This window comes from Thamnophis elegans, chromosome 12 (genome assembly GCF_009769535.1).
Source record: "Thamnophis elegans isolate rThaEle1 chromosome 12, rThaEle1.pri, whole genome shotgun sequence".
Lineage (NCBI taxonomy): Eukaryota > Metazoa > Chordata > Lepidosauria > Squamata > Colubridae > Thamnophis > Thamnophis elegans.
In genome coordinates, this window is record NC_045552.1 from 43,551,657 (window position 1) to 43,623,745 (window position 72,089).

At 41.8% G+C, this 72,089-nt stretch overlaps 4 protein-coding genes across 5 annotated transcripts in view; 3 read left to right on the plus strand and 1 right to left on the minus strand.

Moving 5' to 3' along the window:
• Positions 1–24,140: 24,140 nt before the first annotated feature.
• CHMP1B (charged multivesicular body protein 1B) lies at positions 24,141–38,008 on the minus strand. Of its 2 annotated transcripts, XM_032228594.1 has the most exons (9): positions 37,931–38,008; positions 37,080–37,270; positions 32,498–32,595; positions 31,153–31,299; positions 29,515–29,583; positions 29,325–29,432; positions 28,006–28,049; positions 26,613–26,685; positions 24,938–25,042 (listed from the first exon to the last, which is right to left on the minus strand). In XM_032228594.1, exons 2-9 carry the CDS (start codon positions 37,093–37,095, stop codon positions 24,998–25,000), a joined length of 600 nt encoding a protein of 199 aa, XP_032084485.1. In that variant the 5' UTR covers positions 37,096–37,270; positions 37,931–38,008; the 3' UTR covers positions 24,938–24,997. The 2 variants fall into 2 exon arrangements, with proteins under 2 accessions (XP_032084484.1, XP_032084485.1); XM_032228593.1 differs by lacking the exon at positions 37,931–38,008 and having other exon boundaries at positions 24,141–25,042; positions 37,080–37,459.
• Positions 38,009–38,391: 383 nt separating this feature from the next.
• Positions 38,392–45,474, plus strand: LOC116515279 (DNA excision repair protein ERCC-6-like). The gene is made up of 2 exons (XM_032227217.1): positions 38,392–38,461; positions 40,772–45,474. Exons 1-2 carry the CDS (start codon positions 38,412–38,414, stop codon positions 45,336–45,338), a joined length of 4,617 nt encoding a protein of 1,538 aa, XP_032083108.1. The 5' UTR covers positions 38,392–38,411; the 3' UTR covers positions 45,339–45,474.
• A 7,140-nt stretch (positions 45,475–52,614) lies between these two features.
• Positions 52,615–57,924, plus strand: LOC116516171 (DNA excision repair protein ERCC-6-like). Its single transcript, XM_032228582.1, has one exon. It carries the CDS (start codon positions 52,707–52,709, stop codon positions 55,722–55,724), a length of 3,018 nt encoding a protein of 1,005 aa, XP_032084473.1. The 5' UTR covers positions 52,615–52,706; the 3' UTR covers positions 55,725–57,924.
• Positions 57,925–67,834: 9,910 nt separating this feature from the next.
• LOC116515267 (DNA excision repair protein ERCC-6-like) overlaps positions 67,835–72,089 on the plus strand; it is a 10,856-nt gene continuing 6,601 nt past the window's right edge. The window contains 1 exon segment of the mRNA XM_032227201.1: positions 67,835–69,328. Coding sequence (XP_032083092.1) covers positions 69,249–69,328 — 80 coding nt within the window. The 5' untranslated portion in view covers positions 67,835–69,248.

Here is a 72,089-nt window from a genome sequence, read left to right on the forward strand (position 1 = left end):
ATATTGCAATATCCTAAATAATCAGTGTAATCTATTCTTTGACATATCTATTCCTTTTCTGATTTTCCTTTAAGTCATGCATGATTTATTAATTAAGACATTATGGCACAATGGGTTAGTTTTTTCTTAAATTAGTATAATCTACTAAAATCTCTTGTATTCGGCATCCAGGATGAAGGATGCAGCATTTTCATTAAGAGTAACTTTTTATTTTTTAAAAAAAAAAAACTTATGTTTTTATCTACACACATCAACATTTGTATGAGACACTTAAAAATCTGGAAGGCTCAAAATGACCAATCTCATTTTTATTCAATATAAAAGGTGTTGACTAAACAACAACCAACTCCTAAATGTCCCTGCCATCTGCTTCTATTATTGTACCATCTGACGTTAAAATAAGACCCATCTGCAATAATAGGAATTCCACCTGGACAGTTAAAAGCCACATTGGAGGGCATAAAGAATTGCTGCAGGGCCCAGAACAAAGTGGAGAAAAAAACTTGCAGAAAGAACTTTGAAAACAGCTGCTGGAAAAGGATTTTGGAACTTGTGGACAGAAAAGCTAGGGGAAAAATAGGATGTGTTTTTTTCTGGCTGTTCCGTTTTTAATGAAGTGCCATCCACAGTAAAATGCATTTCCTCTTTTTGTTAGAGGAGCTGATTAAGGATTTCCATTCTCTTTTGCAGGGAAACAGCACTATAGGTTTTATGTTCCGAGGGGGGGGGGGTGTAGGGCGGGGGGAGGGGGAGAATTGGTCATCATTGTGATTGATTTGAGAATAAAATGGATTATTTACAAGGAAATGCCCAGAAATACAAGGTAAGAGACAAGTGAAAGAAATCCAAGGAAGAGAGTTGGTCTTTTGTTTTTTTGCAAGGTAGAAAAGTAGAAATGGTGAGCAGCCTGCCTGGGTGATGATTGAAGGTATTTACCAACACAGAAAATGTAGGAAGTACATTTAACTAACCAAGCTGAATAAATGGGTGGATGCAGCTATAATAACCTGGTGCTTGGAACTAGTTTAATGGTGTAGCTTTCTCTGGTATCCTAGTTCTGACCATCAATGATTCTCCTAGTGAAAACTGTTTACACAGAGAAGACTGATACACTAGTATACAACAAAGAGATAGATAGATAGATAGATAGATAGATAGATAGATAGATAGATAGATAGATAGATAGAGATAGATAGATAGATAGATAGATAGATAGATAGATAGATAGATAGATAGATAGATAGATAGATAGATGAGATGGATGGATGGATGGATGGATGGATGGATGGATGGATGGATGGATGGATGGATGGATGGATGGATGGATGGATTGATTGATTCATGGATGGATTCACGGATGGATTCATGGATGGATGGATGCATGGATAGATAGATAGATAGATAGATAGATAGATAGATAGATAGATAGATAGATAGATAGATAGGAGGGGAGAATAGAGACAGAAGAATTAAAAAGAAAGAGAGATTACAGAGAGAGAAATTAGAGAGAGTGATTAGAGATAAGAAAGAGAGAGATTAGAGAGAAATTAGAGAGAAAGAAAGAGGCAGATAGATTAGAGATATATTAGAGATGAGAGGGAGGGAGAGAGATGAGACCCAGAGACTAAGAAAGCTGTGTGCATACAAATGCCAGGCCATGTTGGGTTTTATTGGCTGTTCCAGATTTCAAGGTTTATATACTACTCCTAAACACTGTCAATGTATTGAACTAAAGGACAAGGGGCTAATCCACGATAAAACCCCAGGAGAGAAACAGATAAGCAAGCTAATGCTTGTAGCCGCCGCCAAAAAAGCTAATACAATCCTGGGTTGTATAATCAAGATCACATGAAATATTAGTCCTGCTTTACAAAACCTTAGAAAGACCACACCTGGAATACCGCAACCAATTTTGGTCACCATGCTACAAAAAAGAGGTTGAAACTTTGGAAAAAGTTAGCAATAGCAATAGCAGTTAGACTTATATACCGCTTCATAGGGCTTTCAGCCCTCCCTAAGCGGTTTACAGAGTCAGCATATTGCCCCCAACAACAATCCGGGTCCTCATTTTACCCACCTCGGAAGGATGGAAGGCTGAGTCAACCCTGAGCCGGTGAGATTTGAACAGCCGAACTGCAGAACTGCAGTCAGCTGAAGTAGCCTGCAGTGCTGCATTTAACCACTGCGCCATCTTGGTTCAAAGAAGAACAACTAAGAAGATCAAAGGCCTGGAGATGAAAACATATGAAGAACGGCTGCAGATTTGGGGTCTGGCTAGTCCAAAGAAAAGAAGAATTGGGAGTGACATGATAGCAGTATTCCAGTATTTGAAGGTCTGCCACAAAGAAGAGGGGGTCAAATTGTTCTCCAAAGCACCAGAGGACAGGACAAGAAAAACGGGTGAAAACTAATCAAAGAGAGAAGCAATCTGGAATAAGGAGAAACTTCCTAACGGTGAGGACAACTAACTAGTGGAACAGCCTGCCTCCAGAAATTGTGGGTGCTCCATCACTGGATGTTTTTAAGAAGAGACTGGCAGTTACTTGTTTGAGATTGTATAGGTTCTCCTGCTTGAGAAGGGGGCTGGAGTAGAAGACCTCCAAGGTCCCTTCCAGCTCTATTCTATTCTATCCAGACTTGCATGCTCAATCTCAAGTTTTTGCAAACTTCACCCTATGACTGAAATTTAGCAGTGCATCACTGACTTAAGGTAGAACAATTTCCTGCTGGCTTATGGCAGAAAAAGAGAGGAAAAATGTGGTATTATATCTCTGGCAAGCTTAATACACACTTTTTTGTGTACATACATTTTAAAAAAAAATAACGTCAAGCCTTTTTCAAAGAATTCCATGCTCTCTTTTTTTAAAGTGAATTCTAATATTGTGTCCGCATTGTGTGTCTCACAGCCTTCAGCTAAATCATCATCATCATCATCATTGTCATCACCATGATCTCCACACCACTATCTTTTTTAAAGAAAAGGATTGATTCAAATCTACAAAGTGTTGCAGCCAGCCAGCAGAGCTGGCAGCAGAGTCAGACAGTGAGGAGGTTGGGGAGGAACATGGGCCAGTCCTGGAGGCTGGGAAAGGCTTGGACAAGGCTTTTGCATTAGAGGCAGAGAGGGGGCCAAGGCCATCTGGCAGTTCTCATCTGCCTTTGGAGCTAGACAGCTGTGAGGCAGAGGAACAGCTGGAGCCTGTTCCCAGTGTGCACATGCGCAGAGCTGCCAGAAGAAAAGAAGAACTCAGAAATCAGGGTAGACTTGGAAATAAAGTCACAGGTGGGAGGATTGGCTCCTCCCATAGGAAATAAAAGAGGAGTGAAAGGGGAGTGGGCTTTTGCAGGAAACAGTTCGTTTGTTTGTTTGTTCATTCATTTCAGGAGTGTGAAGATCTGTCCGTGAATCTCAGAGACTCCGTGCCAAGTCTTTCTTTGCACAGCACCGCATTTGGAAAATATTTCCACGGGAGCTTTCCAAGATAGATAAGGTCTGTGGCCATAAATATTCCTTTGAAAGACTGTTTACCAGGCCTTTGCTGAATTTGAATGAGAGGAATTCACCATTTGTTTAACAAAAGGGATTTTGTCGGGACCAGGACTCTGCTTCCTGCTTTTTGGAGAAGCCTAGGTCAGAATACAAAGGCAGCAAGGAAAAAAATGCCTCCTTGTGCGCTGGTCGTGGAGATGCTGAATAAACCGATGGCGTTTGTTGCTCTTCAAGATGGTATTGACATTTAAAGCAAGAGCTTTGTGGATGGGCTTCCCACCTGCCTACTTCAAATTTAACTAGAGAATGTGTGTGATTGTGTCTCTGCTTTTTCTAGTGCTGCCCATTTGGAGGTCACTGACCCTCAGGAAAGAAAGAAACACAATGAAACACAACCACAAGGGACGAAGCACAATTTGTCTGCCTGTTGCTCCAGAAACTGAACATACGCAATACATACATACATGCATACATACATACATACATACATAGGTGTGTATGTATATGTATATACAGTATACATATACTGTACATATGTGTGTGTGCGTGCACGCACATGCATGCATACATGCATACATACATACATGCATACATACATATATTCCCAAAAGGACATGCAAAACAAGATGCCTGTTTTCCTAATTATAATAGCACCCGGTATCTTATTATGTTTACTTTTTGGTTTTATAAAAAATGAAAATAACCCCATAGATTATAAGCCAGAAACGTTTTTCTTAGGCATACTACCCAAAAAATATGATAAAGGGAATATATATGTGTGTGTGTGTGTGTGTGTGTGTGTATGTATGTATGTATGTATGGTTTTTTTTTATTTGTGCTGATAAATAAATAAAGGGAGACTAGTATAGATCTATTTCAAGCTATTTAGCTCTCATCATGAAATAGATCTATACTAGTCTCCCTTTATTTATTTATCAGCACAAATTAAAAAAACACAAATATAACAAAGGCAAGAGTAAAAAGGGTTTCTGTCGTGATGGACTCTTGTGACGAGCCGATTGACAGATGATGGAAGCAGTTAGCTTCCTCCCATAATTGGGGCTTACCAGGGGTTGTAAAAATCTTATATATATATATATATATATATATATATATATATGATTTTTACAACCCCTTATTTATCAGCACAAATAAAAAAAACATATATATATATATATATATATATATATATATATATATATATATATATATATATATATATATATATATATATATATAAGATTTTTACAACCCCTTATTTATCAGCACAAATAAAAAAAACATATATATATTTATATATAAATAAAGGTTAACTCCCTGCCTGGGAGGCAATGGAGCACAGGTTCGATTCCCAAACTTGGGTATGGCTAGCTGATGAGAGCTAAATAGCTTGAAATAGATCTATACTAGTCTCCCTTTATTTATTTATCAGCATAAATATAACGAAATGTAACAAAAAGGCAACAGTAAAAAATATTGGGTTTCTGTCTGGATGGTCTCTTGTGACGAGCCTAATGACAGAGAGTGGAAGTGTGACCTTCCTCCCATACTTGGGCATACCAGGGGTTGTGACTTTAAGTATATATATATATATATATATATATATATATATATATATATATATATATATAATCAGCTTCAGCTGATAAGGAGGAGACCTGTGGCTTGATGGCTAAGACGTTTGCCTAAGATGCAATACAGCACAGGTTTGAATCCCAGTAAGGGTGTGGCTAGCTGATGAGAGCTAAATAGCTTGAAATAGATCTATACTAGTCTCCCTTTATTTATTTATCAGCACAAATAAAAACATATATATATATATATATATATACACACTGTATTTTTGCTGGTAAATAAATAAAGGGAGACTATATAGATCTATTTCAAGGTATTTAGCTCTCATCAGCTAGCCATACCCTTACTTAATATTACATGTATTGGGTTTGCACAGTACTGGAAAAATGAGGAAACACCTATAGAAGGAGATGTAATTTTTTTTAAAAAAATAAATTGTGCAGAAATTGACAGATTGACACTCAAAGTAAAAGAAAAAGAAGATAGAGAGAATTTTCAAATATGGGACCTTTTCTATAAATGGTTGGATAGTAGAGGTAGAAATTAGGAGTGAGAAAAGTATTATTATATATAAATAAAATGATCCAGACCATATGTGTTCACAAAACACTTATGTATGTATTTATTCAGTGGTGAAATTCAATTTTTTTTACTACTGGTTCTGTGGGTGTTGCTTGGTGGGCGTGGCAAGGGAAGGATACTGCAAAATCTCCATTCCCACCCCATTCTGGGGCCAGCTAGAGGTTGTATTTGCCGGTTCTCTGAATTACTCAAAGGTTCCGTTATCAGTTCTCCAGAACTTGTCAGAACCTGCTGAATTTCACCCCTGTATGTAATATGAAAATATATGAATAAACTGTTAAAAAAAAACAAATGAAAATAAGAGGCTATTTTACTCTGGTAGAAAGTAAAGCTCTGTGTTGACTTGTTATGACTTTACTGGTGAATAACAGGACGGAAGAGGTTGTTCATAAAAGAGAGCAAGAGGGTGAGCTGGCATATGTACAGGGGGTCCTCGACTTACAACAGTTCATTTAGCAACCATTTGAAGTGACAATATCACTGAAAAAAGTGGCTTATGGCCAGCGGTGAAATCCTCTGAAGTCTGCTACCAGTTCGGTGAGTCTGCTACTTAGTTCGTGCAGCACTAAAAAAGGAATAGAACAGCGAGAGGGGGGAAATCCACTGCACCACGTGACTTAGATTAGCTAAAAAGCAGGAAATCTGACGATTCTAGTGAATATAAATCACGTGTCACAGCTGATCGGCAGCCAGCTGATCGTCAAAAGTACCAGTTCAGCCGAACCGGTAGCATTTCACCCGTGTTTATGACTCATAATCTTTGCAGCATCCCCATGGTCACATGATTTACAGTCTGATGCTTGGCAACTGGTTCGTATTTATGAGGTTGCAGTGTCCCGGGGGAGGGGGGGTTATCCCCTTTTGCGACCTTCTGACAAGCAAACACAATGTGGGAAACCAGATTCACTTAACAACTGTGTTGCTAATTGAACAACCGCAGTGATTCCCTTAACAACTGTGGCAAAAAAAAGCTTTTAAATGGGGCAAAAGTTACCTAACAAATTTCTCATTTAGCAACAAAAATTCCAGGCTTCATTGTGGTCGTATGTCAAGGACTATCTGCATTTTGTAAAAAGGGGGAAAAAATCTGTTGTCTGATGCAAGTGTTTTTGTAAGTCATCTATCCTCATCTGCGATTTTGACTCTATCACATGCTACTTTAAAGGTAAAGGTAAAGATTCCCCTTGCACATATGTGCTGGTCATTCTCGACTCTAGGGGGAGGTGCTCATCTCCATTGCTAAGCCGAAGAGCCAGTGCTGTCCGAAGACGTCTCCGTGGTTATGTGGCCGGCATGACTAAACACCGAAGGCGCACGGAACGCTGTTACCTTCCCAACAAAATTGGTTCCTATTTTTTCTACTTGCATTTTTTACATGCTTTCAGACTGCTAGGTTGGCAGAAGCTGGGACAAGTAACATGAGCTCACTCTGTTACCCGGTGCTAGGGATTTGAACCACTGAACTGCAGATCTTTCTGACTGACAAGCTCAGTGCCTTAGCCACTGAGCCACCATGTCCCTGCATGCTACTTTGGAGAACTTCAAACTCCACTCTGAGCCTGCAACCTGACTCTCTTTTTAACAGGCCCTTCCTCTCTGCCTCCTCTCCTCTGCTCCCTAGATTAGATGTCAGGAAGGGAGCCTTCTGGCATGCCCCATCCATTGCTTACACATGTTGGTCAACCCCTTACTTAACCTTTGGGACCACTAATTTGCTAGTCAATTGTCAACAGACCTTACATGGACGTTGTTTGCTGTGATAAGCCTCCGCTTCAATGTGGATCCCATTTAAGAACCCGTGCTTGCTTCCACAGACAGAGAGAGATGCACTTTTCTCCAGCTGCAATTCTGTGCGATGTTGCCCTCTGAGCCAGACAAGGTTTCTGTCCTTCCTAATGGCCCTAGGAGCAAATCTACAGGGGCAAATTGCTCTTCCCACAATTGTAACCTATCTTAAAGGAATTGGAGTGAAAAGAAACACGGCTGTTATAGATCTCTCCAAGAATGGGGGATGGGACAGCTTGCCACAGCCATCTAGCCGTGGCCAACTCACCATGGACAACTCACTGCAGGTCAACTGACTGTGGCCAACTTGTCACAGGCAACTCACTGTGGCCAACTCACTACAGACAACTCACCACAGACAACTCACCCTGGCCAACTTGTCACAGCCAACTTGCCACAGCCAACTCACCCTGGCCAACTTGTCACAGCCAACTTGCCACAGCCAACTCACCCTGGCCAACTTGTCACAGCCAACTTGCCACAGCCAACTCACTACAGACAACTCACTACAGACAACCACAGACAACTCACCACAGACAATTCACCCTGGCCAACTTGCCACAGCCAACTCACCACAGCCAACCACAGCCAACTCACCTTGGCCAACTTGCCACAGCCAACTCACTACAGACAACTCACTACAGACAACCACAGACAACTCACCACAGACAATTCACTGTGGCCAACTTGTCACAGCCAACTCACCACAGCGAACTTGCCACAGCCAACTCACTGTGGCCAACTCACTACAGACAACCACAGACAACTCACCACAGACAATTCAGCATGGCCAACTTGTCACAGCCAACTCACCACAGCCAACCACAGCCAACTCACCCTGCCAACTTGCCACAGCCAACTTGTAGCCCTTTGTCCATTGTGGGGATCGAGGTGACCTTCCCTTTCTGTGCATAGATTAGTCTTGCTGAATCCCTGCAATGGTTAAGTTAATCCAGATTCCTCCGTTGACTTTGACAGAAGCCAGCTGAGAAAGTTCCAAATGATGATCACATGATCCCCGGGATGCTGTATCCATCATAAATATATGCTGATTTGTCAGGTGCCTGAATTTTGATCATGTGACAGTGGGGATGTCACAACAGTCATAAATGTGGAAACAGGTCACAAGTCACTTGTTTTAATCATGTTGTAATTTTGAACTGTTGCTAAAACAATGGTTGCAAGTAGATGATTACTTATATATCTAGAACAGAGGTCTTCAAACTTGGCAACTTTAAGACTTGTGGACTTCAACTCCCAGAATTCTCTATGCTGGCTGGAGAATTCTGGGAGTTGAAGTCCACAAGTCTTAAAGTTGCCAAGTTTGGGGATTCCTTATCTAGGAGGACTTCCTTTGATAATTTTGAGACCAATTTTCTCCAATGAAGTGTCTTCCCTCATCCTTCCTCTTTCCACCATTGAATCAATCCCTACAGCCAATCCAAAAGTAAAATTAGGAGTATAAAGAAGCTGAAGTCCCACAAAAGCTTGTCCCCTCCACCCCATAAAAAAGGAGCAGTGTAAAAAAGAAATGGTGGATTCCAGATGGACTGAAGAATGTGTCTTGCAATTTTGGGATGAGTCATTTGCAAAGCCAAGTTTAATTAAACCTTCAAAAACAGCAGCATAAATCTCAACTGTGTGCAAAGGAAGTGAACTGTAGAAGAAGCTGTCAGCAACTCCCTACGATTTGACAGCATCCTATAAATGCATTCCACATTCTGACCTCAGCCTGTCAATCAGCTCTTCTGGAGCAGCTGTATATCCCCATGCAGCAATCATCTGTTTTGCAGACCTCGGTTGAAGATCCTGTATATCTTCTCACACCCATGCAGAACCATCTCTCCTTATTCTGGAAATAAGTGAGACAGTTGAGCTTCCTCCAGAGGTTCAGAATCCTTCAGAAGATTCAAATAGCCCTGCCATGTAGATTTTTTGACTTGAAAGAGATTCGTCAGAATGTTGAATAAGTAGGACTGCCCTTTCAGAAAGAAAGAAAGAAAGAAAGAAGGAAGGAAGGAAGGAAGGAAGGAAGGAAGGAAGGAAGGAAGGAAAAAAAGAAGGTGGTGGTGGTGGTGGAGGAGAATAAGAGGAGAAGGAGAAGAGGAGGAGGAGGAGGAAGAAGAGAAGATGAATATAGCAATAGCAATAGCAGTAGACTTATATACCGCTTCATAGGCCTTTCAGGCCTCTCTAAGCGGTTTACAGAGAGTCAGCATATTGCCCCCAACAATCTGGGTCCTCATTTTACCCACCTCGGAAGGATGGAAGGCTGAGTCAACCCTGAGCCGGTGAGATTTGAACCGCTGACCTGCTGATCTAGCAGTAGCCTGCAGTGCTGCATTTAACCACTGCGCCACCTTGGCTCATGAAGATGAAGTAGTAGTAGTTGTAGTTGTAGTTGTAGTTGTAGTAGTAGTAGTAGTAGTAGTAGTAGTTCAAAGCTTAGATTTTTATGGGATCTTGTTCCTTGCTCCATCACTAAAGAACTTTAAGAAGAGATTGAACAGTCATTTCAACAGATTAACTGAGTTGGAAGCTACCTTGTAGATCATCTAGTCCAACCCCCACCCAAGCAAGAGACCCTACACCATTTCTGACAGATGGCAGTCCAGTCTTTTCTTGAAAGCCTCCAGTGATGAAGCTCCCACATCATTTGTCCAGAATGTTATAAGACATGGCTGGGTGATGAACATGCTGACTTAGGAATTCTGCAAGGTGAAGTTCACAGATCATAAAGGGCCCCCAGTTCCCCAACCCTGGTAGGTCTCCTGCTCAAGCCTGGGGTTGGACTAGAAGATCTCCAAGGTCTCTTCCAACTCCAGTATTCCATGTTCTAAGTGCATGTTTAGCTTTCACCCGGGAAGACTGATGCATTTATTCATGGAAGGGAACCAATCCATATATATCAGTTTGCTGACAAAGGAACCTTATAGCTACAATGGCATTCTGGTGGTCAGCCTCATGTCTCATCTTGGCTACCAGGCAGTGGAAGAAGAGTGTTACCAACATGGACTTGCCACCAAGAATAGCAATAGCAATAGGAATAGCAGTTAGACTTATATACCGCTTCATAGGGCTTTCAGCCCCCTCTAAGCGGTTTACAGAGTCAGCATATTGCCCCCAATAACAATCCGGGTCCTCATTTTACCCACCTCGGAAGGATGGAAGGCTGAGTCAACCCTGAGCCGGTGAGATTTGAACAGCCGAACTGCAGAACTGCAGTCAGCTGAAGTAGTCTGCAGTGCTGCATTTAACCACTGCGCCACCTCGGCTCGGCTTAGAAAGTTACCAACCAGTTGGTGGTCAGCCTCATGTCTCATCTTGGCTACCAGGCAGTGGAAGAAGACTGTTACCAACATGGACTTGCCACCAAGAAGATGCAGCAGTAACTGTGAAAGAAAAAGTTAGCATAGGTTGTCCTTGGCTTACAACCGTTCATTTAGCGACTGCTCAAAATTATAGGGGCAGTGAAAAAAGTGACTTATGACCAGTGGTAAGACAGCAAGGAGGAAGGAGACCTCTGGGAAATAGATGGCAAGGTTTAGTCCAGGCAGAGGCCAGGAATCAACAACTGACTTTGAAAGCACTAAGACATCAGAAGAAAAGTATGTGTGCACATGCACAAGCGTCCATCAAATCTTTGGATTGAATAAATGATTTGAATCGTCCAATCTGCATTTTGCAAATTAAAATTAGACTTTGGCTGATTCACATACTATTAAGAATGATTTGAGCTCAGTTACACTTAGTGAATGATACAAAACCTCGGGAAGGAAGATCCCTTGATGTTCCACCTCTTCAGGCCAATTATCATGCATGCTTCATTCTCAAAAGGATTCAGAGACATGAAAGAAATTCCACATGGATTTATTATGTGGAAACCCCTCCAGTGGACCATTTTTAACAGGGAGGGAGGGAAGAAGCAAGGAAAGAAAGAAAAAAAGAAAGAAAGAATGAAAGGAAAAAAGAAAAAGGAAAGAAAGGAAGAAAGAAAGGAAGGAGCTAAAGGGACAGAAAGAAGGTAAGGAGGGAGAGAGGGAGAAAAGAGGAAGGGAGGAAGGAAGGAAAGGAAGGAGAGAGGGAGGGATGGAAAGAAGGTAAGGAGTGAGAGATGGAGAAAAGAGGGAGGGAGGGAAGAAGGGATGGAAGGAAGGTAAGGAAGGAGAGATGGAGAAAAGAGGAAGGTAAGAAGGGAGAGATGGAGAAAAGAGGAAGGGAGGGAGGATGGAAGGAAGGAAGGAAGGAAGGAAAGGAAGGAGAGAGGGAGGGAGGGATGGAAGGAAGGTAAGGAGAGAGAGGGAGAAAAGAGGAAGGGAGGGAGAAAAAAGGGAGGGAGGTAAGGCAGGAGAGGGGAAGGGAGGGAGCGAAGAGAGATGGAGGGAGAGAGGGAGGGAGGAAACACAGTATTCAGAGTCTACTTCTACTTTAATTAATTTATCTCAAAGCAAAGCAACGAAAACACTCCAAAAGCAACTAAGAATGGAATAGAAAAAAAGAGAAGGCTCTTTTTCGAAGAAAGTAACCCTTTGAGACTTAATTTCACCTTAATATTCAGCTTCCCTTGGCCACCACTGGTTTATCATTCAAACACTCCCGCTAACTAGTAGTACCATGAACTACAAACAATTTATTACCCTCGTTACTCGGGGCGCTTAAAACTTTCTCAAGGCATTAGAGCTTCACCTAACCCTCAAGAGGCCCTGCATTACCTGCCTTTTACATAAAAAGGAGCAGATGTTACAGTTTAATACTTGGACACGGAGCTTCTACTCTCCCCGTCTCTTCTTTTAATATACAGCCCCAGCATTAATCAGCCCCTTTGTAAGGGGCTCGCATGAACAGGGGGCCCCGGAATGGATCTCAGGTGACCTGCCATTCTAGCGTTTCAGCTCTTCTAGAGTTCCTGTTTTCCTTTCATGCTCGCAGGGCAGAGGTCAACGGTGGAAGGAGTTGCGTCCTTTTCTCCTCCTTATCTCCCATTTGCTGCTGTCATTCCAGTTCGAGCCCCTAGCGAGCCCCAGGATGTATCCATGCCTCCCCCCACCTCCAGAGTCCTATATGCTAATTGATTTAGGAGAACCCATTCATCAGTTTTAGAGATCACCCACTAGGTTTGCTGTTCACTGTCAAAGGTAATTCAATTAAAACTCCCCAAGTGTGACTAACTGGCCCATGGTTAAATATATTTAGCAGCTGTACCCAAACATCCCATCTCCCTCCCCTGGTCTCCGTGTGTCAGCCTGTCAGCCTTCCCATAATATACGAGCACACTGGGTAACACACCTGACCGATAGCTGCCACAGCTTTTGCGACATTGAATAGAATAGAATAGAATAACAGAGTGGGAAGGGACACTGGAGGCCTTCTAATCCAACCCCCTGCATAGGCAGGAAACCCTACACCACTTCAGACAAGTGGTTATCCAACATCATCTTTAAAATTTCGAGTGTTGGAGAACTCACAACTTCTCGAGGCAAGTTGTTCCACTGATTAATTGTTCTGTCAGGAAATTTCTCCTTAGTTCTAAATTGTTTCTCTCCTTGATTAGTTTCCACCCATTGCTTCTTGTCCTGCCCTGAGGTGCTTTGGAGAATAGCTTGACTCCCTGTTCTTTGGGGCAGCCTCTGAGATACTGGGACACTGCTATCATGTCTCCCCTAGTCCTTCTTTTCATTAAACTAGACATTCCCAGTTCCTGCAACCGTTCTTCATATGTTTTAGTCTTCAGTCCCCTAATCATCTTGGTTGCTCTTCTCTGCACTCTTTCTAGAGTCTCCACATCTTTTCTACATCGTGGTGACCCAAAGTGGATGCAGTATTCCAAGTGTGGCCTTCCCAAGGCATTATAAAGTGGTCTTAACACTTCATGTGATCTTGATTCAGTGGTTCTCAACCTTCCCAATGTTGTGACCCTTTAATACACTTCTTCATGTTGTGGTGACTCCCAACCATAAAATTGGTTTCTTGGTTCCTAAGACCATCCAAAATATGTGTTTTCTTAGGCGACCCCTGTGAAAGTGTCGTTCAACCCCCAAAGGGGTCCCGACCCACAGGTTGAGAACCGCTGTCTTCATTCTCTCCCTCTGTTTATGCAGCCTAGAACTGTGTTGGCTTTTTGGCAGTTGCTGCACAGGGCTGGCTCATATTTAAATGATTGTCCACTAGGATTCCAAGATCCTGAAATAAAAGGCAAACGCCGAACTCCTAGCTTTAGAACTTCAATCTTTCTCTCTATCAATTTTTTTTACGAAAAATTATCCCAAGGTGGCAGGGGGACAAAGGAAGGCAATCTGAAGACACATTGAAAGGCTCCTTCAAGCTCCTGGATATCAACACTGCTTCCCGGGAAATCCTGGCACAAGGCCGATCGACATGGCCCATGCTGATCCACCAAGGCTGCCAGACATCTGAGGACAGAAGGACAACTGTAGCACAAGAGAAGCGAGGACTCCGCAAAGCCAGAGCTGCAGATGCTGCAACAGTGGTGCCCACACATGTCTGCTCAACATGTGGAAGGACATTTTGTGCCCGTATAGGCCTTACCAGCCACCTACAAACACATTGTGGACAGCCCCACAACCTGTTAGATGTCCAGGTCCTCTTTGAACATGATGGACGAACTGCCACAGCTTTTGCAACACTGAAATAAAAGTCAGGCACCAAACTCCTTGTTCCTTCAATCTTTCTTTCTATCAAGTTTTAAAAAAAATTATGCAGAAGATTAAAATTCAAACAGCAACAAAATATAATGGAGGGCAAACAAACTAGGTAAGAACTTTTTTTTTTTAAGTGAATTAAAAAGAACCAAAGGAGAAAAAACACATATTTCCCCTGGTTGAACATTGACAAACCTATTGCTAACAATAACAACTTCCCTCCTTGCAAAGCAAATCCAAAGGAAGGAAGAATTTCAAAAATTTATAAGCTTCGACATCTATTTGCAACCCACTTGACCTGTCACACATTACTTATTATCAGTGATGGTGAAACTTTTCGGCACTGAATGCTCAAATGGGAATTTGCGTGCATGTGCGCCCGAGCACTGGAAAGCGGAAGACCAGCTGGCAGGCGCACACATGCCTGTTTTTTTGGCCATTTTTCGGATCATTTTTCAAGCCATTTTTCAGGCCAAAAATGCCCCCAAATAGCCTGGAAAAACAGCCCAAAAATAGCCCCAAAATGACCTGTTTATTGGCCTTTTTTTGGTCCATTTTCAGGCACTCCAGCACCCGTGAAGACCAGCTGGCCAGCATGCATGTGCGGCCAGAAACCAGAATAGCAGCTGGTGACAGCATACATGCCCACAGAGCAGCTCTGCATGCCACCTCTGGCACCCGTGCCATAGGTTCACCACCATGGACTTATATGAAAGAAAAAATAGCTAACAGGTTAAACAAGAGCAAAATTAAAGTTCATGGCACTCTGTTAACTATTATTGTATAGTATTTATTTGCAGAAAGTCTATGTGGTTTCTTATTTTTCTAAAACATCAGAGGGTCTGAAAGCCTTGGGATGTGCTTCAGTAGAATGGCCGAATGGGATGGTAGTTATGGAACCTTTCATATTATGAGTGTCTTTTCTTTTCTTAATGTTTTGGAAATACGCCTTTGCACCAGTGAAAGTCATAGAAAAAGTGAGGAATGACATGTCTCCCCTCTGACCTTATCTCGTCATCAGTAAATGTGACAATTCAGTGGTTTTAGGTAAAGGTAAAGATTCCCCTTGCACATATGTGCTAATCGTTCCCGACTCTAGGGGGCAGTGCTCATCTCCGTCTCAAAGCTGAAAAGCCAGTGCTGTCCGAAGACGTCTCTGTGGTCAAGTGGCCGGCATGACTAAACGCCAAAGGTGCACAGAATGCTGTTACCTTCCCACCAAAGGGGGTTCCTATTTTTCTACTTGCACTTTTACATCCTTTCGAACTACTAGGTTGGCAGAAGCTGGGACATCATGGGAGCTCACTCCGTTACACGGTGCTAGGGATTCGAACCACCAAACTGCCAACCTTTCTGACCAACAGGCTCAGTGTCTTAGCCACTGAGCCACTGCATCCCTTTCAGTGGTTTTATTCCTGAATAAATTGTGAAGAATATCAGAAGTTCCTTCTTTACATCTTTTCTTCCTTTTGTTTTTCTTTTAACTCCTTCCTCTTTTCTTGCACTCTTTGCTTTTTCTTTGATATCTTTTTTCTTCTTTACTTTATATTAGTTTGTATTATTTTCTACCTTCTTGCTGAAAAGTTTTCATAAAAACGGACATATCATCAAAACAGATTCGTGGTCGAAAATCTTCAGGAAGTCAGTGAGATAAAGAAAGAACTTATCTTGGGAAATTCTGTGCGCTCCTTTTAAGTTGCAGCCTTTAGCCTCTAAATCAGAGGAAATTTGCAATACCTTGATAATCAGAGGCGGATATGGAGGCTTAGCTTAATCGGCCCTTTTGCCTTCCTCCTCTTCTTCCTTGTCGTTGCCTCTTAATCTTATGAGGTAGCATTGATATTCCAGGTGGCTTGATTGTGTGTGTGTGTCTGTGTGTGTGTATCTATGCATCTACTGCTACACAACTGAACTTTTCAACAATTCTTCCTTCAATCACAATCATCTGGAGAAGAAACAAGAGTTCGTCTCTTTTTATGCCTTTTTTAAAACAGAAAAACAATATCCTACATGTCAGGTTATTCAAGAAAGAGTGTCACTGAACTGGTTTGGGGTCTCTCCTAGCCCCCCGCCCCCCGTCCTGTCCAGTCCTGCCTTCCCCCCCCCCCATTTCTGCCAGATCACATTCATTTGTTACAGTATTCCCCTATAGACTGGAACTAATTTACAACGCTCCCTGCAGGAAAACCTGCACTTACTAAGAGCTTCAAATCACACGGCAAGGATTTTAAAATAATTATTAAGACTGGAAACTGACTGCTATGGGGAAGCAGAGTTTCATTGGATCTGCGGTTTCAGGTTTAGAACTGAGTGGCACTTGGCCAATTGTAGCTTATTGAATAGGTCATGGTTAAAGACAGCAAGGGGGGGGTTAGAACCCCAAATCTGTATCACTCCAAATCATAGCTGGATTAATTTAGAGTTGGTTGGATCAGCAGCAAGTGTCTGACCACGCACAATAATAATAATAATAATAATAATAATAATAATAATAATAATAATAATAATAATTGTTATTTTTATTGTTGTTGTTGTTGAAGATAAACAGCAACAAAAAATCATAAAATACCAGGACTTGCAAATTGAGGTTGAGCGACAGTGGAAAAAGAAATCATGTGTCGTCCCAATTGTAATTGGAGCCCTTGGAGCAATACCTAAAGGGATACTTCGCTATTTGGAAATTCTAAATTTTTCCTGATTTGAACATTCTGACTCTACAAAAAAACCACCCTACTTGCAACAACTTATATCCTCCTACCAACCAGCCCCAAAGGTTGTGAATCTCACCAAAGATTAACATAATAATAATAATAATAATAATAATAATAATGGTTATATAATAATATAATATAATATAATAATGGTAACTCCGCCGTTGCCGGTCCCAAGCCCGGATGAGAAAGGAGGAGGGTTGGGGTCAGGTTGGCATCTGGTCCCATAAAAACAAACCCGCCAACCCATACAATATGGTGAAAAAAACAAATAAGAATTCCATACCGCATCGGTCGTCGCGTGGGTTAACAAGGGCCGCGGCGGATGTTGGGGTCCCTGGACATCCGTCGACAAGTGGGCTACAAGTGGACCAGCCAACAAAACGACAAAAATATAGTGCAGATGAAAACCGTGCCATAATGGCCTGTTACTACAACTCAGAGCCAGAAAAAAGAGGTTATTTAAAGCGAATGTATGAATTATGGAAAGAACAATATCCAGATTCAAATGTTAGTGAACAACGACTAGCAGATCAAAGGCGATTTATTATACGGAATAAAGTGTTTAGTGAAGTTGAACATGAGGAAATTCAGGCAAATTGCAAAACCAAAAAAACAATATCACAAGCGGAAATAAGTGATATTCAAGACACAACTAAAGACATTATAGTAGAACTCCCAGAAGAAGCTCTCGGGGAGGAAATAACATCACCACCACTAGAACCAGTTATCACTGAACCAACTGATGAACTAACTCAAAAACAAAAAGAATTGAAGGATAAGATCATGGAGCATTTTCTGCTTAATGAGGAAAGGCAACGTTTACCATCACTAAAAACTGTGCCTAAGAAAATTTTGGCCCCTATCATGAAAATGGTTAATGCAGTGTTTTCAACAATTGAATCGGGATCCATCTTGGAAATGAACCAGTTAATGTACAGCGCAGCTGTAATAGTCACTAATGAACTAGGCATTAAAATCAAAGTACCTAGTCACACAACAGAAAAAGCATCAAAGTCAAAGTGGAAAATCCGATTAGAACAAAAAGTCAAAAAATCAAGGGCAGATGCTAGTAACTTAAAGAACATGCATGAGCAACGGCTTAAAAACAACAAAACCATAGATCGGCTAATCAGAAGATATAGATTAGATACAAGAAACATCAATGAAGCTGTAGAGATTGTAAAACAGCAGATAAGAGCAACAGCTAGAAAAATTGAAAGATATGAGGCACGAATCATCCAATATAAACAAAATCAGCAATTTCGATCAGACCAACGGCGTTTTTATCAGTCTTAATGTGAATGGTGACACCAAAAGTGAAAAACCAGAAAAGCAGGCCAAAGTTGAATTCTGGAAAGAATTGTGGGAAAATGCAAAGGACTACAATAAGGAAGCAAAGTGGATACATGACTTTGAGAAAAGCATTGGCAACAAACAAGTGCAAGTATTAGAAATAACATCTGAGATGGTCAAAAATCGAGTAAAAAAGGTAAAGAATTGGACATCACCTGGAAAGGACCAATTACATGGTTTCTGGCTCAAATATCTGACCAGTTTACATGCAATATTGGCCAGGCAACTGAATGAAATTTACAAAAGGGCCAAATTGATGAATGGTTGACAACTGGAAAAACATACTTGATTCAGAAAGATGCAACTAAAGGAACAACACCTGAAAACTACAGACCAATAACATGCTTGCCAACAACCTTCAAATTACTCACAGGCATTATTGCAGATAACATGATGGATTATTTGGAAACAAACAACATCTTGCCAGTAGAGCAAAAAGGCAACAAAAGAAGGAGCAGGGGCACAAAAGATCAGCTCCTAATTGATAAAATGATATTAGAAAATTGTAAGAACAGAAAAACGAACTTGAATATGGTCCGGATTGATTACAAAAAGACATTTGACTCACTGCCACATAGTTTGATCATAAAATGCTTAGAAACAACTGGCATTAGCAAAAATATTACATCCTTTACTGAAAAGGCGATGAAACAATGGAGAACTGAGTTGGCAGTAGGGAATGAGATCTACGGAATGGTTAATATCAAGCGAGGAATTTTCCAGGTGATTCACTTACACCTCTTCTCTTCATCATCGCAATGATCCCACTATCAGTAATCTTAAAAAAAATGAAATTAGGTTACCAAACAGCCAAAGAAGCTGAAAAAGTTTCGCATTTACTATATATGGATGATTTGAAACTCTATGGAAAGTCAGAAATAGAAATCCAATCATTGACAAATACAGTCAGAGGATTCAGCACCGATATTTCAATGCAGTTTGGCATGGAAAAATGCGCCACTGTATCCATAAAAAGAGGCAAAATTACTGCATGTGAGGGAATTGAAATGCCCAATGGCCAACTAATTAAATGCAACGAAAATGAAGCCTACAAATACTTAGGCATTCTCTAGTTGGATAATATCAAGCATGGAGAAGTAAAAACTATTGTCAGGCGAGAGTACACCAACAGAGTTAGGAAAATTTTGAAATCTAAATTGAATGGTGGAAATACAATCAAGGCCATAAATACCTGGGCAATACCAGTTATAAGATACACAGCTGGTATAGTTAACTGGACACAAGCTGATTTGGACATTTTGGACCGAAAAACCAGGAAACTAATGACAATGCACTACAGTTTACATCCACGTGGTGATACTGATAGACTGTACCTACCCCGAAAATCAGGGGGCAGAGGATTATTACAAGTGAAGCAAACAGTTGAAGAAGAAAAACATGCACTGGCTGATTATTTAAAAGAAAGTCAAGAACATCTATTAATTGAAGTAAAGAACAAAAAACTACTGAAGGCCCAACAGACGAAACAAGACTACAGAAAAGATGTGATAAAATCAAGAATGGAGAGTTGGCAGAACAAAGCACTGCATGGCCAATTTCTGGAAAAAATAAAAGATAAAGTGGACAGTGAACAAACTTGGTTATGGTTAACAACAGGTACATTAAAGAAAGAAACAGAGTCACTAATCCTGGCTGTGCAAGAACAAGCTATCCGCACAAATGCCATTAAGGCCAAAATCGAAAAATCCTCTGATGATGCCAAATGCAGACTTTGCAAAGAAGCTGATGAAACTGTTGATCACATACTCAGCTGCTGTAAAAAAATCGCGCAGACTGATTATAAATTGCGGCACAATTCAGTAGCACAAATGATCCATTGGAATTTGTGCAAAAATTATAATATTAAAACAGCAACAAACTGGTGGGAACATCAACCTGAAAAAGTCACCGAAAATCAGATGGTCAAGATCTTGTGGGATTTTCGCATACAAACAGACAAAATACTGGCGCATAATACACCAGACATCACACTGGTTGAGAAAAATAAGGTCACAATCATAGACATCGCAATACCAGGTGATAGCAGAGTTGCCGAGAAGGAACATGAAAAAATCGCAAAATACCAGGACTTAAAAATCGAAATTCAACGACTATGGCACAAACCAGCAGTGGTAATTCCAGTGGTAATTTGCACACTGGGTGCTATACCAAAAGCACTGGAATTACATTTGAAACAGTTAAAAATTGACAAAATCACCATCAGTCAAATGCAAAAAGCCGCACTGCTTGGATCTGCACGCATATTACAAAAATACATTACAACGTCCTAGGCCCCTGGGTGGGGCCCAACCAATGCCAAATCCGGCGAAACAACTGGCCGCTGTGATACAATTGTATTATAATAATGTACTTGGTTGATACCTAGGATGCTGGCAGCAAACCGTATCAACCATTAGCACCAGTCAATGGTATTTGTGACGCATTTTTGAATGTTCAGTTGGCTGAGTTTCTTGTTTAATGAATAAAGCATAATAACAACAACTTGCAAATTGAAGTTGAGCGACTGTGGAAAAAGAAACCGTGTGTTGTCCCAATTGTAATTGGAGCCCTTGGCGCTACTTCACTATTTGGAAATTCTAAATCAGACTTGAACATTTTAATTCTACAAAAAACCGCCCTACTTGGAACAGCTTATATCCTCCAATGTTACCTTAACAGTTCTTAGATCCTTGGTTAGGACTCGAGCTGTTGAGCTACCAACCAGCCCCAAAGGTTGTGAATCTCACCAAAGATTAACCAGTAATAATCATCATCATCATCCCGCCATATTGGGACTAAACATGATATCTTAGCAAGTCTCAACTTTCATAATATGCCTATACAGTATATCCATTAGATTTCTGAATTTTCTTCTGTAAAAACAAATTCAGCCACCAGGTCAGTGTGGCCTATAAAATCAGTACTTTCCTTTGTGCCTGTAATCCCCAGGTGAGCCACCAGAAGGCAATAGTACCAAGGATTCAATATATTGCCTATTTTAAATGTGGAGCTTGCAATACCTAAGGGATCCACCAGTGACAAAATGAGGGAAGTCAGTCATTGTATAGGCCATACTCCCCCCTCATGGCTGAGTTTGATAGCACAATGGCTATATATAAAAAATAAACAAATAGTAAAAAACAGTAACACTCCAATGATGTAAGATGTAATTCCATGTCACATCACATCACCTAAAGATTATCAAATACTGTATCATACCAGCTCTCCCCAATTAAAAAGAGTTTTATAAAAGTAACGGGACGTCAGATATTCCATGAGATTCCAAGATGGTTTTAGATAGTCTTTAAGATTCTTTCAAGGGATACTGTAGATGATAACACGCCATGATTAAACCTTAAAATGTGGAAGTTTCTAAATTCTAGATACTGTAGATAAAACCAGAACGCTTAAACCTTCAAATCTAAAGATTTTGTTTCTAAATTCCAGATCTTGGGAATTAAAATTAAAAAGTACCATCATTTCTGTGCTGCTTACAAGCTTCATGATCAGAATTAAGATCGGGATTCTATAAGGGGTTTAAGTTTGAAACACACATTGCACACATTATTTTAATGGGTTATTAAAACAATTTTACTTTTAAAATGACAAAGTGGAAGACAAAGCAAGCTGAAAGTAAAATGGGAACATCTAAGAAGCATGGATTTTAATTCGTAGGATGATTTTTATTAAGAAATAGAAACTGCTAAGGATATTTGGAACATTGTTTGAGTGAAATGTACTGGTCCTCAGAATAAGGTGTTATACTCCCCTCTACTGGTTTCACTGAGAAAAAAAATCAAATTTATCAAGAGGAAAATGATTCTGAATCTCTTTTTAAGATCACACTCAAAGGCAGTAAGAAACAGAACACACAAAGAAAATATGAAAACAGGAATTATCAACAAAAGTTCTGTTCCATAGGTACAGAAAATGATTTACTTCTCTATCCAATGCTAAGCCTCTCTGGATAAATAGAGGCCAGTTGTTATGGAAATAACCTGAGAAAATTGGAAGGATAAAATATAATAAAATACCTACATGTGCTACTAATGTTTTTCTCTTGAAAACTGGCAAACTGTTTGTTGAACTTTTTCCTTAAATCTAATTTGTAGTCATATCTATGTTCATAATCTTATTTAGTAGATTATGTAACTTAACTGCAATCTCATCTATTTTTAAAAAAATATTTAAAAATGTAACGCCTAATAAAGGCACGCTAAATAATAAGTACTTTAAACATAAATGCTTTTCCATTCTTTCATATAAACTTGCAACCAAACACTAGTAGTTATCTCTGACGTTCCTTCACATAAAACAAAACCTCACAAAATAAACAAGTTTCAAAGAGTTTTGCAAGATGTTAGGATCGTTTTCAATTCAAAGAATTTTTTGCTTGGAATTTGGATCATCTTTAATTCTTTTGTAAAAAAACATTAAAACAGAATCGTGCATCCAGACTTATGAAACTATAACTTCCCGCTACACACTGCTAAGAAATCAGAAATCATAAATCCATTAGGATTTATGCAAACAAAGAACAAATGAAACTATTTCAGAAAATTGGAACTATTTGCCCTTTCAATTCCTGGCAAATAGATAGGGAAGAAATGGAGGTAGTGACAGATTTTATTTTCCTGGGCTCCAAGGTCAGACTGCAGACAAGAAATTAAAAGACGTTTGCTCCTAGGGAGGAAAGCTATGGCAAATCTAGACAGCATACTAAAAAGCAGACATCCCCCTGCCAACAAAAGTATGTATAGTCAAGGCTATGGTTTTCCCAGTTGCAATGGAAATTATCTATCTATCTATCTATCTATCTATCTATCTATCTATCTATCTATCTATCTATCTCTATCTATCTATCTATCTATCTATCTATCTATCTATCTATCTATCTTCTACTTAAGATACATTGATAATTTCATTTATTCAGCATGAAATGGATCTTAGTAATGTAGCATGAGGCTATATATTCTGCACTATTGGGACTGTCGGTGAGTCAACAGCAGGTCAGTAAGAGCCGCTATAGAACAGAGATGACAGTTGCTCTTTAAAAATTATGATTTAAATCAAGTTAATTTAAATCAAGCCTTTTTACCAGAACAACTAGACACAAGGAGAGTTTTCTCCCGAATGCCATCACTTTGTTTAATAATTAATTCCCACAACACTGTCAATAATTTACCAAGAATGTATTATTGTTATTCTTCTCTTCCTTCCTAGTATCTATCTCTCCCCATTTATGATTATAACCATGTTGCTTGTATCTTTCAATTTATATTGTTTTGTTTACTAGTACGATTTGATAGCTTATTAGTAACCTTGACTATCACTAATTGTTGTATCTTTTTATTCTTGATGAATGCATTTTTATTTTCTTTATGTACACTGAGAGCTTATGCACCAGACAAATTCTTTGTGTGTCCAATCACAATTGGCTAATAAAGAATTCAATTCAATTGTAGTGATTGAAATCATGATTGAAATCAACTTGATTTAAATCCACGCATTATTTGTGAAAATAATAAAGGTGATATGCAAATAAATAAATAAATACATTTGGAAGATCACCAGGAAAGCCCATGTCTCTAGGCTAGATTGGAAAACTGGAAGAACATCCCTGAAGAAAGTGAGGATAAACTTATCTCCACTGCTTAGAAAAGTTAAGTAAAAGTTTCCCTGAAAATAAGATTTCCCCGAATAATAAGCCCAATTGGGCTTTTGAGTGCATGCACTAAAATAAGCCCTCCCCCCCCCCAAATATTGCAACACAGCAGCAGCCATGAGGTAACCACGCTCGCCTCCTCCTGCACCTCAAAAATAATAAGACCTCCCAAAAAATAAGGCCAAGCGCTTATTTTGGGGGTCAAAAGAAAATAAGACCCTGTCTTATTTTCAGGAAACATGGTTAATATTTATTCGGCCAATGAACAGTAACACGAAAATGGCATAGATTCAAAAAAAAAATCATCAGGAATAGGGTTTGAGTTAAAGACATCTTTATCTTACCATTTGTTTTAAGCATAGATACAAAGACAGAATGTTTGTTCATTTTCCTTTCTGATATAATTCAGTCGATTGCTCCACTCATTCCTTCACAGCAGGAAGCAATCAGATCCAACAATACCACAATCTTAAAATGACGTTTCAGACCTTTGATGTTTTGGATAGCTTTCTTTACAATATCAAGGTATTACTCTCTATGGGAGTGTCATGTATATTTTTAAGGAAATCTAAGCAAACGCGTTGAAAATATATATTTTATTCCTTTGGTACTGAACTGTTGATATCAATATAAGTTTCAGGTTATAAGGACAGCATAAATATTGCTTGATTTTTAGGTGTCATGACAAGTAACTGGCTTTGGAAAGATTCTCCAGTGATGTAATTACTGGGGGACACACACATATATTTTATCCTATTGATAGTTAATGTGACACCATGTCAATCATACACACCATCTTAGGGATTTAATTGCAAAAATCATCCATAATTTAAAAACTTGTTATATAACTTAAAATTATTCCAAGCTGTTCTTTCTGTTTGATTACTTGCAGTGACATCTGATAAAACTGACATTTTAATCAGTGAAGAGATTTGCAAAAATATAACCTTCAGCTTCAAAAATGTACAATACAGACCTAGAAAATGCACTCATGGCACAACACTACTGAGTTAGATGCATTTTGGAAAGCACAGCAAAAGGGGGGGGAAAGAGAGACAAGTGGTCACTAATGTGTTATTTGAACATCTCGACAGAAATCCAGGTCAGGCCACGAAATATGTACAGAGAATGCAGCTGGAAAGCATATGTACAATGCTGCAGATGTGACTCTCCCTCACACTTGATCGCGGAGACGTGCCAGTCTTTGTGAGAGTTCATCCTTCAGAATAGAGAGAGTTATGAATATATGATCGAGATACAAAACACATTAAAAGAGTAACAACTGAAGGGGTGGAGATCATATACAAGGAAAGTCAAGATAGGTTTGTGCCAGATAAATGGGCTTGTTACTTTAAAAAAAAAGCTTCTGAAGTTTTCTAAGAATTATAAAAAGTAAAGATTCCCCTGGCACATATGTGCTAGTCGTTTCTGACTCTAGAGGGCGGTGCTCCTCTCCGTTTCAAAGTCGAAGAGCCAGCGCTGTCCGAATACATGTCCATGGTCATGTGGCAGCCATGACTAAACACCAAAAGCGCACGGAACACTGTTCCCTTCCCACCAAAGGTGGTTCCTATTTTTCTACTTGCATTCTTTACATGCTTTTGAACTGCTAGGTTAGCAGAAGCTGGGACAAGTAACGGGCACTCACTCCATTACGCGGTGGTGGGGACTCGAACCACCGAACTGCTAACCTTTCTGATCGACAAGCTCAGCGTCTTAGCCACTGAGCCACTTCTGATTACACAGAACTATATATAACTAAGAACTATACAGAAGCTCAAAGTGAGCAGCCTCTGGACCTTGTAAATAAATTAAGCAGATAAACAAGGCCATGCATAGGAAGTGATGCAGAAGTAATGAGGCAAGGACAGAAAATTGTTTAAGACATTAAAAGTTGCAGATTATTTTTATTATTATTATATTAAGTAATCTAGCACCAAATGATAAGAGTAAGCCATATTGGACATTAGCAAGCTATATATAAAAGTTTAAATATTAAATCAGTATCCCAGCCAATCTCCTATGGCAGTGTTTCCCAACTTCAGCAACCACCACTTGTGGACCAGAATCCCCCAGTCAGCATGCCCTATACCAGGGGTGTCAAGCAGGGGCCGAATGCGTCACGTGCAGGCCACGCCCACCCCAGCTGCTTGAAGGGGGAAAATGTCACAGAACGTCATGTGACGGCAATGTCAGGAGTGGGCTGCTGGGGGTTCGCAGTGATTAAGGAGAACCTCTAGCTAAGATTCTGTGCAGTTTGGAGAACCACAAAATCCCACTCCTGGCTGGCCCTGCCCACCCTGCCCCACTCCTCCCAGGAGTCCCCCCGCGACCTGTTTTAGATGCAGGTAAGGGCAGGGCGTGCATGGAAGTTCAGGGAGGGCGAAAAACAGGCCTACTGGAAGTTCGGGAAGGCTGGAAACGGGCCCGTTTAGAGCCTTCCCAAACTTCCAGAAGGCCTGTTTTTTGCCCTCCCTGAGCCTCTGTGCGCGCCCATTGGAAACAGACCTGTTTCCAGCCTCTAGAGGGACTCTGGAGCTGGGGAGGCAGTTTTTCCCCTCCTGGAACCTTGAGGAAAGCCTCCAGAGCCTGGGGAGGGCAAAAACGCCCCCCCCCCTTGCAGTGGAGCAGGAGGCCAACTAGGCCACGCCTGCCATAGCTATGCCCACGCCCACCCAGCAACCAGGCAGAGAACACCTTGCTAAAATGTTTGAAGCCAAGGTGAGTTTGACCCCTGGGCACTACAGTATAATGGGAGAAGAGAACAAGCCAGGACAGGCAATATTCACCTGTTCTGTTGAAGCAACACTTGTGCCAACAGAGCCCGTTTGTCCCTGAGGTAGCTCCATATTCAGATCAAGCCTAAAATTCAAAGGGAGAAAAATACAAACAAGAAAATTAAACATTGGCAGGCGGAGATGGCATTCCCTATTCCAGGAACAAACCCCAAGCATCTCACTTAAATTTAAAAATAAAAGTATCCCCGAGTCAAAAGTTAGACATTACACCGCACAAGCCACAGTCAACCCTGTAATGGGTGGGGTATACAAACCTCTACACCTGAATTACCACAGGTCAGGGTTTGAGATAAGCATAGTTTGGGAGAGGGGGTAGAATTCCTTCTTGATGTTTATAGAATGTGGATCTTGGGAATTGATTCCAATCTTGTTGTTAACTCATGATCAGAAAAAATGTCAATGTTTGCTCTGAGAGCAATTCTTCCGCTTCAGGATTAACAGTAGGTTATAACCTAGTTCAGTTTTCCTCAAGTTGCTGCTTTCTAGAATGGGTTGAACATCAGCGCCTTTAATTCTCCAGCCAGCAAAAGCTTGGCCCATGGATGGAACCAGATTATAGGCAACAAGTTACCGTATTTTTCAGAGTATAAGAGGCACCTCCCCCCCCCCCCCAAAAAAAAGCATGGAAATGTTGGTGCGTCTTATACACTGAATACAGCCATTTTTGGCCTCCCAAAGGCCTGGCACCTGCATCCCATTTTTGCAAAAAACAGCCCATTGTTCGCAGAAATGGAGGTATTTTTGCCTTCCCCCAGCCCCCAGCAGCACTCTGCAGCCTTCAGCAGGGCTGGGGGAAGACAAAAATGCCTCCGTTTTTGCAAAAAAACAGCCTGCTTTCCACAAAAAGGGGGCATTTTTGCCTTACCCCAGCCCTGCTGAAGCTTGCAAAGTGCTCCTGGGAGCCGGGTAGGAAAAAAACTTTTTTTTCTTACTAACCTCTTTGAAATCTTGGTGCGTCTTATACACCAGTGTGTCTTATAGTCCGAAAAATACGGTACATCATGCTATGCAGGGGTGGGTTGCTGCCGGCGTTACTGCTGCTTTGCGTACATGCACAATTGCTTGTAAAATTTTCTGTGCATGCGCAGAACATTGAAGAAAGGACATAAAACCATGCCAGCAATGCCAGTGGCGATCAGGGAACCAGTTTGGAGGAGTGGACAGCCTGGGTCGCTGTCGGTTCTGTGACCCATGCCAACAAACCACTACTGGTTCACTTGAATCAGTGCAAACCAGTAGCAATCCACCTCTGATGCTATGCCTGTCCATTTTCTCAATCCTGTGGGACTCTACCGAGCTGGAGAAAACCAGGAATTCCTTGCTTCCCCCAAATGTATTTTTTCATGCACTGCAGTGATTTTGACTTTCGGATATTCACACTTACCCAGCTTCATCAGCCATTTCTTGAAGGAGCATATCTACTTGGTTCTAAAAAAAAAGCAGACGTTATATAAAAGACTGAGTTACACTTAAAAGGGCAGCAACACAACACAGATAATTACCGGAGATTTTGTACTGAAAGAGTTCTTGGCCAACTTGTAATAGTGTGGGATGGACTTTCAGAGCATTGCAGTGGTTACACTCTTTTTTTTTTAATAGACGGTTTTAGGATGACAGTACTTTTTTTGATTTTTGTGTTGCTCCTTCAGTGCCTGGAAGAACATACTCAATCCTTCACAGCGGACAATGAAATGTGAAAACTTGTCCTTTTTTGCTTCCATTTTTCAATCCTAAAGATGGTAAAGATTCCCCTCGCACATGTTTGCTAGTCGTTCCCGACTCTAGGGGGCGGTTCTCATCTCTGTTTCAAAGCCGAACAGCCAATGCCAAAGGCACACACAATGCTGTTACCTTCCCACCAAAGGTGGTTCCTATTGCACTTTTTATGTGTTTTCAAACTGCTAGGTTGGCAGAAACTGGGACAAGTAACGGGAGCTCACTCCATTACGCGGCGCTAGGGATTTAAACTGCTGAACTGCCGCCTTTTCTGATCAACAAGCTCAGCATATTAGCCACTAAGCCACCGTGCCCCTATTTTTCATTCCTAATTAACACTATTAAGATAAAGAAATGGCTTTCAACATTTTTCTGCAGACTTAAAAAAAAAAAGTATCACCTACATAGATTTTACAGGGCCCACCAGTACTAGTAAGAAACTGGCTTTACATGTATTTTTTAAAAAAATAAAAAATATGACAGTCTCTCAACTGAAGACATTGTAAAACTTAGTCAGTTGTCAAAGAAAGAGGAGGCCCATCATGAAGAGGCAAACTTTCCTTTGAACATTTATCTCACCAGGGCCAAGATACTGTAGTCAACAGAGGTAGAGCAATGTTTTTCAACCTCAAGAACTTTAAGTTTCTTCTTCTGGTGCCATATCCGTCATTGGATGTTGGCGATCATGTTGGCAAACTTTAAGATGGGTGGACTTCAACTCCCAGCATTCCCCAGACAGCCAGGTAGCCAATGGAACAATAAAAAAGTCAATCAACCCATGGAACAGAAGTTGCCTTCGGGAGTCGCTGGAATCTTTCAAGAAGAGACTGGACTGCCATCTGTCAGAAATGGTGTAGGATCTCCTGCTTAGATGACCTACAAGGTCCCTTCCAAATCTTTTAATTTGTTAAAGTTTTGATGTTGAGAAACATCGATAGAGACTACTGCAAGTTGGAAGCAAACCTCTCTGCTTGAATGGATACCTACTTGTGGAGTTGTCAGTGTGGTAGTACTGCTCATGGTGTCTTCCATCTGTGCTGTCTGGACATCTAAGGTTTCAAACTGCTGTTCAAATTTATCCATCAGGGCAGAAATCTGTAGGTAAACAGACGGTTTAAGTAGAAGAGATCAAAAGAGCAGCAGGAAACATTTAAAAAGCAAAATGTATCCTTCTTACCTTTTCTAAGTTCATACTTTTCAACGTGGCATCCATTGATTTAACTACTCCAGCCATGGATTTAGTTACCTAGAAGAGAAAGTGTAGGATAATTATATCAAGAGAGTTTTCCCATTACCCCCACTCCCCACCCCTCAATTTCCTTAGCTCCTAATTTGTAACACTGCACCTGATAAAAGAAGCTGGAGAATGTATTTTTATGATGCCTATGATTATGATTTACCACTTATTGCTTGTATGTACACTGAGAGCTTCTGCACCAGAGACAAATTCCTTTTTGTGTCCCATTGCACTTGGCTAATAAAGAATTCTATTCCCATTGCCATCCCATTCCAAGCTAGAGATTGTGTGTCGTGCCGATGAAGACTTTGGAGAGTTATTTTATTATTACATCTGTAGAACTGCTGGTATGGTATTTAAGGTGAAAAATAACCAAATCTCTGCCATTCATGACTACTTTGTAAATTACTTTTTAAGGACTACTGGAAAAAGTTATTTTTAGGCTGCATTTTGGTAAGGCGAATAAGTGAAATTTTGCTAGTGTTTTTTTTCCTGCCTCCATGCTACTTATATAATGTGGCACAGATAAGGGTTAGTTTAATATCACATTATACTATAGTATCTTTTATTTAGATTAGCATTAGTGTATCACATGAATACAGGCATAGTTGCTGGGACATCATAGTTTATTGTTAACTTAAATAAGTGTATCCAGCCAAAGCATCTTCTTCAATCACAAGCAAGATACTCAATGTTAATATCGTCTCGACACAAGAGAATATTCGTAGCTCATGGTTGAAATACGAGATTCTTGGTGCTCTCTGAGCTTGGTGGCCTTCTTACAGACATTTCATTATTCCACTGGGTAACATCATCAGTGCATTGATGACGTTACTAGTTTGGTGATGAAACGCTTGCAAGAAATCCACCAAGCTCAGAGAGCACCAAGGACCTCACTAATATTGCCTGTTTGAATAGGATCCAATGCACTGCACAAATGTAAATACTGGAGTTCATAGGTCAGACTGCTGTCTGGCTTATTCAATAAACAATAATTAAGCAAAGTGAGTCATCACAATGTGTGAGCATAGTCTCAGATTCTTCAGCATTTCATGTGGAGAACTTTCTCACTGCCATCTGGAATTGTCATGGATTGAATTTATGGCAACAAATCATGGTGCTCCCCAGGAGACTGTGAGTTCTAGTCCCACCTTAGATGTGAATGCCAACTGGGACTTTGGGTCAATCACCAGGAGACTATAAGTTCTAGTCCCACTTAGGCATGAAAGCCAGCTGGGTGACTTTGGGCCAATTGCCAGGAGACTGTGAGTTCTAGTCCCAATTTAGGCCTGAAAGCCAGCTGATGACTTTGGTTCAATCACCAGGAGACTGTGAGTTCAAGTCCTGACATAGGCCTGAAAACCAGCTGAGTGGCTTTGGGCCAATTGCCAGGAGACAGTGAGTTCTAGTCCCACCTTAGGCATGAATGCCAACTGGGGGACTTTGGGCCAGTTCCTCTCTCTCAGCTTAACTCACCTCTCAGGGTTGTTAATATGGGGGGGAAAGGAGGAAGGATTTATCATGAGGAGTTGTTGTTATTATAAGGAAGAGTAAAAAATATATAAATTGCCTGCTTACTTTGCCCATTGTGACGGCCGTCTGCACTCTCGCTGCCACCGCATCTACCCGGGCGCTCATGCGCAGGAAGTTGATTGATTGGTTCTTCTGCCGGATGGCATTTTCTGCATGGATTCTTGCCACTTCCATGTTGCCCTTCTGAACTGCCTTCAAAATAGAACAAAGGAACACAATTATTCCTCTCTGTTATGGAAAGAACAAAAGAAACCCTAGTGTTTGATAGTCCCATTCCTAGGTGCATAGAAACATGAAAGTTGATGATGGTATCCCTGGTGTCTGTTTAGGCGCTTTTTTCTCTCTCAAATGCACCTGCAACAGATCAACACTTTGAATAATTGGACCCAAGAAAAGCCGATCTCTAAGAAGCTTTGCAAATGATGGCAGATGCATAGCAGGAAGCCAATTAGGACAACCATTATATACATAATATACATTTTCGGAGGTGTTCTAAATGAATTGATATTGCCATCTTGTGTTAATGAGTTTATCTGCTGTATTATTTCATAACTGATGATTTGAATGTTTTTATGTTTTTATGTTGTAAACTGACCAGTGTTGTTGGATATGAGATGGATAGCAAATAAAATCAATAATCTATATATACAAAAATGGCTGTGTGTGTGTGTGTGTGTTCCAGCATAATTCTGGGATGAGCAATTTCAACCTACACGGATGACTTACTCTCTGCAAACAAATACTGTGTGGGGTAAGACACCCTTAACACCCCTCGTGGTGTATGTTCTGTTACAATACAGCCTGTTGTGCCTTAAAATGGCTTCTACGGTACTGCTGTTAAATGGCTTCTATTATACAGCGCAGTGGAGTCACCACGGTAACAGCTTCACAGTACTCCACAAGGGGGCTCCCCCTGGCAAAGTGGGAAATCCAACATTAGAAATTACGTTTGGTCCAGATATTTCCCCCCTATAAATAAATATCCGGGATACGCCGGGTTATCAGCACTAGTAAATAATAAAATAAATATTAAGAGGAATGAGCTGGTATTGCCATGGGTATCCGGAACCTGAAAAATGTTAGTAGGCTGCTGACTAGATTATTCTCAAATGAATTGTATTATCCCAGCCAATACCTTAATGAGAACATGAATACTGTCAAGTCCAAGTCAGAACTAATGTTAAAAGAAACAATCTGTACATGTTTTGGAGGCAGAAATTCTGTACATTAGTCTCTGAAAACAAATTACTTTTACTCTTTGATGTGAGTATAGGTAGACAGAAAAAATAATCACAAATACTTAACAGCAATTTTTATATATAATTTTAATGTCATTGTGATAATTTCTCATTTTCTACATAAAAGTAGCCATATTATTTACTGTACTTACCTTCTTAATTTTGACTTTTTCAATCTTTTCTTCTTTATCACACTTTTTTGAATTTCTGTTAAGCTCCTTGGCAGCAAATTTCAAATTGAAAAGATGCTCTGGATTTCAAGTTAAGAAATGTACTGAAATAAGAACATGTCATGCACCTAGCAACCTGAAAAGGGGCTCCCTGAAATCGAAATCTTTTAAATTAAAAAATTTAATATTCAGAGGGAGAGAATATGCAGATATATACTCCCTCCAAATATAGACATTGGCATCAGGATTTAAAATTTAAATGCTCAATTTTTATAAACATCAAGAATCCATGGAAGAAACAAATAATCCTTTTTAGCTTAAACATTATATCAATCAATTTTAAAAAAATTCTAGTTATTATAAGGGAAGCTATAAAATGAAAATACTCCCTAATTTTCTTTAAATATAGGTCAATTAAAGCCTTTAATGCATACCTCCATTAGGAGGCTATTTTAATTCCAACTTGTTGTTTACCAGCTATTAATTGTCTGATTTCCACAGCACATATCTAGTAACTGTCATTAAAGATGGTTAGGATGACATATCCTTATGTCCTGACCTAAAGGAAATATGATAAAACAAAGACTAAATGACTAGGATTCACATTTCTAACACCTATCATCAAGTGATTTATCTAAGTCAGCTGTCAAGATGTGGCAACCAGGGCTTATAGTCCATGCACTTCATAGCCAACTAGATGAACAGAAGTAGGATTTAGAACGAAGACAGCAGAGAAAACAAAATTTATATTCTTTTCTTGGCTTTCTTTAATATACAACTAAAGTCCACCCTCCCCACCCAAAAAAACCCCCAGAAAAACTAAATCAGCCGATAGAAACCAGAAGCATCCAAGCATGACACTGTGATGTGTCATATCAGACAAAAACACACACACAAAAAGTCTAACCAGCTGGTCTGGAAGCTCAGCCACAAAAACACATATTTAGCGTTTCATCAGAGAAACCTTAGAACGGGCATATGTTCTCGTCAATCACAGCCATAACAAATCTGTAAATGGCAACTCTGAAAACTGCAAAAGAAAGATGTGGGTGTGCGTGTTTCCATTCAAACAGATTTATTGGGATATTCCATTTCCTGAACTAGTCCATTGTGACAGGCACATGAGAGTGAGCGGATGCCTAGAAGCCAGGAAAGTTATTTACCATATTTTTCGGAGTATAAGACGCACCTTTTTCCCTGAAAAAGAGGCTGAAAATCTGGGTGTGTCTTATATACTGAATACAGCAATTTTGGCCTCCTGAAACCCCGCCCCCTTCACCAAAATAGCCGTGCATAGCCTTTAGAAGGCTTATAAAGTGCTCCTGGGGCTAGGGAGGGAAAAAATGAGGGGAAAATAGGCCATTTTTTGCCACCCCTTGCCCCCAGGAGCACTCTATAAGCCTCCTATGGCTATGCGTGCTCTTTTTTTTTTTATAAAAAACAGGCTGCTTTTTGCTCATTTTTGTCCCCCACCCTGAGCCCCCAGAACTCTACAAGCTTCCTAAAGGGTATTCATGCCACCTTTTTGACAAAAAACAGCCCATTTTCACAAAAAAGACCCATTTTTTGGAGGTCTGCAGAGTGCAAAAACCTTTTTTTAAATTTGCCTCTTCAAAATCTTGGTGCGTCTTATACTCCGAAAAATACAGTAGTTCTTAGTACTTTATACCTGGTTATTTCTGCTATGTATGGGAAAGGACGGGGGGGGGGGGCGCTTGGTGTGCTATTGTCCATGGAGTGAAAGACTCAGATATAACGTAGCAATTGAACAACAACAACCTCGTCTTACACTTGCTTCACACACAGAATTCTATACAAAATACCAATTTGGGGCTCTCCTAACTAGGCTGTCTATGTTGATATATTTTAATCACTTTTATTGTTTTTGCATTACATGGGCTCCCAAGTCCCCCCCCCCAGAGGGAAGCTCTAAACCAATTAAAATAAATAATGCAATGAATGTCCATTATCCAGATACAGGTAGTCCTCGACTTACCACAATTCATTTAATGACCAAAGTAACATCAGTGAAAACAGTAATTCATGACCGTTTTTCACACTTACAACTGTTGTAGCGTCCCCACAGTCACGGGATTTACATTCGGACGCTTGGCAACTGACTCACATTTATGACGGTTGCAGTTGTCCAGGAGTCACATAATCGTCTTTTGTGACCTTCTGACAAGCAAAGTCAACGGAGAAACCAGATTCACTTAACAGCCATGGTATTAATTTAATACTGCACAGGTTCACTTAACAAATGTGGAAAGAGAAGCCATAAAATGGGGCCGTAAGTTGAGGACTACTTGTATGCTAATGTCAGAAAAATACTGTAGCAACCATCGCCTCTGCTTACACTTGTACACTTACACACACAGAATTCTATAGAAAATACCAGTCTCCAGTTTGGCACTCTCCTATATCTATGTTGACATATGGTTTTATTATATAAGTATAATCTTTATTGTCATTGTACTTAAATACAACGAAATTGGTTTTAACCTCACTGGTGCAAAATTATAACAGAAACGAAAAAAAGAAAAAGAAAAAAAACTAGCATGTGCATGGAGTGATTGTGGTTGTATTTAAAAGTCTCACAGCCCAAGGATAGAAACTATCTTTAAACCTGTTATTTGCATTAGGAAAGCCCAAGTCGCTGAGAGAGCGAAGCTATAGCCAATTTAAATAAACAATGCAAATAATGGCCATTATCTAGATTCACTACTATTAGAATAACCCCAGAAAAGCTTTGAAGGGCCTCACTAGAGGGGTTTGGCTCTGTCCAGTCTGAGCCTAGGGAGGGGTGCTTGAGCAGCCTCTGTCCCTCAGGGTCATCCACAGCTGCCCTATATTGCCTGGGCATGATGGTAGTTGTAGTCCATCCATTTCTGAAACTTGGCAGCAGGGGGATCCTGGGAGTTGCACAGGAGCCCCCCAGGGCTGTGCACTCTCCTCTTCTCTTCTCTTCTATCTATCATCTATCATCTATCATCTATCATCTATCATCTATCATCTATCATCTATCATCTATCATCTATCATCTATCATCTATCATCTATCATCTATCATCTATCATCTATCTATCTATCTATCTATCTATCTATCTATCTATCTATCTATCTATCTACCAATGACTGAATCTCAAACGATCCATCTGTTAAATTACTGAAGTTTACAGATGATACAAAAGTGATTGGTCTCATTCGAGACAACAATGAAATCGCATATAGACGGGAGGTTGAACAACTAGCTTCATGGTGCGACAGGAAGAATCTGGAACTGAACACATTTAAAACCGTAGAAATTGTGGTCAACTTTAGGAGAACCCCTCCCATACTACCACCTCTTACAATATTAGAACAACACAGTATCAACAGTAGAGACCTTCAATTTTCTAGGTTCTATCATATCTCAAGAGCTAAAATGGCCACCTAACATCAAAAACACCATAAAAAAGCACAACAAAGAATGTTCTTTCTCCGCCAACTCAGGAAGCTCAAACTGCCCAAGGAGCTGTTGATACAGTTCCACAGCTGAATTGTTGAGCCTGTCATCTGCACTTCCATAATTGTCTGCTTTGGCTCTGCAACTCAACAAGACAGACAGAGACTTCAGAGGAGAATCAGAAATGCAGAAAAACAATTACTACCAACCTGCCTTCCATTGAGGATCTGTACACTGCACGAGTCAAAAAGAGAAAATATCTACAGACCCCTCACATCCTGGATATAAATTGTTTCAACTCCCATTCTCAAAACGACACTACCAAAACAGTTTCCTCCCGAAAAATCATCCCTCTGCTAAACAAATAATTCCCACACCACAGTCACTATTCACTAAGTCTGCATTACTATTAGTATTAGTCTTCTCATCGTTCCTATCACCCATCTCCTCCCACTTATGACTGCAGGACTGTAACTTTGTTACTTGTATCCTTACAATTTATATGGATATTGATTGTTTCCTGATTGCTTATTTGTACATATGACTATCATTAAGTACCTTATGATTATTGATGAATGCATCTTGTCCTTTATGTACATTGAGAGCATCTGCAGCAAAGACAAATTCCTTGTGTGTCAAATCACACTTGGCCAATAAAGAATTCTATTCTATTTCGTTCTATTGAAGTTCACTTGTATTAAAAGTGCCAGTTTTCAAGTTTCGGAAACAGTGCTCTAATCCTTAAAGGCACAAAAAATGGGGATACCCCAACACTTTTGGGGAGCCAGAGAATATTCTTGGGAAGAGGTGGAGATTTGTCCCTTGGCATGAAAAAAGAAAGATAAAACAGGTCTCCATCAAGGAAGAAAACGCCCTCACCCCCAACCCCACGGGCTACTCTCGTTGTCACTCCAATCCAGAAACACCAATAGGGAAAGGGTTCAAACGCTGAAGCTCCTCCCACAAGAATCACCCCCTCTCAAGAGCGCCTCCCGCAGTGAGGGTCCCCCACAAGCCACGCCCCCCCGTTCCATCAATCTCGCCAGGAGGCGGGATTTTCTTGCCCCCACCACCAATCGAAGCCCTGCCGTGTTTTCACCACGGGCGTCACCCAGGATACTCTCCATGTTGGACATGGCGGCGCTTCAGGTGCGGGCCTGGATCGAACGACGGCGGAAAACAGAACGAGGTGGCTCGGTTTCGGCGACCTGTTGGACTCCTGGTCTTTCTTTCAGCGGCGGGCTTCCTGCTTCCGCCTCCGCCGGCGAGCTCCACTCCCCGCCTCTTCCGTCAACATCACGTCACGCGCAGCTTGACGAGCAGGAAAGAGGCGGAGAGAAAGTGGTGGTTGAAAGAGTGGACAGAGACGCATGCGCACAATAGTCTTTCGAAGCTGCGCAGAAGGCCGTCACGGCGCGAGGCTCCTGCTCCCACCCAATAGAATTTCATTTTCCTCGATGGCGTCACCGGGAAAGGAGGAGTCTGCAGGGCTTGGACGCTTTTCAACGGGGTGTAACCTAAACGTATGACAGTTCCCATTCTCCCCTGCAAAATAGGACCAAGGTGGGATAGATAGTATTTCTCTACTACAGGGAAGGAGCCTTGGACGAGCAAGGCAGGAAACTGGTCCTTCCAGATTTACAGGAATTCACACTACTATCATTCCTGATTAATGCCCATTTAAATAATATTGATTAATATTAATTAATAAATATTAATGTTTATTAATTAATTTTTCTTAGTTAATAGTCCCTTGTATTCTTATCCATTTCATGTATTCATAATCATGTTTATACTTATATCTGTTACCTAATTCATCCTTGACGAATTAAATTAATTTACTCGCAGCGCGATCCTCCACCTGCTCCCGTCCCTCCGTCCGTCCCGCACCCCTTCGTTGGGATTTGGGGAGTTCGAGATCTGTATCTCTAACCCATTTGGAGAAAAGCAAGTGAAAGAAAACGAGCCCACCTCACCACTAACCCTCAGATTGATCTGCAGAGTCCTGGAACTGATCGTACACCGGTGTCTTCTCAGCTTTAAACTGGGCCGAATTTAACGCCCAGGATTGCCCAGAATTCTGGGAGCGGAAGCCCATCTAATCTTAAAGTTGCTGAGATTGGGAAGCGCTGATGCAGACCCTGAATCGGTGGAGACCGTTCTTCGTGTCTTGAACTCGACTGGACACAATTACGTTTAAAACAGAGTTCCCTTATTATTATATTAATTTATGGAGATTAACTCACGCTGCTCATGCAGAACGAATTATCTTTTTTCTTCGGCCACGCCCAGAGGCGGTCGTGTTTGGAATGACCTGAATGGCTTAGCCGCCTCCAGCTTATTTGCATGCCTCTCGGTGATAGGTTGGGTAGGCCGGTGTATTAGCGCGCAGAATTCAAATTGAACGCTTCAGGAAGCTTTATAGAGTTTTTTTGCACGTTTGGGCGAAATCATGGCGGACCTTGCAGATTTGGACCCGGAGCAAATAGAAAAGTACCGCAGGTATTTCCGAAGGGGTTCATGTACGGGGAAGGGGCGCCTCCGGATTTGCTCCTGGCAAGCCATTTCTTTTTGGGTGGGCTTGGCTGGAGTGGTAGGGATTCCGCATTCCTATATTCATCTTCCCTTATTTTTCCCGCTACAGGGGTCGCCCCAAAGATGCTTTTCTTTTAAAATGGTAGAGTTTATTATTATTTTTCTTTGAAAACGAAAAGCACCTTTGGGACATGATACGGATGACTGAGTATCTCAAGAAATATGAAAGGGATCCTTTATCAATGGGAGCTGGCTGAGGGTTTGACCAATGGTTCCCAACGTGAGCACTTTTATTTTTAACCGGGGGGGGGATTTGAACCTTGTCTATACCAAGTTCATGGCCTTTTACACTGCTTCCGTCTGAGTAGAGTTCACTTTTTGAGTAAAGTAAGGATTGTGTGTGTGGGGGGGGGGGAGATCAGGATTTTAGAGATGCTTAGGTGGGGCAATGGCCAAAAAAAAAGGTTGGGAATCCCTTGGTTAGGCAAAGCCAGGGGCCAGCAGGAGAATTACTTGGGGGAAAGAATGAGAATGTCAGTCCTGCCTCCGCTCCTGGCTTTTAAGTAAGAACGATCCTTGACTCCAGTTGGTGAGAAAAGTATCCTTTACTAAAGATTAAACAGAATACAATAAAGCAAAGCCAGAAGTGGCGTTTGCATGTCAAAATTCCAAGTAGAGCTTTTCCCAGCTTTAAGGCTTCCCCATTGTTGTCCCCCACCCCATCCCTTTGTCCAATCGGTTTTGAATAAGTTGTTTTGGAAACTGCAGCTGCATTCTTTGCCTTCTTCCTATTGGCCAGTTCTTCTCTGCACCCACGCTCTCTTAGCTTGTGCTTTCCCTGATCTCTTAGCTTTCGCTTCCCCTCCATAGGCGCTCCCTCTCCTATCCTTCTCAACTGCAACTGTGTGAGATGGGTTGGGCTGAAAGAAAGGGATTGTCCCAAAGTCACACCATACGGTTTTCATGTCTAAGGCGGTCTCCTAGTTTCTAGGCCACTGTGCCTTAAGTACTGACTGCCTTACTGTTTGATGAACGAACCCAACTGCAACTTATTCTGCAAGATCTGGCTAAGCAAAGCACAACTTAGAAAAGTGATCTGGACTTCAACTCCCAGAATTCCACATCCAATTCTGGACACCCCTCACTTAGAACAGGTTGGGAATTTAGCCACAATATGGACAAAGTCTGTTGGCTAATAATGTCAGTGAAGGATCATGACTGCATCTATTGCTTTAAAAAAAAACCACCTAGAGTGAGAAAGAGGCTACACTTTGAACTGTATCCTCAATCATTTGAAAGTAAGTTTTGTTTGAAAGCTTTTGCTGAAGGTAGAGAATGTTTTTGCCAAGCTGCCTTCTTGAGGCTGTGGAACAGTTTGTAACCAGCCTTTGATGTTCAGGAGGAGGAAGGATAATATGTAATATAAAAGGAGACTGTGTGGACTTTTCAGATTTGCAGGCTTCCATGGCTTTAATCTAGGTAGCCCTCTATTTATGACCACAGTTAAGCCCAATATTTCTGTTGCTAAAAGAGACACTTGTTAAGTGAATTTTGCCCCATTTTAGGACCTTTCTTGCCCCATATATTAACTGAATCACTGCAGTTGTGAAGTTAGTAGCATGGTTGTTAAGTGAATCTGGTTTCCCCCAAATTAACTTTGCTGGTCAGAAGATTGCAAAAGGGGATTTAAAAAGCACTGGGCCTCTTCAGATCAAGCATTTATTTTAAAAAGCTTCATTTTATTGTCTAAAACAATAATAAAGCAGACTTTAAAAAATAAGTCTAATAATTTGAAATTTCTATAGGCATTTATAGTTATTGACTTACCTCCTTGCAGCAAACAGCCTGATTAACATAAGAAAAAATAATCTGCCTCTACCTCAAAGGGCATTGTGCAGCAAACAGCAAGTCTCACTTTCAATTTCAGCAGGGGCCTCCCGATCATCAGTTGTTTCAGGCTGCAGGGATTGCCATAACCAATGCAGCATCCGCAAGCCCCATTTTCCCCGTTTGCTGCAAGGAGGTATATTGCTGGGAGGAAGAGGCCAAAGGGTGAGGGGCAGTGGTTGGGTGGGATTACATTCTGTATATAAGACGCACCGAAAGTTTCACCCTCTTTTAGGGCTTAAAAAGGTGCATCTTATAATCTAAAAGATACGATATGTTGCAAAGGCAGAAAACACTAAAATTTTCTTCCGTTTCTTTTTTTAGTTTTCTACCCTTGAGTGTTTTTTTAATTGTTGTTTCTGACTTCAGAACTGTTTCTTGATATTACAGATATGTGTCTCAGGCCAAACAGGAGGCCCGAAGTGGGAACCTGGAAGCATCTCTCCAATTGTTCCAACAGGCTCTTGAAATCCATTTCAGTGAAAACCTGACTGCCAAGATTAAAAAGTTGGAGGATGCCCTGGCTGTGGAGGAGGAGGACGATGATGGCTTTGTGGATGTGTGTCAGAGCGGATTCATGCTGTATGGAGAAGTTCACGATAAGCTTTTTGACTATCAGAGGGAAGGGGTTGCTTTTTTGTACAAGTTGTATCGAGACAGAAGGAAGGGCGGCATCCTGGCAGATGACATGGGACTCGGGAAGACCATTCAAGTCATCACGTTCCTCTCTGGGATGTTTGACGCAGAATTCATCCATTCCGTATTGCTTATTCTCCCAGTCACCCTTCTTAACAACTGGATGAAAGAGTTTGCCAAGTGGACTCCAGGCCTGCGAGTGAAAGTTTTTCACGGAACCAACAAAGCTGAACGTCAAAGATCTCTGGAGCGGATCCAGAGGAGAAAGGGTGTCTTGCTCACAACTTACCAGATGCTCCTCAACAGCTGGCCACAACTTTCTAGCTTTGATGGGAAAGAGTTTGTTTGGGACTATATCATTCTGGATGAAGCCCATAAAATCAAAACCCCGTCTGCCAAAACGACAAAATCTCTGCACGCCATTCCTTCCAAAAACCGCATCCTTCTCACAGGGACTCCGGTCCAAAACAATCTCAAAGAACTTTGGGCTCTTTTTGATTTTGCTTGTCAAGGCTCTCTTTTGGGTACCATGAAAACCTTCCGGATGGAATATGAGGGCCCTATCACGAGAGCCAGGGCAAAAGACGCCACTCCTGGAGAGAAAGCTCTGGGACGTAAAATCTCAGAAAACCTGATGTCCATCATTCAGCCATATTTTCTCAGGCGGACTAAAGATGAACTCCAGAAGAAGAAAAAGGCCGAGCTTCCAAATCATCTTCCTGATAACCAAAGCAAAGATGTTGCTCCCGCCATGCCTTCTCTTCCACGAAAGAACGAGTTCATTGTATGGTTGTTCTTAGCACCCATACAAGAGGAAATATATAGAAATTTTATATCCTTGGATCATATCAAAGAGCTGTTGTTGTCTACCAGGTCCCCACTGGCTGAACTTAATATCCTGAAGAAGCTCTGTGATCACCCAAGGCTCTTATCAAATCGAGCATGTAGTCAACTAGGGCTGGAAGGATCCCATTACAATGAAAATGAACTTGGTGAACTCCCAGACATGAAGAGGAGTATTGAGCATGTTTCTATTGAAATGCTGATTCAGGAGTCTGGAAAGTTGAGCTTCCTTGTGGCGCTGCTGGAAAGACTGCAAGACGAGGGACATAGAACTCTGGTGTTCTCCCTATCGCGAAAAATGTTGGACATTATAGAGCGTGTCTTAATTCACAGGGGCTTTAAGCTCATGCGCATTGATGGGACAGTGACCCATTTGGCAGAGCGAGAGAAGAGAATTGGCATGTTTCAGAAAGATGGAGACTACTCTGTATTTTTGCTTACTACTCAAGTTGGTGGGGTTGGTTTAACCTTAACAGCTGCTAGCCGGGTGGTGATTTTTGATCCCAGCTGGAATCCAGCTACAGATGCCCAAGCTGTGGACCGAGTTTACAGGATTGGACAAAAAGAGAATGTCATAATTTACCGGCTGATTACCTGTGGGACAATTGAAGAGAAGATCTATAGAAGGCAAGTCTTCAAGGATTCCTTAATACGCCAAAGCACGGGAGATAAGAAAAATCCCTATCGCTATTTCACAATGCAAGAGCTAAAGGAGTTGTTTATATTGGAAGACACGCAAAGCTCGGCCACACAGCTACAATTGCAGTCCTTACATGCCACCCAAAGAAAAACAGACACTGAGTTGGATGAACACATTGCACACCTCTACGCGCTGCAGATATTTGGCATTTCTGACCATGATTTGATGTACACACGTGAGACAGCACATGATGACGAAGCCGAAAACGAAGAAGCCCACAGGTACATTGAACACAGAGTCCAAAAAGCCCAAGAGTTGGTACAACTAGAATCTCAGTTGAATGACCAGCACATAAGAAATATCAGAAACACGACTGAAGGAGCATGGCTGAGAGATACAGACTCAGCCACCCAGCCAAAAATGATGCCAACCAAGTCTTTACCAGGTGAGACTCTTGGGCCATCCACATCCAAAAGGACAAGCCCAACACTCCTGGAATCACCCACACCATCCACAAGGAAACCATCAGCTCCTCCTCCAAGTCCTGTGGTTGCCCCATCTGTATTTATTAGTCCTGTCGTCAGCGATGGAGTTATTGATCTTGTAAGTGATGATGACAATGACTTTGTTAGTGATATGGTCAATTTGAGCTCTAAAATGACCAGTCTGGTTGTTGAAGACATGGATGATGAGCAAATGCTTCAGATTATTTCTAATATGGAAGATGGTTTGCCTTCAGAGGAGAAAGAACACCAATTTCCCAGCGTCGGATCATGTGACCTAAATCCTGGGACAGGTCTTGTGTCCCCTTTTCAGGCTCATTCAGTATCTATCAAGAAGGACAACAGTCCTGAATCGAGAGCAATCTCTGAAATGGCTGTTGTGGATGCAAATGATGAGCAAATGGTTTTCCATACCACCAATACGGATGTTCTGCATTCCAAAAACAAAGAATGTCAACCAACCAGACTGCAAGCAGATGACCAAAATAAGACTTATACTCCTGATGATGTCATGCTCCAAACTGGGACAGGAAGTGAGCTTAAAGATGTCCAGATGAAACTGCTGCAGGATTTAATTGAGTATTCTTCTGATGATGGCATTCACCAAACTCAGGCTGATATGTCACGTAATGTTCCTCCAATCTCTCATGGAGATCCCTGTGAAATTAAGGAACTAGATGCTGTGGCACCACAGGAGACCATGGTTAGCAAAATGACTGAAAGCAGCACATTGCAGAACTCTGGCATGAGAGAAACTGCACAGTCCAAGTATCTTGATATTTCCTCTCACTATCAGCAGATGAGAAATATTAGAAAAACGACTGAAGAAACTTGGCTAAGAGATACAGACTCAGCCACCCAGCCAAAAATGATGCCAACCAAGTCTTCACCAATTGACCCTCTTGGGCCAACCACATCCGAAAGGACAAACCCAACACTCATGGAATCACCCACACAATCCACAAGGAAACCACCTGCTCCTCCTCCATGTCCTGTGGTTGCCCCACCTGTATTTATTAATCCTGTCGTCAGTGATGGACTTATTGATCTTGTAAGTGATGATGACAATGACTTTGTTAGTGATATGGTCAATTTGAGCTCTATAATGACCAGTCTGGTTGTTGAAGACATGGATGATGAGCAAATGCTTCAGATTATTTCTAATATGGAAGATGGTTTGCCTTCAGAGGAGAAAGAACACCAATTTCTCAACATCCGATCCTGTGATCTAAATCCAGGGACAGATCTGATGTCCCCTTTTCAGACTCATTCAGTATCTATCAAGGACTACAGCCCTGAATCGAGAGCAATCTCTGAGCTGGCTGCTGCTGATACAGATGATGAGCAAATGGTTTTCCATACCACCAATACAGATGTTTTGCATTCCAAAAACAAAGAATGTCAACCAACCAGACTGCAAGCCGATGACCAAAACAAGACTTATACTCCTGATGATGTCATGCTCGAAACTGAGACTGACATGTCACTTGATGTTCTTCCAATCTCTAATGGAGATGCCTGCGAAATTAAGGAACTAGATGCTGTGGCACCACAGGAGACCATGGTTAGCAAAATGACTGAAAGCAGCGCATTGCAGAACTCTGGCATGAGAGAAACTGCACAGTCCAAATATCTTGATATTTCCTCTGACTATCAGATCAATTTCAACCTTGCCTTGGAGGATTCTGAGAATGGACCACAAACCTTCGCAGAAAAAGACATGTTATTAGAGGAGACAGCAAATGAAGGCTTCCAGCTGAAGTTGGATAGCTATTGTAGCTCTGCAACTGAATCACTTGGAAGAGAACGTGGGAGTCTCAGAGGCCTCCAGACTAGCAATGCTGTAGAGAGCTCTGTGGTCATGGATGATTCCAACGGTCCATGTGATAGCAGTGACAGTTTTGGGCTGGGGAAAAAGAAGCGTTTGGCAATTATTGTTTCGGATGAGGAAGATGGTGAATTAATAGATGAACTGGATGAGGACAAGCCGGACGGAATTTGTATGTCAACACCAAAGGCCAACAATCCAATGACTGCGATTTGTTTTTCTCCCAGGATCAAATTGAGTGGAAGAAGGTCAACAGCTTCTCGTCGATCCTTCTTCAATGTGGTCTTGGAAGAAATGGAGGATGCAGCTAGAGAAGCAGGAACTGCCAGCAATGTATCTAATGATGGATCTCTTCAGCATGAGTTTGAAGAAGAGGAAACCCAAAATTACATTATGGAAGTATCAGAGGAATCGGAAGAGGAGCCATCTGGAGAAACACTGGATTCTGAGAGAGAATCTAGCCATTTCCATGATACAGACTCTTCAAGAGGAGAATCTTTTCTCTGAAATCTCAATATTGTGGGGGGAATCTAAGGTTACTGTGCTTGAGTTGTATGTTTGCTCTGAAGACTTGTTCCTACTGTTGGATTTTATTTTGGAGTGCCAGCTGCTGAAAATTAAATATGCAATTTTCTTAGGCCTGTCTTAGCAGACTCTTTTAGTTCTTGATTATGCTTTGCTTTGAAGAGCCAAGGTGGCGCAGTGGTTAAATGCAGCACTGCAGGCTACTGCTAGATCAGCAGGTCAGCGGTTCAAATCTCACCGGCTCAGGGTTGACTCAGCCTTCCATCCTTCCGAGGTGGGTAAAATGAGGACCCAGATTGTTGGGGGCAATATGCTGACTCTCTGTAAACCGCTTAGAGAGGCCTGAAAGGCCTATGAAGCGGTATATAAGTCTACTGCTATTGCTGCCTTTCATTTCAAAGTGAGTTCAATTTTTATCAATCACTTCCTCTTGGGTATCGCCAACCTGCTGGAATTTGGAGTCTCTGTTCTCCTTGAGGTAGCTAATATTTGATTGGGCTATATCGCTTGAGACTTTTATTGAAATGATGAAGCATGGGTCTCATCCATCCATCAATCAAGCAACTCCAATGATGGAGGACTGACATACCAAAGGTGGTTTGAATAACATCTAGCAATGAAAATTTGACTCATATGATCTGGTAGTAATGGCTTTCAGCACATAAGAAAAATGCTTAGACCAGTGTTTTCCACTCTTGGCAACTTTTAAGATGGGTGGATTTTAAGTTTCAGAATTCTTCACCCATCTTGACTGGGGAATTCTGGGGTTTGAAGTCCATAACAGTTTCAAGTTGCCACCATTGAAAAAACACTGGCTTAGACCTTGCCAAAAAAAGCCTAAAATGTGACTGTTTCTTTAATCAGATAATAGGAATAGCTTGAGCCTTTGAAAGTAATTTTCCTATTTTAAGTACCCCAATAGTGCTCCCCCCCCTCCCAGTTTTTATACAAATAGTAGTTGTTGACTTAAAAACAACTGAGCCCAAAATTTGCTGGAGCAGCTCTGAGCAAGATACCGTGTTTTTCAGACTATAGGATGTACCAGTGCATAAGACAACAAGATTTTGAAGAGGTAAATAAGAAAAAAAAGTTTTTATCTTCCCCAGCCTCAACAAGTACTCTGCAGGCTTCAGCAGGGCTGGGGTAAGGCAAAAACTCCCATTTTTGTGAAAATGGAATGTTTTCCACAAAAATGGAATGTTGGGCGGGGTTTCAGGAGGCCAAAAATAGCTGTATTTGGTTTATAAGATGCACCAAAATTTCCACACTCTTAGGGGGGGGGAGGTGCATCTTATACTCCGAAAAATATAGTAAAGTGAGTTTTCCCCTATTTTACAATTTTTCTTGGCACAGTTGTGTTAGTAAGCATGGTTAAGTGAACCCGACTTCCCCATTGACTTTCCTTGACAGAAGGTTGCAAAAGTAGATCACATGACATTGCAACTGGCATAAAATACCCGCCAGTTGCCATTGGTCTGAATTTAGATCACATGACCAACCCTATGGCTAGTGCTCGGTTGTAACTGAACATGGTCAGAAGTCACATTTTTCAGTTCTGTTCTAACTGGTCATTAAAGAAATGATTGTAAATGGAGGCCCACCTATAAAACTTTTTCCCCTTGACTAGCAAAGTCAAAAATATGGCCTACTCCTCTTATTCAACGTTATTTATTTGGTTTTTCCCTAAAGATGGTTTCGGAGACTGTTGTGATTCATCAATGTTGGTTTATGGTAGAATGTACAGGAAGCAGTCCATTATGGCTTGTTCAGCAAAGTATACTTTAAAAAGGCCATGATTTAGCACGATACGTTAGAATACAATAGCAAGAGTTGGCGGAAACGTTGGAGGTCTTCTAGTCCAACCCCCTGCTTAGGCAGGAAACACTGCACCACTTCAAATGGATAGCCAACATCTTAAAAATTTCCAGTGTTGGAGCATTCACAAGTTGTGGAGACAAGTTGTTCCACTGATTGTTCTGCCAGGAAATTTCTCCTTGGTTTTAAGTTGCTTCTCCTTGATTAGTTCCCACCCATTGCTTCTTGTTCTGCCCACAGGTGCTTTGGAGAAGAGCTTGACTCCCTCTTCTTTGTGGCAACCCCTGAGATATTAGAACACTGCTATCATGTCATCCCTAGTCCTTCTTTTCATTAAACTAAACATACCCAGTTCCTGCAACCATTCTTCATATGTTTTAGCTCCAGTCCCCTAATCATCTTTGTTGCTCTCCTCGCATTCTTTCTAGAGTCTGAACATTTTTTTATATCGTGGTGGCCAAAACTGGATGCAGTATTCCAAGTGAGGCCTTACCAAGGCCTTATAAAGTGGTATTAACACTTCACCTGATCTTGATTCTATCCCTCTGTTTATGCAGCCTAGAATTGATGTTGATTCAGTTTGTGTGAATAACAGCTACCTCTAACTCCACATGCAGTCTGGTCATTTTGTCTGTGTGAAAGCTGCACTGGAGTTTCTTTTTAGCTGGATGAGGACTTCTGTTCTTAAGTGGGAAGCTGTCCACTAGTTACTCCCATTATAGGAGAATCAGATCTGAATCTTTATCTTCTTCATGCCTGATTCTGAGCCAATGGCCTTTGCTGGTTTCATACATTGTCCTAAGCTTTAGTTTGCTTAACTATGACTTGCAGACTAAGCCTCCTCCACACAACACTAAAACAATCCCTGCATTGTAAAAAGGTAATAGCTGGCTTCTATCTTAAACTGCTTTGTGGTTGTGTTGGAAAATGAGGCTGGGGAAATAGGTTTTCTGTGCTTGAGGATCAGCAGAAAGAAGAAAATTAACTTGCTTCTTCCATGGGCTGTTTTGGTTAGAGGTAGAAACAGACAAAATGCAAAATAGGAGTTGGAAAGGACCTTAAAGGTAATGTTAAAGGTTCTCCTGACGTATATGTCCTAGTCATTCCCAAATCTAGGGGACAGTGCTCATCTCCGTTTCAAAGCTGAAGAGCCAGCGATGTCCAAAGAAGTCTCCATGATCATGTGGCCAGCATGGCTAAATGCCAAAGGAAGGAAAACACCCTCACCCCACTCTACGGGCTACTCCCGTTGTCACTCCAATCCAGAAACACCAATAGGGAAAGCGATCAGCGTTGAAGCCCCTCCTACAGGAATCATCACCTCTCCAGGGTGCCCCCTGCTGTGAGGGACCCCCACTAGACACACACCCCTTTCATCAATCTCTTCAGGAGGCGGGGTTTTCTTGCCCCCACCACCAATCGAAGCCCGGCCGTGTTTTCTTGACAGGCGCCACCCAGGATATATTCATATTGGCTATGGCAGCGCTTCAGCGACGGCGGAAAACAGAGCGAGGCGGCTCGGTTTCGGCGACCTGTTGGGCTTCGGGTCTTTCTCTCAGCGGCGGGCTTCCTGCTCCTGCCTCCGCCCAGCGACCTCCACTCCCCGCCTCGTCCGTCACCTTCATGTTACGCGGAGCTTGACGAGTCCAAAAAGAGGCGGGGAAAAAAGTGGTTGAGAGGATGAGCCGAGGCGCATGCGCACAATGGGAGCGCCTTTGGAAGCCGCGGAGAAGGCCGTCATGGCGCGAGGCTCCTCCTCCCAGCCAATATAGTTTCGCTTTCCTCGATGGCGTCACCGGGAAGGAAGGGGTCTGCCCCCTGTCGGGAAGAAGAAGCAACTGCACGCCTTGGACGCTTCTCAACCCGGTATAAACTAAACGGGCGAGAGTTCCCATCCTCCCCTGCCAAGTAGGACCAAGATGGGATATGTAGTATTTCCCTACTGCAGGGAAGGAGCCTTGGACGAGCGAGGCAGGAAACTGGTCATTCCAGATTCACAGGAATTCACACTCCTATCATTCCTGATTAATTTCCATTTAAATAATTTTAATTAACTAATAATTAATAAATATTTCTCTGTATTCGTATTCATTCCATGTATTCATAATCATGTTTATACTCATATCTGTTACCTAATTCATCCTTGACGAATTAAATTAATCAGAGGAGGGGATTTTTAATGTTCGTTCTTGCAGAGGAGGCTGCAGGACATCGGACTTCAGCGCGATCCCCCACCTGCCCTCCTCCCCTCACTGGGGATTTGGGAGTTAGAGATCTGCATCTCTAACCCATTTGGAAGGAAACAAGTGAAAGAAAACGAGCCCACCTCATCACTAACCCCCAGATTGATCTGCAGAGTCCTGGACCTGATCGTACAGCGGAGTCTTCTCAAACCTTGGCAGCTTGAAGCTGGGGCGACTTTAACTCCCAGGGTTGCCCAGAATTCTGGGAGCGGAAGCCCACCTAATCTTAAAGTTGCTGAGATTGAGAAGCGCTGATGCAGACCCTGAATCGGTAGAGACCGTTCTGCGTGACTTGAGCTCGACTGGACACAATTAGGTTTAAAACGAAGTTCCCCTTTTTTTTAATTTATGGAGATTAATTCCACGTTGCTCATGCAGAACGAATTATCTTTTTTCCAACGAAGTCAGAACATCTGGTTTAAAAGGGACATGAATTTTTCTTGGATGCCGTGCCTTATTGGGGGGGACGGGGGGACGGTTTGGTTGCCCCGATTTTTCTGCAAATATAAATCGATAGCAACCACCGTGCCCGAGCGCTCGTGTTTGAAATGACCTGATTGGCTAACCCGCATCCACATTATTTGCATACCTCTCGGTGACAGGCGGGGTAGGTCGGTGAATCAGCGCGCAGAATTCAAATTGAACGCTTCAGGAAGCTTTATAGAGTTTTGTGAACGTTTGGGCGAAATCATGGCGGACCTTGCAGATTTGGACCCGGAGCAAATAGAAAAGTACTGGAGGTATTTCCAAATGGGTTCATGTACGGGGAAGGGGCGCCTCCTGATTTGCTCCTGGCAAGCCATTTCTTTTTGGGTGGGCTTGGCAGGAGTGGTGGGGATTCCGCATTCCTATATTCATCTTCCCTTTTTTTCCTGCTACAGGGGTCGCCCCAAAGGTGCTTTTCTTTTTTTTTCTTTTTAAAGTAGAGTTTCTTATTATTTTTTTCCTTTGAAAACGAAAAGCACCTTCGGGACAACCATGCTCTGGATAATTAAGAATCTCCATAAATGCCCTTTATCAATGAGAGCAGGCTAAGGGTTAGCCCAGTGGTTCCCCAACATGGGGCAATCTTGATTTTTAATGGGGGCAAGTTGAATCTTGTTTACAGCAAGCTTCCTCTGCTTGAAAGAAGAATTATAGGGGGGAGGGGGATCAGGATTTTAGACATGCTTAGGTGGGGCATGGCCAAAAAAAAGGTTGGGAACCACTGGGTTAGGCAAAGCCAGGGGACAGCAGGAGAATTATTTGGGGGAAAGAATGAGAATGTCAGTCCTGCCTCCGCTCCTGGCTTTTAAGTAAGAACGATCCTTGACTCCAGTAGGTGGGAAAAGTATTGTTTATTAAAGGTTAAGCAGAATACAATAAAGCAAAGCCAGAACTGGAGTTTGCACGTCAAAATTCCAAGTAAAGCTTTTCCCAGCTTTAAGGCTTGTTGTCCCTCACCCCTTTGTCCAATCGGTTTTGAATAATTGTTTTGGAAACGGGAGCTGCATTCTTTGCCTTCTTTCTATCGGCCAGTTCTTCTCTGCACCCACTCTCTCTTAGCTTTCGCTTTCCCCGATCGCTTAGCTCTCGCTTTCCTCCCATAGGCGCTCCCCCTCCTATCTTCTCAACTGCTGGAAGAAAATGATTGTCCCAAAGTCACACTATAGGGTTTTCATGTCTAAGGCGGTCTCCTGGTTTCTAGACCAGTGTGCCTTAACCACTGACTGTTTGATGAACCAAACCAACTCCCTTATTCTGCAAGATCTGACTAAGAAGAGATGTGGACTTCAACTCTCAGAATTCCCCATCCAGTTCTGGCCCCCCCTCACTTAGAACAGGATTGGAATGCAGCCATGACAGTCCTGTTGGCTAATATTGTCAGCGAAGGACCAGAACTGCATCTGTTTCTTTTTTTAAAAAAAACCACATAGAGCCAGAGGGAGGCTACATTTTGAACTGCTTCCTCAATCATTTGGAAGTAAGCTTTGTTTGAAAGCTTTTGCTGAAGGTAGAGAATATTTTTGCCAAGCTGCCTTCTTGAGGCTGTGGAACAGTTTGTAACCAGCCTTTGATGTTCAGGAGGAGGAAGCATAATATGTAATATAAAAGGAGACTGTGTGGACTTTTCAGATTTGCAGGATTTCATGGCTTTAATCCAGGTAGCCCTCCATTTATGACCACAATTAAGCCCAACATTTCTGTTGCTAAAAGAGACAGTTGTTAAGTGAATTTTGCTCCATTTTAGGACCTTTCTTGCCGCATATGTTAAGTGAATTGCTGCAGTTGTGAAGTTAGTAGCATGGTTGTTAAGTGAATCTGGTTTCCCCCAAATTGACTTTGCTGGTTAGAAGATTGCAAAAGGGGATTTAAAAATGGTCATAAGTCACTCTTTTCAGTGCGGTTGTAACTTTAAATGGTCACCAAAGGAACTGTTGTAAGTGAAGGACTAGCTTGTACTAGCCTAGAAATAAGCATTACTACTACCACCCATCTCCGAATCCAAGGCACTTACTGTATTTTTCGGAGTATAAGATGCTCCGAAGTATAAGACCCATCTAGCTTTTGGGGAGGAAAACAAGGGGAAAATATCTGCCTCTGCCTCCCAGTAATTTGCCTCCTTGCAACAAACAGCAAACAGTGCAGACGATATACACTGTGTTACGTTTCAGACTATATTTGTACAGATGTTGTTAAAATATATATGGCTTTCTGGAAGTATATTTATTCTCTGCTATTTAAAAGAAGATACAACAGCACTGGGCCTCTTCAGATGAAGCATTTATTTTAAAAAGCTTCTTCATTTTGTTAAGTTGTCTAGAACAATAACAAAGTAGTCTTTAAAAAATAACTCCGAAAAGTGCAATATGTTGCACAGGCAGAAAGCATTAAGATTTCTTCTGTGTTTTTTTTATTTTTCTGCCCTCGAGTGTTTTTTTTAATTGTTTGTGACTTCAGAACTGTCTCTTGATTTTATAGATATGTGTCTCAAGCAGAACTGGAGGCCAAAAGTGAAGAATCTCTCCAATTGCTCGAACAGGCTCTTGAAATCCATTACAGTGAAAAGCTGGCCGCCAAGATTAAAAAGTTGAAGGACGCCCTGGTTCTGGAGGAGGAGGAGGAGGAGGAGGAGGAGGAAATGGAGGAGGAGGAAAAGGAGGAGGAGGAGGAGGAGGAAAAGGAGGGGGAAGAGGAGGAGGAGGAAGTGAAGAAGGAGGAAGTGGAGAAGGAGGAAGTGGAGAAGGAGGAGGCGGAAGAAGAGGAGGAGAAGAAGGAGGATTGCTTTGTAAATGTGTGTCAGAGTGGACTCATGCTGAACAGAGAAATTTATAATAAGCTTTTTGACTATCAGAGGGAAGGGGTTGCTTTTTTGTACAAGTTGTATCCAGACAGAAGAAAGGGCGGCATCCTGGCAGATGACATGGGACTTGGGAAGACCATTCAAGTCATCACATTCCTCTCCGGGATGTTTGACGCAGAACTCATCCATTCCGTGTTGCTGATTCTCCCAGTCAAGCTTATTAACAACTGGGAGAAAGAGTTTGCCAAGTGGACTCCAAGCCTGCGAGTGGAAGTTTTTTACGGAACCAACAAAGCTGAACGTAAGAAATCTCTGAAACTGATCCAGAGGAGAAAGGGTGTGTTGCTCACAACCTACCGGATGCTCCTCAACAGCAGTCAGTACCTTTCTAGCTTTGATGGGAAAGAGTTTGTTTGGGACTATATCATTCTAGATGAAGCCCATAAAATCAAAAGACCATCTGCCAAAACGACAAAATCTCTGCGCGTCATTCCTTCCAAAAACCGCATCCTTCTCACAGGGACTCCGGTCCAAAACAATCTCAAAGAACTTTGGACTCTTTTTGATTTTGCTTGTCAAGGCTCGCTTTTGGGCACCAGGAAAACCTTTCAGATGGAATATGAGGGCCCTATCACGAGAGCCAGGGCAAAAGACGCCACTCCTGGAGAGAAAGCTCTGGGACGTAAAATCTCAGAAAACCTGATGTCCATCATTGAGCCATATTTTCTCAGGCGGACTAAAGATGAACTCCAGAAGAAGAAAAAGGCTGAGCTTCCAAATCATCTTCTTGAAAACCAAAGCAAAGATCTTGCTCCCGCCATGCCTTCTCTTCCACGAAAGAACGAGTTCATTGTATGGTTGTTCTTAGCACCCATACAAGAGGAAATATATAGAAATTTTATATCCTTGGATCATATCAAGAAGCTGTTGTTGTCTCCCAAGTTCCCAGTGGGTGAATATGTTATCCTGAAGAAGCTCTGTGATCACCCAAGGCTCTTGAAAAATCAAACACGTAGTCAACTAGGGCTGGAAGCTTCCTATTACAGCGAACAAGAAGATGGTGAAAATGAACTTGGTGAGCTCCCGGACATGAAGAGGAGTATTGAGCATGTTTCTGTTGAGATGCTGATTCAGGAGTCTGGAAAGTTGAGCTTCCTTGTGGCGCTGCTGGAAAGACTGCAAGACGAGGGACATAGAACTCTGGTGTTCTCCCAATCGCAAAAAATGTCGGACATTATAGAGCGCGTCTTAACTCACAGGGGCTTTAAACTCATGCGCATTGATTGGACAGTGACCCAGTTGGCAGAGCGAGAGAAGAGAATTGGCATATTTCAGAAAGATAGAGACTACTCTGTGCTTTTGCTTACTACTCGAGATGGTGGGCTTGGTTTAACCTTAACAGCTGCTAGCCGGGTGGTGATTTTTGATCCCAGCTTGAAGCCAGCTACAGATGCCCAAGCTGTGAACCGAGTTTACAGGATTGGACAAAAGCAGAATGTCGTAATCTACCGGCTGGTTACCTGCGGGACAATTGAAGAGAAGATCTATAGAAGGCTAGTCTTCAAGGAAGAGCTACAGTCTTCCAATATGTTCATACTGGATGACACACGAAGCTCGGCCACACAGCTACAATTGCAGTCCTTACATCCCACCCAAAGAAAAACAGACACCGAGTTGGATGAACACATTGCACACCTCTACGCGCTAGAGATATTTGGCATTTCTGACCATGATTTGATGTACACACATGAGACAGCACATGATGACGAAGCCGAAAACGAAGAAGCTAACGGGTACATTGAACCCAGAGTCCAAAAAGCTCAAGAATTGGTACAACTAGAATCTCAGTTGAATCACCAGCACATAAGAAATATCAGAAGTATGACTGAAGGAGCATGGCTGAGAGATACAGATTCAGCCATCCAACCAAAAATGACACCATCCGAATCTTCACCAGGTGAGACTCTTGGGCCATCCACATCCGAAAGGACAAGCCCAACACTCGTGGAATCACCCACATCATCCGCAAAGAAACCATCAACCCCTCCTCCAAATCCTTTGGTTGCCCCATCTGTATTTATTAGTCCTTTCCTCAGTAATGAAGATATTGATCTTGTAACCGATGATGACAATGTCTTTTTTAGAGATATGGTCAAATTGAGCTTTAGCATTTTGGGGCATCTTAAGCAAATGCTTCAGATTATTTCTAATATGGAAGATGGTTTGCCTTCAGAGGAGAAAGAACACCAATTTCTCAGCTTCCGATCATGTGACCTAAATCCTGGGACAGGTCTTGTGTCCCCTTTTCAGGCTCATTCAGTATCTATCAAGGACTACAGTCCTGAATCGAGAGCAATCTCTGAACGGGCTGCTGTGGATACAGATGATGAGCAAATGGTTCTCCGTACCACCAATACAGATGTTCTGTATTCCAAAAACAAAGAATGTCAAACAACCAGACTGCAAGCAGATGACCAAAACAAGACTTATACTCCTGATGCCTTGGAGGATTCTGAGAATGGACCACCAACCTCCGCAGAAAAAGACATGTCATTAGAGGAGACAGCAAATGAAGGCTTCCAGCTGAGGTTGGATAGCTACTGTAGCTCTGCAAGTGAATCACTTGGAAGAGTACGTGGGAGTCTCAGAGGCCTCCAGACTAGCAATGGTGCAGAGCGCTCTGTGGTCATGGATGATTCCAATGCTCCATGTGATAGTAGAGACAGTTTTGGGCTGGGGAAAAGGAAGCGTTTTGCAATTATTGTTTCGGATGAGGAAGATGGTGAATTAACAGATGAACTGGATGAGAACAAGCCATATGGCATTTGTATGTCAACACCAAAGGCCAACAATCCAATGGCTGCGATTTGTGTTTCTCCCAGGATCAGATTGAGTGGAAGAAGGTCAACAGCTTCTCGTCGATCCTTCGATGTGGCCTTGGAAAAAAAGGATGCTGCAGCTGGAGAAGCAGGAACTGCCAGCAATGTATCTAATAAGTCATTAGATGCCCAATGTAATGTCATGTGATCTACTTTTGCAACCTTCTGTCAAGAAAAGTCAGTGGGGAAGCCAGATTCCCCATTGTAGCCAAAGGAGAAGCTGTCCCCTTTTCAGACTCATTCAGTATCTATCTTCATACTTAACCCTTTTAAATGTTACATTTACATAATATATTACATACGTATATTATGTCTTCTTTTGATCTATACATCCTTGTTCTTTTGCATTCCAATTTTTATTCCTCAGATCCAACCATAAGTAAATCCTATTCCAAATATCCTAGTATTCTGTCTCCTTTATTTTTTTAGTTCCAGCGTTAGTCTATTACATTCTACACAGTCTAATATTTTCTTTATTATTTCCCTTTCTAGAGGTATGTTCTCACTCTTCCATTGTTGGGCATAAACTATTCTCGCTGCTGTTGTGCTATGTAATGTTAAATATGTTAACCCTTTACTTTGACCTCCTTTTATAATTCCTAATAAGAATAGTTCCAGTTTAAATTCCAATTTCTCTCTGGTCATTTCTTCCAACCAAATTTGAATCCTTCACCTGTAGTCTTTTGCCTTTCTACATGTCCACCACATGTGGTAATAGGTGCCTGGTAGTTGGTCACATCTCCAGCAATTAGGTGATAATTTTTTATATATTTTGGCTAGCCTAACTGGTGGTAAGTACCACCTATAAAACATTTTATATAGGTTTTCTTTATATGATGTGGCGAGAGTTAATTTCCTATTACTTTCCCACAATTTTTCCCCTCTTTTTCAATTCGATATTACACCCAAAATTCCTTGGCCAATCTATCATTGTCATCCATGAATACTCTTCATTGTAGTAAGGTAGAATAACAATCTTGAAAGGCTATTCAGCTTTCTCTCTGTCCCATTTTCTAGTAAAATCAAGGCAGGGTTATTTTATATTCCTCACTTTTCCTTCTTTCTTGGGACTGCATAAAAACCTTTCTACATGCCCTCCAGTCTTCATAGCTAGTTCCTTCTTATGACCAAGGTCAACTGTACTTTGACAGCAAATGAAGGCTTTCAGCTGAGGTTGGATAGCTACTGGTAGCTCTGCAACTGAATCACTTGGAAGAGAACGTGGGAGTCTCAGAGGCCTCCAGACTAGCAATGGTGCAGAGCGCTCTGTGGTCATGGATGATTCCAATGCTCCATGTGATAGCAGAGACAGTTTTGGGCTGGGGAAATGGTGTCCTGATTCGGATGAGAAAGATGGTGAATTAACAGATGAACTGGATGAGGACAAGCCAGACGGAATTTGTATGTCAACACCAAAAGCCAACAATCCAATGGCTGCGATTTATTTTTCTCCCAGGATCAAATTGAGTGGAAGGTCAACAGCTTCTCGTCGATCCTTCTTCAATGTGGTCTTAGAAGAAATGGAGGATGCAGTTGGAGAAGCAGGAACTGCCAGAAATATATCTAATGATAGGTCTCTTCAGCATGAGTTTGAAGAAGAGGTAACCCAAAATTACATTGGGGAAATATCAGAGGAACTGGAAGAAGAGCCATTTGGAGAAACACTGGATTCTGAGAGAGAATCTAGCCATTTCCATGATAGACTCTTCAAGAGGAGAATCTTTTGTCTGAAATCTCAATATTGTGGTGGGAATCTAAGGTTACTGTGCTTGAGTTGAATGTTTACTCTGAAGACTTGTTCCTACCATTGGATTTTGTTTTCGAGTGCCAGCTGCTGAAAATTAAATATGCAAATTTTTTTGGCCTGTCTTAGCAGACTCTTTTAGTTCTTTATTATGCTTTGCTGCCTTTCATTTCAAAGTGAGTTCAATTTTTATCAATCACTTCCTCTTGGGTATGGCCAATGTGCTGGAATTTGGAGTCTCTGTCCCCCTTGAGGTGTTGTAGAAAAAAACAGGACACGCAAGCCAGCTCCTCAGGGAAGGAATAGTTTATTGCGCAGGTCCAGAGACAAAGGCCTGAACCCCGAATGACATCAGGAAATTCCTTTTTATAGTCCTTAGCTTTTAGCTAAGCCACCTGCTAGATTTTGGATACACCCCCAAGATGTGCCCTTGAATTACAGTAAAATTATGTCTACAGGAAGTAATAATACATAGTCAGCTAACAGCCAACATAGCATACATTTGAGAAAGTAAATTGTGTCCTTTCAGACAGTTTTTACAGTCAAGCCAGCAGATATATTAAAATAGAGACTTTTGCTACAGCAGCTTTTATGTGCAGACTTCCTAAAAAGTGAATGTTTGCAATTTCTATATATGAATAGCTAAAGCTTAATATCATGAGACCCTAGTTTGGTTCAGGCTTGAGGCCTACTCTCATTCAGCCTGCTCTCTCAGTCCCCCCTTTGTGACTCATCTTCACCTGCAAGAGTCACATAATTTGATTCAGGCTGAAGGGTAGTATATTCAGATTCTTGGTGAGCATATTCCCACATAGCCATTACCTTAACATCAACTCCATTCTATATCTGGTCAGGATTGTGTGTGAGTTGTCGCATCCCCATTGTCACTTATTTGATTACCTTCCCAGTTTCATCTTTTTGTAGACAACAGTTTGAGAGATTGAATTTTCCACAGACACCACCTTCTTTCGCCAACAGATAGTCCAGGGCTAGCCTATTTTGATATACAGCAGTTCTGATTTTGTCTGTAGCTTCCGATAAAACATTAAAAGCTTTATCTATTCTTTGTCCAGCCAAATCCAGAACTGCCTGTAGTCATATGATACGATTCAACATATATATATAGGGGTTCAGTATCCCCAGGATCTATCTTCAGCCCAGATAGCCCTTCCATATGTGCACACAATTCTTTCAGAACTCCACATATTACTTCTTTCATATTCAGCTAATTCTTTACATGGGAAGCTCGAGAATGCAATTTCTGTCTCACCTTTTTCCTCTTTTGACCTATCTGCTCATACAATGGAATCCCTAATACCTGGCGAGCCTTCATAGGTAAACGGAAAAATGATGGTTGTATCCATCCCAACACACATGGCTCAGACCAATTTTTAGGTAGAATTCAATACATGTTTTTAGGAGCCATCCACTCATCGTCTATGGATGCTGAGTGTAAATAAGATAGATATATCATGTTGAATGTAGTGGGTCAGTAGCATTACTTGGAGAAGACCAGCTTTGGTATTTCATGTCCCAAAATCCCAAACAAGTTGAATCTCCTACATTAACAGTTCCTGTTCTCACAAAACACTTTCTTCCTGCTAAATTGGTGGAAAGAGTCCACACTATTCCAGTGACTTGTTATATTACCTGCTTGGGAGAGGTTATTATAAATCATGTGGGGATAGAACGTGAATTGAAGCATATAAGGCTAATCATAAATACCTGTGTGAAACCACCCTCTCATGGGCCCATGGTAACCCAAATGAGTGGAAGCCTTATGCAGGATCCACTAGCTGCTCAGGATGGGATTGTGTTTGTGATTGTACAGGGGAAGGATATAAGGGGTGTCCAAAGGGGTGGCCTACTCTTTCCTTGTGGTTGTGCATGCACCAAATATCAGAGTGAGTGGCTGTTTGCCCTGTTGTAATTGTAATGTGTGATGTAGAAAATACAATTTACCTTCTCCTTCTGGGTTGTGGCATATTCCAGACTGCAGTAGGCCAGTCCACAAAGTCACATTAAGACATACAGGTGTATTGGGATTGTAACGAGTTGATTTCTCTCCAATCACACACAGACTATACATGGTCTTGTTATGTATACAGTTGGTATGTAGGCATTTGCTGTCTTTGGGCATTTGGGTGTGATAAACCAGAGTGTTTATGATTTGTACACCTGGCTTTAGTAATACAAGGGGTACAGTCTTCCTTTAGAGCAGGTGTATGCTGCATAGATCCATTGGCAATGCTTCAAATGGTTCTAAAGTGTGGACTAGCATGTAGAGTCTGTGTCAATATCCCTCTAGTAGTTCAATACCTATCACCTTTGGTAGTCCTCCCCTTCACAGTGCCACCCACAGGGTTGGTGCGAATGATGCATGTCCCTTCCCAGCCTGGTCTCAATTGTTGTATATCAGTGACTGATATCCATCCCCAAAATAAAGGAGGCCCACAATCCAGTGTTAGTCCTGGTATTACCTTGATATTACCCTCCCTTTGTGCATTGTAGCGGCACATGCCTTTTTCTAAGTATGTATCCTACATATTGACATGTTTGATGATTTGTGTAACGTCAAGTGTCAAGTGTCCTTGACAATCCTGTCAAAGACTTGAGGAAATTGACAAGGATGGGGCAAAACACCTATCCAGCATCCAGGCCTAAAGGTGATTGGGGGTTGTCCTTCACACTCTCCAGAGCCCATTGCATATGATTGGATGATGCGAGGCTTTTCACTAGGGGGGCTCCATTGTTCTAAGTTGTGAATACACACATCATTACTACTCACTACTATAATATATGCAATAAGCAAAAGGATCCTCTTCATCCTGTGTTCTCCCGTGCGTCGAAAGCCAGCTTCCTGGGTGTGGCTTAGCAGGGATTTTCTTCACCACTGTGTAAAGGAGGCCTATTGCTGGTAAGGTCTCTACAGAGTGGCCTTGAGATCCCAGACTGGTGCCCAGCAGGAAGGGGATTACACCTAGTCCAGATACAAATCAATACACACTATGCAAGCAACTAGCAATACACCCATAGCAAGGCAGAAAAGGATATAGTCCGAGGTCATTTTCAAGTGAACCTTAATTTCGTTGGATGTTCACTTGGTCGCATAGCCCGTTGCTCCTCAGCAGCTCTCTTAACACGGGTCCAATGAATCCAGGTCTTGGATTCAGCAATCTTAATGGCAAGTGGAGATGACACGATTACAACATAAGGACCCTTCCATCTCCCCTCTAACTGTTCCTTTTTCCAGTGCTTTACCCACACTCTGTCTCCTGGTTTAAAAGTATGACACTTGGTCACTAACCTAGGTGGGGATTGTTTAGGACCTTACGTTTTGGGCTTTTCAATTTGTTTATTCAACTCTTGCACCATTTCCATGACACCACCCACCCCCCCCCCTATGGCCCAAATCTGGCCAGCCTGCTATGTTCCTTCTAAGCAAAGTGGGAGGGCGACCAAACATCAGCTCATATGATGAGAGTTTATGCTGCTTTCTTGGTGCACTTCTAATTGCATACAAAGCAAGTGGCAAAGCATCTAACCCTAACTAGGGTTAACCTAGTTCCACACTGTGTTGTAACCTTCCTTGCACTACCTGCTAACCTATCCACATAATATTCCCTCAGTATTGCAAATTCCAACGCTGTCTTTCCCATATGAGTGGCATTATGGGATAACTGTACCAATTGCCGGGCCATAGAGGACGGTACATATATTCTTCCATCTGGAAGAATATACCACCCTTCCTTCACTACTGCTCTTAAATCATTTACTGCTTTGTTACATTCAGACTGAGAGTACAATGGCTTAATGCTTCCTGGTATTAATCTCAAATCCATTGCTACGTTGACATAAATTCAGGCAATGGTTCTCTTCTTAAGGCTACTACACGGTCTTCCAAAGCTGCAGCTCGGTTTCCAAGTGCAATCTTATCACTACCACACTGATGCCCATGACAATGCATCACAGCAATTCTAGCAGGCTTCTGAACTGCCTCTATCAATCTCTGAACCAAGTACCCATGTTGTATATATTTGCCTGCAGAATCTCGAAATCCCCTTTCTTTATAAACTGCTCCATGTGCATGCAATGTCAAGAAAGCATACCTACTATCAGTCCACACTTTTAATTTCTTTCCTTCTGCTCTTTCTAATGCCCGAATAAGAGCCCACAAGTCAGCAACCTGTGCACGTTTGCCTCCTCCCATTGGTCCACTTTCCTGGGTGTGGCTTACCATATTCACCAGCTATGCCTTCCTCCCTTCCTCCTTCCACAACTGCAGCAGCCACTTCCCCCACAGGCACGGGCACATATGGAGGGGGCCTCAGGAGTTCTTCCTCATCTTGCACTAAAACCGTTTTTTGCCTTTCACGTTCCCTGATCTCAGGCACCCTCACTTCCTTAACTTTTTCAGACGCTGCCTTCAAGCTCTTTCCTTTCGGTCTGGCCACACTGAGGCACACCATTTTAGCTTGACATTGCAACAATTCATCAGACTTGTCTGCCACCGCATCTCCCCACTGATCTATATACTGAAACTGGTTTGGCTCTTCACAAAGATCTTTCATGCAATTTCCATTTATTCAAGCACACAGACCTTCGTTGCTTTCTTTTCTTGCTAACTGGAAGGCTCTTTCTCTGACTGGGCATGGATTCTATCTACTTGGCCCCTCTTCGACAATTCTTCTGGCAAGTCCCCTAGCCTCCCACTCTTTCTATCTTCCTTCTCTGAAAGTTGAGCCCAATTGGAAGAAGGTGGGGCTTAGCAGTGAGAAGACGGATTTTCAGGCTATTCCTGAAATTCCTCTATTCCGAAGGAATTGGACGGTTCATTTTTGAACCTAAGCTGTCCCGGAGAGACAGTGAAAGGTTGGAGGAGATCCAGTGACCCCAGAGACGTTCGCAAAATCCCTGGGGGCTTGGAATTTAACCTCCTTTGCCAGTGACTTCTGGATTAGCCGCAAGCTAACCGAAACTGCAGGTTGCCCCTAAGAATGGCGTGAGTGTTTCCAGCTGGTAAGGTGATTTTATTACTCAGGGAGACACGGTCCGCATAAAAATTAAAGCTAATTGAAACTAAAGAACAGAAGAATCTAGCGGCGAATTGGATCTCTTTATGGGTTTATGGACGGTGGCTACCCTATTTTTTAAATGTTTTAAATGCTACTTACATGGACAAAGGAAAGATTACTTCAACAACTCCTCTGACTCTCTGTAAGTGGGCTGTAAACCAATTTACTGTAATGTGGCTCCCTACAACTTGAGACTTTTATTGCTTGGCTGGGTTGGTCTAAGATCAGATAAGATTGTACAGCTCCCAGCTTGTTTTTACTTGCAAATACCTTAAAGCCTCTAAAGGGAAAATACTAACTGCGTACAAATATGGCGTCTATTCAAGTTTCAAATGATTCATTTCAAATGATTTTTTCTGCACTACAAAAGCTGTCTGACACGTACGACAGATTTGAAAGAAAACTGGATTACTTGCTGTTTTTAACATCAAAATATGAAGAAAAAAGTGAGAATGTTGAATGTTTGAATGTCCCTGAAATACAAACGAAGGATGTCAGAGATGAAGATTTTCAATTTGCTGACATTCCGGGCATCTGGTTTACCTCTGAGGGAGAAAAAGATGGAACGTTTGAAGGGGGGGCAGCTACGCAGAAGATTTACTTCGAAAGCGTAGGAGGAATGAGAAGCATTAAAGAATTTATACTTTATGAAATATCATTTGCAAAACTTTTGATACCACCACTGAGAATTAAAGACAAGCTGAAAAGTGCAATAAACGTAGGACAACGACATTATATGAGAGGCACCTTAAGCAAAATGGTGCAAAAATCTTCTTGTTTGGACTTGCTCACAAAGACGTTTGGAGAACTTGATCCACGAATGGCAACAGGATTAAGGAGGTTTTGTTATTGGAGAGACACAGGCTGATAGATGGAAGAATACAATTCAAAAATAGCTAAACCTAATTAATTTTATTTGTAATAGACATAGTTGAATAATAATTGATAATGATAGTAATGTATATAATGTGGAGTTGATAGGATAAATAATAATTGGATATGAGAAGGGAAGGTTAGAAATATTTTTGGACCATATACAAAGGTTATTAATCACAATAATTATCACTATTAAAAAATAAAATAAAACTATAAAAAGTTAAATGTTAACTAATATGGAGAAAATGTTATGATATATGATATAATTACATAAAGAAAGGAGAATAATAATAAACTATATACATGGAGTATGGAATTTTTGGTATTAAATATTATGGATGTTTAGCTAAAACAGGATATGAGGACTTGATGTTAATGGAGGATTTTATAAACAAGTAAATGAAATGCTAGCATGTGGTTATGGATTAAATCTTTGGCATAGTTAAGGATGAAATATGTTTAAACAACTGTAGTCAACTAAAAGTGGAGATATGATGATGTCAATATGGTAAACATTTGAGTTAAGATATTTGAATTAATATGAATTAATGGAAGAGATGCACAAAAACATGTTGTAACCAGCTGATATACTTTTTTTATAATATCTACCTGTGTTCCTTTTTTTTTCTTTTTTTTCCCCCTGCCTTGTTTTCTGTTTTTTGTCTTTTTTGTGTTTTGGTTTTTTCCCCCACTAGTGTGGGTATGTGTTGTTTATGTAACAAAATATTTTTTTTTAATAATAATTAAAAAAAAAAGAAAGTTGAGCCCAATTAACATACGCTTTGTATGCTTATTCCACAAGTTCAGAGATGCCTTTCCTGGCCCTCCTTTCTGTCTTCTGTATTTTGTTTATTTATTTACCCTAATGTCTTCTGCAGAGTGACCAATGAAGATCATATTGATCATTCCCTTACTTTCTTCAAGCTCAGGATCTGAGCTTGTGATATTTTGCCTTAAGGTTCGAAAAATGCATTCTAGGATTTCCCCTGGATTTTCATCCTGTTCCTGTTGAATTTAATACACCTTCTCTAAATTCTCAACTTTTGTTGAATCCTAACAAAATTAAGGTCCAGTACTTTTTCAGCTGAATGGACTAGGTTCCCAATCTGGTTCCTTCAGTAACCAATCTGGATTTTTTTTTTTTCATGATCCTTCTGCAAAGGCTTATTCATGGTTATCTTCACCAGCCTTCTTTTCTTGGGGGTTTATACAATTTCCATCAGAATTTGTATGTCAGCTGAAGCAGACTGGTGAGTTCAGAAAAATGGATGCAAAAAGGACATGCCTCTCATCTGGAGTTTCTCTATAAGCAGGAATTTGATTTTTCCAATTATATAAATCAGCCAGTGAGAATGGAGCACATCCACACCTTATGTAGCTCCCCCTCAGCTTCTGGCAATAAAAGATCCCTTAGGGGCAACTTGAGTATTGTCTCAACTGCTCCCTTGGACCAGGTTTGTGGTCCACTTGATCTGGTTTCCTTCCTCCTGGCCCCACCCAATGGGACCGTTTGTTCATTCTAACCAATATCTGATTCCACTCTTTATTTCCCTGGGTCTCCTACCCCTTCAGTGTCAACAGGTGGAGGGCACTGATCTCAGAGACACACTCTCTCCTTCTCTTGACACCCTAAGATATGACATTCAGTATGATTAAAGTAATCAGCAAAACCTTTCAACATAAATTACAACAGCGTGCGGGACACATTGTCATTACCACCCATCATCACACATTACCAGCGACCTGAGGCCCCAGAAGCCGGAACTCAATGGCCGCCTGCAGGAACTGCTGGTTTAATCACCCACACAACCTATATGGACTTCATTAGGAACGCCGTCCCGAGTCCAGGGAGGTGATCAGGCCCCCTCTTCTATCTTCAAATGAGATAGGTACAACACCAGTTACATATACTCGCCTGAGACGTCTTCACAAAAGCCCCTTCCTGGCCAGGATATAGTTCAGACCTACTTTCCTTCCCTTAAGGGATCTTGGACTAGCCTTCAGCACCATTGGCCCCAACGAGGTACCACAGCTGTCTCCCGGAGGCTCAATCCCCCGTGGCACCTGGAGAATGTTCGGAGGTGGTCCCCTGCAGGGTCCAAGGGATCAGGCTGCCTTCAGCGAAACATCACCTCGCTTAGTGTCGCGGCAAAGGAGTCGCCAAAAACTGTTGTAGAAAAAAACAGGACACGCAAGCCAGCTCTTCAGGGAAGGAATAGTTTATTGCGCAGGTCCAGAGACAAAGGCCTGAACCCCGAATAACATCAGGAAATTCCTTTTTATAGTCCTTAGCTTTTAGCTAAGCCACCTGCTAGATTTTGGATACACCCCCAAGATGTGCCCTTGAATTACAGTAAAATTATGTCTACAGGAAGTAATAATACATAGTCAGCTAACAGCCAACACAGCATACATTTGAGGAAGTAAATTGTGTCCTTTCAGACAGTTTTTACAGTCAAGCCAGCAGATATATTAAAATAGAGACTTTTGCTACAGCAGCTTTTATGTGCAGATTCCCTAAAAGCGAATGTTTGCAATTTCTATATATGAACAGCTAAAGCTTAATATCATGAGACCCGTTTGGTTCAGGCTTGAGGCCTACTCTGATTCAGCCTGCTCTCTCAGAGGTAGCTAATATTTGATTGGGCTATATCGCTTGAGACTTTTATTGAAATGATGAGGCATGGGTCTCATCCATCCATCAATCAAGCAACTCCAATGATGGAGGACTGACATACCAGAGGTGGCTTGAATAACATCTAGCAGTGAAAATTTGACTCATATGATCCGGTAGTAATGGCTTTTAGTACATAAGACAAATGCTTAGACCAGTGTTTTCAAATCTTGGCAACTTTAAGATCCGTGGATTTTAAGTTTCAGAATTCTTCACCCATCTTGACTAGGGAATTCTGGGGTTTGAAGTCCATAACAGTTTCAAGTTGCCACCATTGAAAAAACACTGGCTTAGACATTGCCAAAAAAAGCCTAAAATGTGACTGTTTCTTTAATCAGATAATAGGAATAGCTTGAGCCCTTGAAAGTAATTTTCCTATTTTAAGTACCCCAATAGTGCTCCCCCCCTCCCTGGGTTTTTTTACAAATGGTAGTAGTTGTTGACTTAAAAACAACTGAGCCCAAAATTTGATGGAGCAGCTCTGAGCAAGATACCATGTTTTTCGGACTATAAGACATACCAGTGTATAAGACACACCAAGATTTCGAAGAGGTAAATAAGAAAGTTAAGTTTTTATCCTCCCCAGCCCCAAGAAGTACTCTGCAGGCTTCAGCAGGGATGGTGTAAGGCAAAAACTCTCCCATTTTTGTGAAAATGGACTGTTTTTCACAAAAATGGAATGCGGGGCGGGGTTTCGGGAAGTAAAAAATGGCTGTATTTGGTTTATAAGATGCACCAAAATTTCCACACTCTTTTTTTTGGAGGGGGGAGTGCATCTTATATTCCCAAAAATACAGTAGTTAAGTGAGTTTTCCCCCATTTTATAATCTTTTTTGGCACAGTTGTGTTAGCAAGCATGGTTAAGTGAACCTGACTTCCCCATTGACTTTCCTTGACAGAAGATTGCAAAAGTAGATCACATGACATTGCAACCGGCATAAAATACTCGCCAGTTGCCATTGGTCCGAATTTAGATCACATGACCAACCCTATCGCTAGTGCTCGGTTGTAACAGAACATGGTCAGAAGTCACATTTTTCAGTTCTGTTCTAACTGGTCATTAAAGAAATGATTGTAAATGGAGGCCCACCTATAAAACTTTTTCCCCTTGACTAGCAAAGTCAAAAATATGGCCTACTCCTCTTATTCAACGTAATTTATTTGGTTTTTCTGTTTCGGAGACTGTTGTGATTCGTCAATGTTGGTTTATGGTAGAATGTACAGGAAGCAGTCCATTATGGCTTGTTCAACAAAGTATACTTTAAAAAGGCCATGATTTAGCACGATACGTTAGAATACAATAGCAAGAGTTGGAAGAGACGTTGGAGGTCTTCTAGTCCAACCCCCTGCTTAGGCAGGAAACACTACACCACTTCAAATGGATAGCCAACATCTTCTTAAAAATTTCCAGTGTTGGAGCATTCACAAGTTGTGGAGACAAGTTGTTCCACTGATTGTTCTGTCAGGAAATTTCTCCTTGGTTTTAAGTTGCTTCTCCTTGATTAGTTCCCACCCATTGCTGCTTATTCTACCCCCCCCCCCAGGTGCTTTGGAGAATAGCTTGATTCCCTCTTCTTTGTGGCAGCCCATGAGATATTAGAACACTGCTATCATGTTAAATGCAGCACTGCAGGCTACTGCTAGATCAGCAGTTCAGCGGTTCAAATCTCACCGGCTCAGGGTTGACTCAGCCTTCCATCCTTCCGAGGTGGGTAAAATGAGGACCCAGATTGTTGGGGGCAATATGCTGACTCTCTGTAAACCACTTAGAGAGGCCTGAAAGGCCTATGAAGCGGTATATAAGTCTACTGCTATTGCTATTGCTATTAAACTAAACATACCCAGTTCCTGCAACCGTTCTGCATATGTTTTAGCTCCAGTCCCCTAATCATCTTTGTTGCTCTCCTCGCATTCTTTCTAGAGTCTGAACATTTTTGTTATATCGTGGCAGCCAAAACTGGATGCAGTATTCCAAGTGCGGCCTTATCAAGGACTTATAAAGTGGTATTAACACTTCACCTGATCTTGATTCTATCCCTCTGTTTATGCAGCCTAGAATTGATGTTGATTCAGTTTGTGTGAATAACAGCTTACTCTAACTCCACATGCAGTCTGGTCATTTAGTCTGTGTGAAAGCTGCACTGGAGTTTCTTTTTAGCTGGATGAGGACTTTTGTTCTTTAAGTGGGAACCTGTCCACTAGTTACTCCCATTATAGGAGAATCAGACCTGAATCTTTATCTTCTTTATGCCTGATTCTGAACCAATGGCCTTTGCTGGTTTCATACATTGTCCTAAGCTTTAGTTTGCTTAACTATGACTTGCAGACTAAACCTCCTCCACACAATACTAAAGCAATCCCTGCATTGTAAAAAGGTAATAGCTGGCTTCTACCTTAACCTGCTTTGTGGTTGTGTTGGAAAATGAGGCTGGGGAAATAGGTTTTCTGAGCTGGAAGATCAGCAGAAAATTTACCTTGCTTCTTCCATGGGCTGTTTTGGTTAGAGGTAGAAACAGACAAAATGCAAAATAGGAGTCGGAAGTTAAAGGTAATGGTTAAAGGTAATGTTAAAGGTATTCCTCACATATATGTGCTAGTCATTCCCGACTCTAGGGGACAGTGCTCATCTCCGTTCCAAAGCCGAAGAGCCAGATGTCCAAAGACTCTCCATGATCATATGGCCAGCATGGCTAAATGCCAAAGAAAGGGAGGAAAACACCCTCACCCCACCCTATGGGCTACTCCCGTTGTCACTCGAATCCAGAAATACCAATAGGGAAAGCGATCAGCGCTGAAGCCCCTCCCACAGGAATCATCCCCTCTCCAGGGCCCCTCCTGCTGTGAGGGACCCCCACTAGACACACACCCCTTTCATCAATCTCTTCAGGAGGCGGGGTTTTCTTGAACCCACCACCAATCGAAGCCCAGCCGTGTTTTCTTGACGGGCGTCACCCAGGATACTCTTCATATTGGACATGGCAGCGCTTCAGCTGCGGGCCTGGGTCGAACGACGGCGGAAAACAGAGCGAGGCGGCTCGGTTGCGGCGACCTGTTGGGCTTCTGGTCTTTCTTTCAGCGGCGGGCTTCCTGATCCTGCCTCCGCCCAGCGAGCTCCATTCCCCGCCTCGTCCGTCAACATCATGTCAAGAGGAGCTTGACGAGTCCAAAAAGAGGCGGGGAAGAAGGTGGTTGAGAGGGTGAACCGAGGCGCATGCGCACAATGGGAGCGCCTTTGGAAGCCGCGGAGAAGGCCGTCATGGCGCGAGGCTCCTCCTCCCAGCCAATGTAGTTTCGCTTTCCTCGATGGCGTCACCGGGAAGGAAGGGGTCTGCCCCCTGTCGGGAAGAAGAAGCAACTGCACGCCTTGGACGCTTCTCAACCCGGTATAAACTAGACGGGCGAGAGTTCCCATCCTCCCCTGCCAAGTAGGACCAAGATGGGATATGTAGTATTTCCCTACTGCAGGGAAGGAGCCTAGGACGAGCGAGGCAGGAAACTGGTCATTCCAGATTCACAGGAATTCACACTCCTATCATTCTTGATTAATTGCCATTTAAATAATATTAATTAACTAATAATTAATAAATATTCCCTTGTATTCTTATTCATTCCATGTATTCATAATCATGTTTATACTCATATCTGTTACCTAATTCATCCTTGACGAATCAAATTAAATTAATCAGAGGAGGGGATTTTTAATGTTCGTTCTTGCAGAGGAGGCTGCAGGACATCGGACTTCAGCGCGACCCCCCACCTGCCCTCCTCCCCCCCACTGGGGATTTGGGAGTTAGAGATCTGCATCTCTAACCCATTTGGAAGGAAACAAGTGAAAGAAAACGAGCCCACCTCACCACTAACCCCCAGATTGATCTGCAGAGTCCTGGACCGGATCGTACAGCGGAGTCTTCTCAAACCTTGGCAGCTTGAAGCTGGGGCGACTTTAACTCCCAGGGTTGCCCAGAATTCTGGGAGCGGAAGCCCACCTAATCTTAAAGTTGCTGAGATTGAGAAGCGCTGATGCAGACCCTGAATCGGTAGAGACCGTTCTGCGTGACTTGAGCTCGACTGGACACAATTAGGTTGAAAACGGAGTCCCTGCCCCCCCCCCTTTTTAATTTATGGAGATTAATTCCACGTTGCTCATGCAAAACGAATTATCTTTTTTCCAACGAAATCAGAGCATCTGGTTTAAAAGGGACATGAATTTTTCTTGGATGCCGTGCCTTATTGGGGGTGGGACACGGTTTGGTTGCCCCGATTTTTCTGCAAATATAAATCGATAGCAACCACCGTGCCTATTTGTGTCAATCGAGCATCCCGTACCGGTGAATGAATGAATGAATGAAGGGAGCTCGGGGACTCCGCTTTTTTTCTTCGGCCCTGCCCCGAGCGCTTCTGTTTGAAATGACCTGATTGGCTAACCCGCATCCAAATTATGTGCATACCTCTCGGTGACAGGCGGGGTAGGTCGGTGAATTAGCGCGCAGAATTCAAATTGAACTCTTCAGGAAGCTTTATAGAGTTTTGTGCACGTTTGGGCGAAATCATGACGGACCTTGCAGATTTGGACCCGGAGCAAATAGAAAAGTACCGGAGGTATTTCCAAAGGGGTTCGTGTACGGGGAAGGGGCGCCTCCTGATTTGCTCCTGGCAAGCCATTTCTTTTTGGGTGGGCTTGGCAGGAGTGGTGGGGATTCCGCATTCCTATATTCATCTTCCCCTTTTTTTTTCCTGCTACAGGGGTCGCCCCAAAGGTGCTTTTCTTTTCTTTCTTTTTTTTTTTTCAAGATTAATCTTTTATTACATTTTCATTTTCCTTTATACAATCACTTAAATACTGTGCAGTTAAAAAAAGAAACAATAAACAACTCATAACACTTCTATCCTACATACACCCTTCCTTCTACCCCTCCAACTTTCATTTCTCCCTTCCAACAATCCCCTCTTCTACTTCCCCTCCCCCTCAGCCATTCCTTTCTCCCCTTCCCACCATCTCACCCTCCTTACATTCCCTTCTCACTCCCTCTTAATTCCCCCCTCTTCTTTCCCTCTACACCTCACTTTGGTGTATTTCTAGTATTCATTGGTCTATTTGTTTTGTACTAAAACAAAAGAAAAATAAAAGGAAAAGAAAGAAGAAAAGAAAAAAAAAAGAAAAAAAAGCAACAGTATCCAAGTGCATTCATTGTTCTGAAAATTGAGTCTATATTTCCACCCTCCCCCCCATCCACCCCCTGAACCCCCCTCCCTGGCCCCCTTCCGACTTCCCAGATCCCATTCCCGGCATCGTTCTTTATCAAGCAAAGTCTGGAGTATATTGAAACCAAATAGATTAGAAGTTACAAAATAATAAAAAATAATAAAAAATAAAGAACAAAAAAAAACAATAATAAAAAGGAAAAAAAGGGGGGGAACCCCCCCCCCAAGAAAGAGAAATCAATAAACTCTCTAACATTAAACTCAGCTTCTCATTATTTTTAAAATCTTAAACAATGTCTTTACCCGCTTCCGCATATAAATTTTATACCTCCCATCCTGCCTTTACCCGTGTCCACATATATATTTTATCCTCATCCATTGCTCCTCTCATATTTACTCCACCCTCGTGTAGACTCTCCAGATAATCTTTCTTAACCTTGTATTCAAATAACAATTTATACAAAAATCAGCTTACATTCTGGATCAAGGTAATCTAATTGAACTTTCACTACCCTTCCATCTACCCCACGCCACCCGACTCCATTCATCCCAAACCACAATCCAAGAAAACTACGATCTCCGCTCTCCCCGCCCCAAAGAATAGATCATGCGCAGTTTAAATTAAGATTCAAACAAGTCTTATATAAATCCCATACAATATATGTCCAAATTCAGCACCACTTCTTTCAGTCTCAATATCTCTTCATCGGTATACAGCTTTGTCATTTTATACCAGACAGGAGTCCTGAAATTTTATTCAGATTAAAAATTTAAGAAGTATTTTAAAGGCATAGCTGGATCTTTATTCTTTACTCTTCTGCCCTTCCGGAAGGGGAAAGCAACACCCTCCGCCTTGTAGCCACGTGTCCCGCTGCTTATCTTCTCCTTCTCCTTGTCTTTCTCCAAGTCCGGGTGAATCAGGAAGTCCCGCCTTCAGAGTTT

What these genes read in the sequence shown, in the direction of transcription:
- CHMP1B (XM_032228593.1), bottom strand. An exon ending in AAAGTATGAACTTAGAAAAG is followed by an intron (nt 29,433 to 29,514) that starts GTAAGAAGGATA and finishes GTTTACCTACAG; the next exon opens with ATTTCTGCCCTGATGGATAA. An exon ending in CCACACTGACAACTCCACAA is followed by an intron (nt 28,050 to 29,324) that starts GTAGGTATCCAT and finishes CTTTTTTTTTAG; the next exon opens with AACCAAGTAGATATGCTCCT.
- LOC116515279 (XM_032227217.1), top strand. Translation starts at nt 38,412, where the DNA reads ATGGCGGACCTTGCAGATTTGGACCCGGAGCAAATAGAAAAGTACCGC. An exon ending in CAAATAGAAAAGTACCGCAG is followed by an intron (nt 38,462 to 40,771) that starts GTATTTCCGAAG and finishes TTGATATTACAG; the next exon opens with ATATGTGTCTCAGGCCAAAC.
- LOC116516171 (XM_032228582.1), top strand. Translation starts at nt 52,707, where the DNA reads ATGCTGAACAGAGAAATTTATAATAAGCTTTTTGACTATCAGAGGGAA.